The following is a 72089-nucleotide window of genomic DNA, read 5'->3' as shown; positions in this document are numbered from 1 at the left end:
CATTTTCCTCTTGAATGCATTGATGTTTTGTTCTAAATGACCTTTCATTTATTTTCCATTTTCCACTGAAAGCAACTAATGTTAGTGTATCACTTAAAGCAGCGCTATTAGATGCGTAAATAAAGGACATAGCTTTTTTTTAATTTTTATTATTATTATTTAAACCTGAGCCACAAGTTGGTAAATCAATTAGCCAAAGTTAGGAGTAACACAGTTTATAGAGCTTTAAAAGTTAATAATGGTAGTCGGTTGGGTAGGTAAGCAAGAATCAGTTACTTTTTAACTTTTCTTAAGACAAGCAAGTTTAGTATATTTAGAGTGTGCATTCAGGCTTGCATTCATGCTTAAACTAAATAAACAAATAAACAAATACTGTAAAGCTGCTTTTGGATTGTACACCCAAAACCACTGAAAACTGTCCTGTTAAAAGCATTTCACTCACCACTCACTTTATTAAATACCAACTGCTTTACACTTTCACCGACTAGCGTACCTTATTAGGTAAGTCTATCTTATAGGTACATTTATAGGTGTCCAATTCCAGTCTAGGTAAACCGTCTGCTAGCAGGCACAGTCTGTCAGCCACCTCCTCCTGCCCTGTTCAACACTCTTCTCCTATTGGCGTCATTCACCTCCGTTTGACCTTTCCCAACATGATAAAGCCTGATTTTAAAATAACCTTTCCATTGAGCGGAATAAAACCTAAACAATGTGCTGTCATATTGTAAGGAGGCCTGTTTAACTGCTACCACCTACACATTACATCAAACCCCAGTGAGGTCTCTCCTCAAGCAGACGTCATCAAAATATAGTTATTCAAAAATACATATTGACTCAGACCTTCTCCTATTCAACCAATTTAGCAAATTAGAAAATAGTGTCTCAAAGCATTGATGTATACAGCAGAGGAAAACATATGAGCTTTCTGTATATCACATATTTCAGGGAGAAATAAAACATGATGAGGCATGACCCCTGCCATCAGGGACGATCAAAGACAGGCTGGGAAGACAGCTGTCAGACCTCCACCTTCAAATGCATCTAACATAATTACCTCAAGTGCAGCGCAGATGACCTGACTCGGACAACAGTGATTCAGTGTTGTCTCAAAGCCTCCTAGAGCCTTGAATAGTCAACAAGAGATGAGCATGAAACAATATTCTTTTCTTCTGTATTCTCCATGGAAGAAAATTGTCCTGTTTTTCGGTCCCAAGGCCTAGGGCCCAAAATGACTTCATTGTGTGAAAATGGCTTTATTTTGTGGTGCCCAATCTTCATCTGATGGTATTTTTGTGTGCTTTGAAGAGCGTCAAGATTCATGTATACAGAAATATGAGCAAATTACTGCACTTTTCTTTCATTTCAAGGCAAAAGTAAAATTAGATCAAGAGCACGGTGCATGTCTTTAGTGACATCTGTACTGTGCCCAGTTGCGTTGACAAAAACACAAAACCGTCAAAGGTAATCAATATTTGTGTTTGTGATATGATGTGTTCGTGATATGACTTTACTTTTTTATCCTTTTTAATGCACAGTCTTGTCCTTGAAAATTACATCAGTGATTAGTCATCAAGGTACTTTAAGTGTTGTGACAGAAACTGAATTTCATGATAATATTATTAAGTATGAAAAATCTGATTCAGTGAGCTTCAATTTCAAAAGTAATTTTAAATCCTTCTGATCTCAGCGTGAATTCAGACTGAACATTAAAATCCTAAAAATTGAGCAGTTCTTAAAAACGCAAGGCCCAAATGCAGGGACATGTCTGAAACTGCACCAGTTGTAGCACAACTGCGGTAAATTCGAAAATAGGATTGTCAGTTGTCAAGTACCTTTAAAATGACAAACATCAAAATATGTGCTGTCCCTTAGCAGAGAATTGTTACTTGAACCCTAGCTACACCTGTCCTTGAGAATTCAGGTAATAAGGGCCCATGTGATCACACTGAGTTGAGAGAATAATGTTATCTTCCAAGTATGTTGAACATTCTATTGTACTTTCTTAGGTAGTGCTTGTAATGCTTATAATTAGAGTAATGCTTAAGGGTGAGCAATTTAATTCTGGATTAATTCTGATGACAAATTATTGTTCGTATTATTTTCTAGCACTGATGACTCAAATATCTGGTTAGCAGCTTACCGATGTTTTATGCCTAATCAAAACATATTCTCGTTCAAGAGGGCAGAACCGTTTGTCCCTGGCGCAGTGAAATATTTAGGCCAGTGCCATGGTAGCAACGATTACTGTATCTACATACAGATGATAACAAACAGTAAATGCATATTTCTGCCGCAGGTTTGAAGTGACACAGTGGCATATTGTTCCCTAAGCTCCTTTTAGGAGGGGAAATGGAGAGATAAGCTGGCGTTGAGCCACCCAGTGAAATGGTCCTGCTGCCCGTTGGGAGTGTGCTGTCTGCAGAGGTGTTGCAGGCAGGTAGAAATTCCTGCTCTTCCTGTGTGTATTAGAAATGCAGTTTTAACTGCCTGAAGATAGAATCTAGCTAAATTGTCCTCATTGGTTTCTTCCACAGCTGTAGCTAGAGTGCTGAACGTGGGTAGGGTTCAAATATTTATGGCAGTTATATGACATTTTGCATACTTTTAGATGAGAAATAGATTTTTGTTATATCTGCTACAATGTTTGCTTATTCCATTTCATTACGTATTTATTTCCATACACACGGAGAAAGCTGTATTTTGATTTTGTGATATATGTGGCACTAATCAAATATTATACCTTGTCTTATCACTTCCCATTCACTTTTGCACTACGGCTCACAGCTATGTTTGTGGGTTGTATATAATAGTGCAATAGTGTACAGATACAGTGATTTTATTTGAATGAGAAACAGAATAAATTAGAATGTAGTGTAGACATTCTAGAGTAAGACTGCCCTCTGGTGTACCTCCACTCAGTCCATTATGTGATACTGACCCAGACCAGAGAGAGAGAGAGAGAGAGAGAGAGAGAGAGAGAGAGAGAGAGAGAGAGGTCACAGCTAGAGGACATATATATATATATATATATATATATATATATATATATATATATATATATATATATATATAAGCTTAGTGTTTGCATTTAAAAAAGCTTTGTCTTTAGAAAAATCCTGTTTATCCTTATATAACTAATCAAACTAAATGCTTATTTGATACTTGAAAGATGAGCAAACGATCTCATCACACTCTTCACGTCCCTTAATTATACTAGCATAAAACTGATTCCATGTTGTCGTCACTTTGAATGAATGGCATTGCGCTTCAGAGACTGACTCATTGAAAGTTTGAAAACAGTGGCTTCTTGGGCTGTGTTCAATGAAGAGGGTGCAGAGTGAAAGCATGCAGGGATCTAAGGGTCCCCTGGGACCATCCATGTGTGGGTCCTGCACTCAAATGGTTCCTGGCTTTAATTTTATATGCAGCTTAGTTCTTTTCAAACATTGCAAATACAAAACCGTGTTCATAGCAATTGTATCACTGTACTTTCTCTATGGGCTCAATGGCAAAAAAGCGTCATGGTGGAAGCAACATAATGTATGCAATTTAGCAGAAATATACAAGAAACATGCCATAGATATACCAGAAGTACAATATACCTGATATATAATATAATTGATATCTGTTGTAATTAGGGTATAGTATTATTTTTTCTTAATAACTTATGAGAGCGCAACTATTTGCACATTACTAATTACCAGCGTGTATATTTACAGCCCCATTGTTAAGAAATAAAACCTCAGCAATGCTTATCTATTCCATCTGTTTAACCTGAGAAGGATGTAGTCACAGTCCTCAGATATAGTTGCTATGAACTAAGGTTAATCTCAAAGCATCATCCTATTTGTACAAAATATGCACCCTGATTCAAACTGGTATTATGCTGTATTGTGATTAAAACCTAAATGAACAAAAGCAAGACAGTGTTAGGAGTCCAACTTCAAAATAGGAGCACACCTCTTGTCTTCCTCTTGTCTTATAAGCAATTAGGAAATGGCAAATATAATCCACTATACAAAATTACTTTCTCTCTATATGCTGACATAAAGCCATATACAGATGTATCTGTACTAGCTAGCTAACTTCCTGAAATGTGCAGCCTTGAGATTTCCTTTGAAACCCGATGAACAGGATCCTTTAAGTAGTACAAAGACCTGGGTTCATCAATGCAAGGAACCCAGATCACATCACATCTTCACAGAACAATAAATAATCGTAGATCAGTGCCCTGATGAGAGCAAATACCATATGGCTCGATTCTAAGTGTGCATTGTGATTTAACAAATCATCTCGATGACACACTTGAGAAGATCCAGCATTAATCGTTGTTCTCAAGGTTGGGTTTATTGAAGTAAAGAATTTTGAGTGTGTAAATATTGTAAATCTAAGTTTAAAAACACTGTTTACTCCCCCAGTCTAGACAGTCCATATATGCAACCTTAGCTGCAAAATTAGCCCATTTTGAAATCACAGTTTCTCTAATGTCACAAACTCCTTTACATATCTCTGCCTATTCAATGTAGAGTTGTTTAGCCCTGCCCTCTTACATTGCAGTTCTCGGGTGTATTTCAGCTCTGAGTGCTTTTTGAACGAGGCACAATAGTGGGCAGCCAGTCAGAACAAAGCTCATTTATTTTAGAACCGACTATAACATGCAACAGTAACAGTGCGTTTAATTTTAAGGTATAAAGAGGGGTTGGCAAATGGTCATGTAAAAATTATTTTTGGAATATGAAGCCACGCAAACATTATAAGTGGACATTCAGGAAAAAATATGAAAGAAAAGAAAAATGTAGGATATTTGTCCTTTAAATAAAATTATCAAAAGTCAAGGAGAAAATATGTGGACACTCATACAGTGTAACATTACAAACCCTCTGTTTTTGCAACACCTCTTCCAAAGGAGATTCAAGAACTGTGACATCCAAGAAATGTCATACACTGCTCACGTCCATATGCCATATTTTTTGTAACTATGCACACAGAAATACAATAAAACATCTTCACAGAGCAATGTTACACTGCATGAGGCTTCCTTCCTCTGCCCAGCTGTAGCGAGAGTGCTGATGTTTAAACGCGGCCCCTGTGTCTCCCGTGAGACTGCCACTTTGAATCCAGTGCATCTTGTCCACTGATGGAGGGGAAGGTCAGGGTCAGCAGTTTAACAAGGAAATGTCATCCACAAACCTCTAATGCTTAACCAATGCATGCCCTGGTCTGGGCTGGGTATCTTCAGAAGAGCCAGATGACTCACTGGGTTGGCCATCACATGGCAGGCCATGGAGCCTCATCGAATGTAAGGGATAATGGCAAGTTGGAAAGTAACTTGGTGGAAGGCCACAGTCTAGCACACAGGAACGAGAGCATGTAATGGGATTTTACGTGGGTGATATAAATAGGTCATATGTGTGAGGATAATTTCAAATGTTTGTGATCTAATGGGAAGGGGAATAACAGATTCGTAAGCCCAAACACCAGAAAATACATATTCCTAAGGCAGACATGCACTCAATATTAGACTGCCTATCCATTGTGGATAATGGCTGCCAATCCTTCATGCCACATTCACAACAGTGTTGTTTTATATTATACAGTTTTATAGAAATTTGCCCCACTCACCAGTAGACTCAGGTCAGATATTATAGTCATGAGGCCTGCCACCTCTCTGAGTGCCCCCTGCCCTCTCTATTTGAAATGAAGCAGCAAAAGAAGCACGGGTGGGGAAGCTTGCTTGGGACTGTAGAGCAGGCTTTCAGACCCTGCAAAAATCCTTCTTATGACACTTCTAACAGCAGCTAGCTTTCTTTGAATACTCACTAATTAAAACATAAAATTCACAAACCCTACAAAGTAGGGAAAGAAGCATTGGTTGAGAAGCTTTGCTTTTGACTGCATTTTGAAAAGGTATGAGGCATAGTAATAGCTAAAGACCTGAAGAAAGATCATGTACAAACCCCAGCAAGAGTACCGTGTGTTACGTGTATTACAGTTTTCACAGGGCTACCTCATCGAAGCATATGATGTCTGAGCAACATGCAGTACTAATGGGTCTTATCTGCGTTTACTGTGCTTGGTAACTTTATTTGCTATTACATGCTTTCACAAGGATTTAGAAGTTTAATTTGGAGGGCTATCTTGGCTGGGGGGGAAGTGTAATGTTTCTGATCATTTAGTATATTGGAGATAAATCAAATTTATTGATATTACAGTTTTTGACTCATAGTTCCTATGACTTTAGATAATGAGATGTAAGGTTTGTGTATAGTAACACTTGTGCATGACCTGCAACATAGTATCTTACATGAACCAGACTTTATCAGGGTATACTGAAGAAAGCTTTCAAGGAGCTTATGTACCCGGTTAGCTGGTGCTTTCTTGTTTTAGAATTTGCCAGATGCATCAGCATGAAAGAATCCTCTTCCTGATGATCTATGTATCCTTTAGCTGGCAAAGCTTCAGTATAAAGCTGCACTGGGCATGTCTGCATTTGAAAGAATGATTTTAATTCTCATAACCAAATTGTAGTAAATTCTGAAACCAGAGAAAATTATATCTTTACCAGTATGACAGTACATGCAATCCCTGGGAATCAAACACATGGCTTTGGTGTTTCTAGCACTATGACCTAAGCTACCAGGTAAACTACAGGAGGTTTGGTGGGTGACTGTCTACTGGCCATATCACCATGGTTGAGGGTGCGTTCAGTGGGTAGAGCTTGAGTTCCCAGTAAATCATACTTTACGTCCATCATCATTAGCCGGCATAGAGCATACGTCCGATTAGAAATGTCCTCAAAGCTTGGTGGTACATAGGCTGCCCCTACCTGCACAATCTCCTGCTCCTGATTAAACATCACTGCTCTTGTTCCACACACACGTGCCCACAGCAATGCCGCAGATTAGCCCTCAATCACGGCCCGCCTGCCCGGCACTCTAATAACAGTAATCCTGTTGAAACATCCAGGCTGGAGCAAACTCAGAACGAGAGCCTGTCTCAGCAAATGAGCTCACCATGCGTGCAAGGAGGTCTAGGCGGATTCAGCACGTGAGCGAATATGTAACAACATGTCATTTGTCGGTACTTCATATGTTGCTCCGAAGACACAATCAGCAGTAAATGGAGGAGAATCTCGACTCGCTCGAGAGGTATTCATTATGCCCGAAAGCCTTAAGAGTCTTTAGAGAAACTACACAATAATAGGGAGACGGTGAAGCCGGGGACCAATGGGTGCCCTCTGTATGATTAGAGACATTGCTTTGAGAGAGATCAAAAAATGCTCCACTTCAAGCCACTTGGGTTTTGTTGCATTTATCTTCATATTACCCTTGACCTGAGCCTTCAAATAAGACACCATAATGAGCATGCTGACCTGGACGCATCCAGGTGTGCATATCGCAATAAATGGCCGACAAAGAAAGCAGCCCTTCCAAAAAATATTGAAAACTCGCTGGTGCAAACAAAGCTCTGGGAAATAAAGAGCGAAGCTCCAGATTCTGGCGAACTGAAATGTGCAGGGACAGACCATAACGCACTTTCCTTCTGTTAGTATATGATGCTTGCATTAGTGAGTGCTGGTATCTGTGTGTGCCAGTCTATGTTGGTGAGAAGGAGGCAGTCTGTGTGTCTTTGTGTGTCCACAAAAGTGGTTCTTCACAGCTGAGTGGCTGGGTGCTGGAACTACGGTCTGGTCATTTCCTCAGGAAGTCCAGGGCTCCAGCTCAGGCCCATAGACTGACATAGGTCATCAGACTTCCCTAAGGTCTTGTCAGTCTTAGCCGCAAGCTATTGTCAGGCATTGTTGTGTAAGTTGATATCCTCGCTGAACTGCCCATGAGAAGTTGTCCAGGCGATAATATCAAGCGAGAACAGATTGCACCAACCATCTTTCACTTTCAGTCATCCGTCCATCCAAATGACAGAGGACAGATTTACATGATCTTACATTCATGCTTTCTTGTGCTAGAGCAGTGTTATTTCATTTCAGTTATGGTATTATTTCAGATTGTGGTTGGATTGTTTCATCTTGAGATCAAACAATCAAGCCTAATCTCATACTAGCCCTTATTATTCCATTCCATCTGTTCTTTCCATACTTTTTGTGTGAGTGAGTGTGTGTGTGTGTGTGTGTGTGTGTGTGTGTGTGTGGTGTAATGAATAAATGTTAACATTCAGACAGGCATATTTTCGAAGCCAAATGAAGCAATTAGTAGAATTCCCGCTATTCCACAACAGGTTGCTTGGCAAATGATCTCAGTCCAGCCTACGGGATCTTCCTTGCTGAGCCGATGGTGCAGGAGGAGCAGTCCATGTTCCACTAGAGTGCTACCACTGGCACCACTCTGACTCCATCCGTACTAGAACTGGAACCTGTGCAGAAGCACCACGAATCATAAGTGAGGCAAATGCCATAAAAGTGTCGTGAAGTGCTTTAATGCACTCCTAATGCACTTCTCCCAGCAGCTATAGGACAGATTTAATAACAGAGCGAGGAAAGGGCACCCAAGCAATTCCACTCATTCTTGGAACGAATCCCATCTACATGCCATCCCTGCTACAGGCCAACCAAATCCCCAGATTTTAGCCTTAATAACACCTCCCCTTTACTGCTTGGGCTGAACAAAAATTGTTTCTTTTTTGTGGGTTAGCTAAATACTGGCTACATACAACTACCCAAATGTAATCAAGTTATGAGAGTATAATCTATTGTATGCCGTAGATCCCAAAATGATAATGGAGTCAAATATACTGTTAGGTGTTCAATTTGATAAGATAATATTGAATGTAATGATTGTTATTAACCAGACATTAGATCATCAAATTGTACAAGTTCTGATACAAAGTGTGTGCAAGAAATTGTTAAAAATCCATATTATGGTTTACTAAAGAAATGGTATTTCTTTCAATTACTTCTTTAAGATATTTAATTTCAGGTCATTTAAGTAAATTCCCTTTTTGGTAAGCAGTAAAGGACATGGCGAATTCCTTTCACTCATTTCGAAGGACATTTGAGCAGATATCAGGGGCAGAACCTTTGTCTTTCTGTCGGCCAAATGGCATCCCATAGTCAGAGACCCAAAACACTCTGGTGAGTTTTCTGTGAAGGATTGTGACACCGCAAGACAAAGACAAATTGAGGTGGAGGGGGGTCAAAGGAGTTAAATTGCTGAGGGGTATACGTGGCCCTGCAGAGGTGTGGAAGGATGTCACTAGGCTCTCAGGAGTCCCATGAGTTCGCTGTTTTCACACAAGCTGAGCTTTGGCACCTATACTGATTCCCAGGGCACAAGGCTACAGCACCATGTTAGAAGGTCAATAAGAATGGACATATTGAGTGTTAGGGGTAGAGGCTACTTCTGGGGTTTGAATTCGCACGAGTGCTAAAAATCATCCTTTTAGGATCATCAGCAGGCCCAATCCACAGCCCTACTGTTTATTAAGTTAAACTTTAGGGAAATAAAAATGAAAAGCAAACAACACAGTTCATATCACCTAAATGAGCATAATGATCTAAGACAAAAGCTTTGCCATAGCATTTCTGCCTCTGTCTCTCTCTGTCTTATTCTCTTTAACACATACACAGAAACACACACACGCACACACACACACACACACACACACACACACACACACACACCACACACACAAGCACGTGCACACACACACAAAGCAACAGCCACTGCCCAGCATCTTGCTGTTTTTACCCTTCATCCCTGGCTGTCAGTCAAAGGCAGGCTGTGGAAGTCTTTTTGACGCTAGCATTTTACCCAGTGTGACACCTCATTTATTCTCCCTAATCATCATTTCTTTTTTACACACCCTTTCCTCAACTCTGCGGAGACCCCCCACCCCCACCTGCCACCATTTCCGATCTGGGTGGGGCCTCTCCGTTCGGGTCAGCGCCTCTGAGCGCTACCGTTCGCTGGCGAGGGTGTGCGAGGGGGGGAGGGGGTCAAGTCGGCGGGACGGAGTTTTCCCCTCCATTTGTTCGAATGCCAGGTCACTGCGCTGCGGTGCGGTGGCGGAGGCAAGATAATGGCCCACACGCCGCCTCCTGTTCATTACGCACTCAGTGCCTGTGACCTTGTGCCAGGGCCTGCCGATGAAGTCTGAGGGATGGGGGCAAGGTATGTGCGTGGTGCTCCACAGACCAGTGAGGCTACCCTGGGACCCCAAGACCTCCTGCTGGCTCCACTGCGACAGCATGTCTGGTGGTAAGGCATCGAGGCTACAATCCACACCTCATGCAATTTGGACCGAATGCATAATTCGCCTGAGTAATCATGTTTCTGAGACAGATCGGTGATGATGTGAAGGTCTGCAGTGTTTCATATACCCTGAATTCCCCCATGCAGAATGCCCAGGATGTATGCAGATAATGTTTCTTCTGTTAATAGGCACACAAGGACATTAGACTGCTAGAGCCCTGTTACTGGACATATGAAAATATTACTGCATGTCTTACACACATGGTAAAGGAGATGCAATGCATCTAACCACTCTGGTCTATTTTCCATTGGGTTGTTTTTTTTGTTTGTTTTTTTGTTTTTTGTTTTTTTGGGGGGGGGGTTGTTTGTTTCCTTTCCAGCATCTACTTTGGTCATGTGCAGAGCCTAAAAGCACTAAACGGCCAGGCGGCGAAGCAGTAGTGGTAGACATCGGCCCACTGTAATGCATTAGGTACTTGGGCTCTTAACCTTGCTCAATAACAGAAATATTAGCCAGGTATGTTAATGCTTCTTTGAGGTTTCCATGGCGGCGGCTCTCCTTAGCAGAGCACAACAGAGAGGGATGATAACATAACCATACCATCCATATGCTATTAACGAAATGGGAACTAAGCACCTCTCTCTCTCTCTCTCTCTCTCTCTCTCTCTCAGTCCTCCCACCTTCAAGGGATAATGTCACATGTGCTTTTTTCCTGAACGTGAGTGGGAAGTATTCCCTTGAGCCATTTTGGAAATACACTCAGAAAGCTGCAGGGAGATGACCACTCTCATCCGTTGGGTCCAGTGTGTGTGGCATTATTATTATTATTATCATCATCAAGCCGCAAGGGTCCCCCCCCCCCCCCCACATACATATACATAAGTGTCCTAATTGGTCTGTTTAATGCCATGTTGTTTTTAAAGTTGGGAAGTGATCAGTAATGTGACTTCACAGTAGGATGTGACCATGCCACCCACTGAAAGATAGCACAAAAATAGAACAGCATAAAATCAGAAACTTTTGCATTAGCTAACTTTTGCATTATGAAACTATGCACATTTACATGTGAGACATCACATCACATGTAAAAAATATGCTATACAGTGTGTTATATAAAGCGAAATGTTATATTAATTAGATACCTTCACATTTACATGGTAGTAGGCTTAGATTAATCTGTGATAAGTCATACTTACTCAGATAAGACCAGGATAAATTCAGCATTCAGCATTCAGGGGGCTACTGGGTTTTGGTTAGTGGTTAGAAGGCAAGCTCTCAGCCCTCAAGTATCAAGGACTCTGTGAGTTATAGGACATTCACTGGCATTAGGTATAATGATCTCACGATCTCACTCCTCAAAACACAGTTAATGTAATTTTTAAAAGGTTAAATGGCTTGAACATATGTAGATTCAAAGAACATCCTTGTTCAGCTGGAGTTTCTCTCACCAGCAGGTCCTGGTTAAACAAAGGGTTAAAACCCACAGGTTGTTGTTCTTCAGAATCCAAAGGACCAAACCAGTTGAGCCAAACTACAGTAAGCATAGCTATACGATGGTTTGGTGCTTTTAATTGGCAATTTTTGTCACAATATGAAATAGTTACTTAATACTGCAAAACGTAAAAAAAAAAATAATAATAATTGATGAGTAAGGCATTGTATACGGTAACCTTAAAACTACTTTCAGGGTGGGACCTAGAAATAAAGTTCAATTTGGGTCCAACCAAATCTATCCGATCAATGAATAAGTGTAGTCATACATTGATTCCTTTATTGAGGTCTGGGTGATATTACACGTTTCCTAAAATATGCTAAGGTCTATACTGCCAAGGTTGCAACACTCCATATCACCCCACTCTCTCAAATCATCACACAAATAGCACGTCTATACCTCAGGTGCACACCTGCTCCTGAAAGCCACATCAAAAGCAGAGGAGAAAGAAAAAAAGAGAGAGAGAGAGAGAGAGAGAGAGAGAGAGAGAGAGAGAGAGAGAAAGAGAGAAAGAGAGAGAGAAAATCAAGCCACCATATAAAGTCACAACCATTTCACCGTGGCAACCCCCGGCACGGAGGACAACCCCGGACTGCAACTGTCTCTCTTTGTTGGGCCTGTTGAATCTCTGTCATCTTGCCTTTAATAGCTGTGATCGAATCGGCGACAGCAAGGAGCGACTGCTGGGAGCGGAACAGCCCACGACTCCTACCCACCGCCGGGCCGTCATTATAACGGCGCGGGGCTGTTGCCGGCGCACATTCGCCGCAATTACGCGCACTTAAGAGGCTCCTTCTGTGCTGCGGCTGGCCGATTTGAAGTTGCTCCTTACCGTCCACTGCTTCCACGCGTCTAAGTTCATGCTCAGGCCCTCTAAGAGAAATCATTTGGTGCCGCAGGTTAAGACCCAAACAAGACATTTTAAAACCCCTGTTCTGTCAACCAGAGGGGCTTTTGAATGTTTACAATAGGATATGCAACTTACAGTGATGGAATGATGTAATATAAAAAGGACTTGATTTGAGTAGTTTGTAGTTTTGAGCTGTTTGTGACCAAAACATTTGTATTCCTTGCAACCATGGCCTGAGGAGATATCATATTCAGCAACACCAATAAGCACCTTTGTTACAGATCTCGAAAATATCATCGATTACCAGTCACCTTTCAACACTAGTCAACTGAAGGCAGCACAATAAGATATTTTTAAAAGAAATAGTCTTATTCTGCCTTTCAAAATCTTAGCATTTTTGGCAGTACCAATTAACTGCACAATCGGAAGGTTTTGCTAATTACTAATACTAGCATCTTATATAACAGGTTGATAATTGTTTGATTGCATTATACACTGAATCACATGCAAGGTGTGCGTAAATGAATCCTTCTAACAATGCAGCCTTTAGAGTAGTATAAAACCATGGACCAGCCCCACAAAACACATGTCCTTGTACAAGCTGCCGCTCGGTCGTACATTGTGCTTGGCTTCACTCATTAATGATGCTCTATTCTTAAATGACTGGGGACACAATGACTTCCCATATTCTATTCATTTTTTTCCTCCTTCCTCTTCTTTCTCTTGATGACTCAGAAAGCAGAATAGGTCTGCTTGGTCGACAAGCCCCCTCTGTGAGAGAGGACTTGATTAATGATCTGGAAAACACTTTGGCTTTTCAGCTGATTAAATAAAACTGACTAGATTTTTACATTTTATAATAAAGTGACTTGGTTGGGGGAAAAAAAAACACTCTGCCCCATTCACTCTTAGGGCGGAAAGAGTGCCTTATGGCAGGTCTGAGAGAGCAGTGTCTCCTCATGCAGAAGAAAGTACTCTGTCACCAGCTGATGACAGTACCTGACACCCAGAATGTGCCTCCGTACACAGACACCAAAGGCTGGCCAAAGGAGCGAAAAATTCTGCAGAAGTTTCCAATTTCTCATTACGTTATTGACCACTGGGGCATTCTGCTTTCAGTTCCCCTGCCGACAGGGCAAAAGATTGTTACAAATGAAAACAATAAGAATACTCACGTGGTTGTCAACATGTTTATTTTTGTGTTCATGTGTCATGTTAGTTGCTTTCATATTATTTTATAAATGGGACATTCCATAAAAAGAGCTAAAACCAACTATGTAACTATGCAACTCCTTGATTTGTTTGCCCTCTAAATGTAGTGAGCACAATTGAAAAATATTCTTTACAAGAAAAGACTACCAATATTGTCAACAGATTACTGAATTAGACTTTGAGTGAATTCCATTTCAAAAGGAAAAACTAAAAAAAAAAAGAAAAACTCTAGGACTTCCTAAATAGAAATTAAACTTAATGTGAGCACCTTTTTTTCAGTACTGAAAAGTAAAAGTATCCTAATACTAGTTCTAAGGACACTTTGTACCAATAGTAAACATCACATCATCTAAGCATAGCTAGGCTGTTGATTCCACTTTGCTGCATACTGGATCTCTCAGTCAGAAAACATTGCATGAGCACTGCCAAATCAACACTGGCTCTTGTCCTGGCTTGCCTCACTGTGCTATAAAGGCCAGCTATCTGCTGACCCGAGACCTGGGGTGAGACAGGGGGATGGTAAAGGAAAAGAAACTCTGCAATGGACTGTACCCATGGTGCACAGTCTAAACCCCCAGTACACCCCACCCCCATCTCTCCCTCCAGTGGCACAAATAATTACCATCCGTTCCCGGGCAGCATCGATCATGCACTGTGCAGCTCGTTGCACTTTCAAAGGAGCTCTCCCTTCATCAACATCAAACCCGTCTGAGCGGAAAAACTGCAGTGTCCAAATGATGTTTACACTTGGGCCCTGATGTCTCTACCTAGTGATATGCCCAGTGTAACAGGCATGCTTCTCTCACCAAGGCTGCATGGGCCTTAATGATCCATTGCTTACGGGAAGCCAATAACATTATGTGCCATTTATAGAAAAGCTAAAGTGTCTGGGCTAAAACTGGGTACTTTTTTAAAGGTCAGCTGGTTGGTTATTTGGAGGAAAAAAATAAGCAATTATTTTAGCAATAATTTTTTTGGGCGAGGGGGGTGTAGTTATTGTTGTTGTTGTTGTTGTTGTTTCTTCTTCTTGTTTTCTGGTGTTTTGTTTGTTTGTTTTAACGTCAGATAAATCAAATGCTCTAAGCCACTATTCAAGAAGGATTTTTGATTACATTTATTATGGGGTATATTAGGATAAAAGGAGCCGATTCATATCAAATGTGAATAATTGAGTGACTGAAATGTTACAGATTCAAAATTGGAACTACACTGCCTTGTAATGAATAGGAATTAGCTTGTACCAAAATAATTAACTATATTCGATCTCAAATGTGTTCATTTGAGTAAATAGGTCAGGATGCTCACAACGCCCAATTAAAATAAATAAATAAATAAATAAATACATAATATTTCTCAATTTTAAAAACATTGTGATGTTATGTTTGAAGCATTCATTGTCAGCATAACGGAGGCCTATATTACAGTAACGATTAACAAACGCTGTGTTCTGCTGCGTTGATTTTCTTTATTCGGTGCACCGGCGTGCTTCATGGGGCGTTCACATGAAGCAATCCCTAGTCGAAAACAATGGCTTTTATTGCACCTGTACACTTTCACCTAGCCGTCGAAAGCCCACCTGGCACTCGTCTGTATTTGAACACGTAATGGCGGGAGCGGGAGACCTGCGAATGCTGCGAGACGCGAGAATGCCTAAGCCCGCGACATAAAGGTGTTGCGCGACCTACTCGCTTAATGGCATCCTGACAAACAGCTGCCTGTCCGTGGGCAAATATTTATTCAGTATGGAAATCTGACATCACATGCGTTTATCGCTATATAAACAGCTTATGTAAACACGTTATGGGTGACCCGCCATGCGGCGGCCGGGCTGCGGGGTAGAAGAATGACTTATATTACACGCCTGCACGATGCGAAGCAGCGGAGCACGTGCATGTCGAGCTGCTCCCCTCGGCTGCTGAAGACTGTGGATGGAAACTGGATTTCTAAAGCTCATAGTAACAAACCATATAGCCTGCACTAGCAGTACGTTTAACACTGTTGTGAGAATGAATCTTTACGCATGAATGTGTAAGTAGGCTACTACACGTTAACTGCATTGCGGAAAGAAAAAAAAAAAAAAAACACCAGAAGATAATGTTTGCTTACCTTTTGAAACATCCTTTCAGTCCGTAAGAGGTTTTCCTCTGAGGACTTTCTTTATCTGCTCTAAATGAACAACTGTGTAATCCTGTATCACTTTGAAATGTCAACGTTCTAGTCAATACTTTGTAGATACACCCCCAGGGCCCCTAAAGCTCAAAGCTTCTTAGTAAGCATTTAAGCTTGGTACCCTTTTGCTTTCAGTAAATCTGACTTGAACTGGTCCTGAAAGGTCACACCAGTAGACTCAATTTTCCAAATAGAGTAAGAGTGCATTATCATACTGCAAATTCTGTTATATTTTTATGCTAATTGCTCTGTTTTTGGATGGGAACCTTTTACATATTTGCTGGCATAAAGGTATATTTATATAGTTGCCCCATGAGACCCAGATACCTGCTCGTATCAATGTTTTAAGTACATGTATTGGTTCTGAGGTGTAGGATAGGCCTGTTTCTATATCTATGCACTGTATCCAAGATGGGAATGCCTATTCTATGCATAAACCTCTTCATTGTACACTGAAGCGTAGGATTACAATGGTAACAGATGTTTTTGCTTGCACTACCTGTAGAAGTTGGCAGACTGGTATTCTCTGTATAGTGAATGGGGATGTATGGCACCCTGATCTTATGCGCCGTGTGTCTCAGCTCCTCTACCACACACTCCATCTGTCTCAGCTTTTCTACCCTACACGCTCCGTCTGTCTCAGCTCCTCTACCACACACACACTCCATCGGTCTCAGCTCCTCTGCCACACACGTTCTATCTGTCTCAGCTCCTCTACCACACACGCTCCGTCTGTCTCAGCTCCTCTACCACACACACTCAGTGTGTCTCATCTCCACTACCCCGCACGCTCCGTCCGAGGCAAATGGCCTACAAAGCAAACTCTGCTACTCTAATCCTATGTGTAGTCGGCATTAAAAATTGGATTCAGGGGGATAATATTGGATTAGACCTGCTGGATTTATTTACTTAGTTTTTGTTTTATTTTATTTTATAAATGTAAAAGCTCTATTTATGCAGGATCATAATCTCCAGCAGATGCTAGTAACATATAGATTTTTATTGTAGACTTTCTTTTTCTAATCGGGGTGGTCTTTTATTATGTTTATTGAATTTCACTTTTTTGTTTGTCTGTATCAGAGACAGAGATTCGTCTCCATGATGGCCTTCCATGACCCATATAGGCCCACCTTTTGGCACCTTTGACCTATCTGGCAGCCAGTTGGTCAGCTCAGGGGCTGTGAGCTTTTACACTGATTTCCTATTTCTTCACAGTCAGGAATCAGGTTCATGTCCACAACTGTCACATCACTTTTTTTAACCAAATAATTCAGAGTGCTTTTAGGAAATTACCTCTCCCCAGGAAACAATCTGTAGAGCATATCTGTCCTAAAATAAAATGCAATCCCTGGTACAATCATATCAAGAGATAGGAATTATCCCACCACATCCCCTCACCACCACCACACATGAACATTATTATTATTTTATGAATTGGAAAATAAATGTCCTCCCAGGAAAGAGAAAACGCTTTTAGTTTTTGGTTTAAGTAACAAATATGACAAATATCATCTTACAGATGGCTATACCTTTCTAAGGAAGGGTTTAAAATGTTTTAAGAGGCTCTTTTGTGAAATCCGCTTTGGTCTTCCCATAGTTTAAGCCCCTGTAAGAAGTGCCCTGCTGGTTGTGCTGTGGAGACAGACCCCTGGGTGCCATCCCGCCCTCAGCAGCAGTTGTAGCCGTATTCAGCGAGCTCTTGGGTTACATCTTAATCCCCCTCCCACTAATATGGCTTGTGTCTGCAGCACTGGAATTAGACTGATATGTCCATGTTATCATTCACACTACCTGGATGCATTTATTGCCAAAGAGATGTTGTGATAGGGATGACTCTCCCAAGAAAAAAAAATCTGGTTTTGTTTGTTCTGTTTTTATATCTGTACTTGAATTAAGCATTTACATTAACCATATGTAGATTTTATTTGTTTTGGACAGGCATGTTTGCTTTTAAAGGACACATGGGTTCTTTTTATGGTACTAATTTGATTGTGGAATTTAATTTATTTTGTTAAACAAAATTTTTAAACAAATTATTAAATATTGAACTTTTTTATATACTCATATGCCTGTACTAGGAACTGATATTTTTGTAAATTTGCAGCACCATATACTATATATGTTTTATATATAAATTGGGCATTCTGGCTTTTTTCGCCTGCTGCTGATTCAGTCCTGCTTTGCAGAGTCTCACTAATCCATATGTGCACCATTTAGCAGACTAACTGTGGCACATGTTCCTCTGCCCCAGACCAGAGGCTGACGACCGCCCAGAGGCCAGAGGGGCCAGCTGTCCGTGAGGAACTGGATGCCACAGATTTCGCTCTGGGACCCACCTCCAACCATATGGCACGGATGCATGTCTCAGCTCCAGGGTCAGGAGCACAGCGAGGGATCTGCTTTCAGACGAGGTCCTGGCCGAAAGTGCTGCGGGGTAACACCACTAATCTGTGCTGAAAACCTCAGTGAGCTACTGGATTAAGCGCACGAGGGGGTTTGGGGGGCAGACACAATGGGGAGGGAGGGATCTCCAATACAATACCGTACCCTTATCTGTCTGATGTCAGAAAGTGCCATGCAATGGCACTTTAGAAATTGTGAATACAAATTTTTGCTTTCTGTGTTTGTAAGGAGAAAAGATGAGTACTTACAGTGCAGTGACAAAGCAGGTTTTTGCTCTGTGCCTTGTAGCTTTTCATTTCTTTTAAAATTTTACAATGGTCAGGACAAGGGACACCACCATGTTTTAATGATCTTTACATAAATCAGAAGTTTTTTAAGTCCTTTGATCTTTATGCTTATTAAAGTACAAGCGACACAATGCCAAATCTTCTTAGGTTTCTCTCTCACTATTGAAACATAGCTGGCATCTGACCATGGGCCAAATAAAGAATGAAAAAGTGAAAGTGAAGAAAGAGAAAGAGACCGAGAGATTGCTAGTTGAATAGTATTTCCACCCCAATGGTCAGGCAGGAGGGGTCGTGGAATCTCAGAGTGATTGCAGGTTGAGGTATAGGTCTGCCCAGAGAGCATCAGCTGTGCTCAAAGTGTTCCCTGTGACCTTGTGGTAAGTGCTATCTCTCTCTCTCTCGCTCTCTCTCTCTCTCTCTCTCTCTCTCTCTCTCTCTCTCTCTCTCTCTCTCTCATACACACTCATACTCATACACACAGCCATTCTTGAACCTACCTTCTCCCTCCTTGGCTGTGTCCCTTATGTTCTCCAGACTGACAGCAGTCCTGAGACTTTAACCCAGCAGAAAGAGAGACAGAAGCAGGTTATTTTTTTATTATTCACTGCGACCCCACCAGCACTCATCATATTCAGTGTCTGTCTGTCTGCCGTACAATAGAGGTATGCTGGCGCAGTGCGCGAGAAAGAACAAGCTCCTGATGAAAGATTAGCCCTTCTCTGAAAGAAATTCTTGGCTCCTGAGATCAAGATCATTTATCTGCTGGTATCACACTCTGCTTTTCCCCCCTTCCTACCTCTTTCCTCAATGAGGGCGGAGCGGACAGCTCTTTCATCTTGATGACAGTATGGCTAATTGCTCATATGAAACCAGGATGCTTTTCCAAATCCTTCTCTCCACTGGTTTATCAGATATGTTCATTTTTATTTATTCCAACCATACATCTATTAAGTTACCGTTTCACACAACTAAGGATCAAATGCAAACTGACCAAGTGAAATTGTTCGCCTTCATCATACTGCCCAAGAAGCAACTGCAAGCCGACTTGGCAAATAAACGATACTCTGAAATATACATTGTGGAATGAGAATCCTCCATTCCTTGCTGACACAAGCTTGGAATTGTGGGCATGAGCAAGATACAAATCTGCCCTCCAGCAACAGGTGCCAGGATGCATGCCACGATCTGGAAGCCGATCGTGTACAGAGGCAACGGGCCGAGGCAGGGACGCGTTTGTGTCAGATCAATCATGATTGACGAGGCTGCCAGGCGATCTCCACCTCTGAGTAACACCTGAAAAAGTGTACCAAAATCAACCTTCAGCAGCTCTTGTCAAGGGTATGACCAGAGGAAAAATTGCACCGAGGCACTTCTTTGTGATTTGTGTCAAGTCAATAATAGAATGGCTGAAAGAGAGGAAGTAAAGGTAAACCTTAATGTGCCGGACAGGATGCTGGTAATGACTTGTGGTTACACAGATAGGGACTGCTGGTAGTTTCTCTTCTGTCAGTGTCTCACCGGATCCTCTTTCAGCATGTTTTTACAAATATGTTTGTTGGTAAATGTATTTGAATTAGAGACTGTGCATGGAGTATAGGGCAAGTACAATTTTCATTATTATTCATATGTGTAGCGTTAATAGTCCCTACACACTGTACCACAGAACCATTCCAGCAAGGTACATTTTATAAGGCCAACATTCATAAATTGAAAAAGCATACAGAAGCAGGGAATACTAAGGAGAAAAAGATAAACTAAGGATATCTACCCTACCCCCAAGTGACTCAGAGCATATCGCTCACACCATTCCTCTAGCACTTAAGGCTGTGTAAAGCATTCATCAGAGGATTACACTTTCAGTAAAGATAACATAAACATGACATTTAGAATTTCATTCCTCTCCACCAAGATGTGAAAATACAGCATAGATTTGTCTTTGCATTGTGGGTCAAGAATTTTGCAGTCTGTAAAGTGTTTGCCACAGGGCCTCCGTTTTAGAGGAGGACCAAACAGGACAAGGTGATGTGTACAACGCCCCAGAACCCTCTTTCCTCAGTAGAAAAGCCTCTTCGTTCTCATGCCAGAGAAACCATATTGGCCGGACAATTTAAAGACAGATGTCTCCGAGGGAAATGTTTGAAATCCACTCAAACATATTCGGGTACAGTGCAGGATATGTGCACCGTAAACACGTCCAAATCTAGCGCGGACATACATTTTTAGAAATGGGTCGCTCCTGCCACCCTTTGGTCACAATGAATATTGCATCCAGTTGATCTCCGCCCTATTCAAGGGGAACGATTTACTATTCAACAAACGCCGACAAGTGGCCACCCCGCTTTCGCCACGCGACACTTAATTTCTTTAATTATACAGTTTATTAGTTTTAAGCTGACGCGCCCGTCATGGATTGTTGCGTCAAGAACAGCAAACTTCAATCAGACAAAATTTCGATTCCATTAAATAATAACCACTGAAGCAGTTTGAGTTCTTAATGAGGACGCTCGCACAGGGGGCCGTCTCTGTTTTTTGTGTGTGTTTTCTTCTTTAATTGTATGAGAATGCATTTACATTAGGTGGCAAGCTAATTATGGATTAGCGTTCTGTTCTTGCCTCGCAGTGGGGAGAGCCTTAATTGTAGACTGGAGCGTTATTGGAAACGTGTCAACAAAGCCATGGACTACAACATGTACACAAACAGTCGGGGTTTTATCCCAGTCATGTTAACTTGAGTAACCAAGGTAACCAAGACTAGAGGATATATTGTAATGTGAGATGATGGTTTTAATTTTGTCGATACAGGGTGAGAATTTGTGTCTACATCTGTGTACACTTATGTTCTTCTAGTTTAGTACACTGCATACACCAAATAATATATAGGACTGTCAACTCTTGCATTTGAAATACTGACAGAAACCTGTGACGCAAGAGAAAGAGTGCTTCGTTTATATTTCTTCTTTAAAAAAAACACTTCAGCATATTAAATAATCGCTTTTTGCAGTTTTACAGTAAAATATGCACCAGCATATTTTACACGTGTCTGATCTAACATGTCAAAAAGTCACTGTCATATACGACCTTCACCTGAAAAGGTACAATCACTTAATTCCAAAACTCTCCAAACCAATAGTGTCAAACCTTAAGATATATAATATCAGTCTGTATGTTCTCAGTGCCATAACGCTAACTGCGGCTCGAATATCAGCGTAAAACAACCCGTTCCTTTAAATACTGAAATCACTCGAGCGACTGCAGGGTACAGCATGTATGCAACGTGTCTGCTGTCAGTCCGCTGATCGGCATCCACGACAACCTTCTTCCATAATGAAATTGCCTAGAGTTGGTGCTCTGCCATATCGCAGCGCTGTCTCTTAGCAAATGACATATCACAGTGCTGCTTCCAAAAGGCTAATTAGTAACAGTTTGCCCTCTGTAATGGCCCTCTATAGCACTCCGGAGGGCTCAGCCAGCCATTAGACCATATGCATTATGAATCAGAAACGTTACTGTACAAGTCATATACTGGCCTACCACTAATTTTTTGATCTCCCACTGAGAGCAGAGTGTGACTTTCTGATCACAGTGTTTCAGCTGACGAGAGCGGGAATGAAGAATTAATCTCTCTGGTGAGCCGGGCTTTCCTCCGTCTGATGACTTATTCATGAGAACACCTCAGCAGTTCCCGCCGATGTGCGCGCGACATTAAAGGCTTCTCGCGATGCGCGTCCACGCATCTGTTACTGTAGGCCACAGGGAACCTTTCCCTGGCTGTATTGATTGATTAATCAGTCTGCCGATGAGGTAACAAACAGTGACCTTTTGAAGTCTGTGGGGCATTTAACCAAAAACTAGGAAAGTCTGTTTACCACATTGATTATTTAATGAAACATCGAGTCGACGCTTATCACAGCATTTTGTCACACGTCGGCGATCAATAGCCTCTCAATACATTGACCTTCTGTGAGATAAATAAAAAACAGCCGTTTACTGCTCTCATTGACATGAGTCTTTTCTAGGTAGTTATTTAAACAGTGATCTGCTATCAAAGCCATTTTCTGTCACTTTGTATTGATCCACAATATATTAAGAGTACTGAAAGATAAACTTCAGAGTTAAGATGAGAGTAAAGATTATTTGTTGCCTCTGAAGTACCTACAACTTCGAAACCTTTACTTTTTGTTATTTATAGTTACTGGTGTTGTCACGTTTGGCCTCATTATACCCTACGTTTGGGCTAGGCCGCATGGTTAAGTTTTCTAATCAGAACGCAACTAAGCACAGTTTCCTTAACCTTAGCCTGGGTATGTGCTTAAATTATTCAAATTTCAGTTATAGCCAGAGATACAGAGACATATTTATTTCCAGATCCTTGGGAGCCCTAAAGCAGCCCACATCTTGGAACACAAGGTTATCCATGTGGCAGCATGTGTGTATAGAAGACCTCACTTTTCATCATCTGAACTGGATGCACAAGAAAAAGGAAAACAACGTCGTCGATCCATACTTCTATCAGTGGCTGAGCATGAGGGGGGTGGGCTTCTGGAACAGAACCAGCTTTCTCAATGGACATCATCGCTATCCAGACAAATGGGAGATGACACGGAACATAATGCACCAACTAGATCCCACGCAGCGCTCGAGTAATGGGTCGTAAATCCAGGAGCCCGGGAGCAGGGGCTGTCAAAACTCGGCAGTGCACGAACGGCTAATGTTTTTCATCCATTTTCCCTCGCAGCTAAACGTGTCCGTTCAGAGTCGCGCCTGTACGCCATCTCGCAACTGACCCCCCCCCCCCCCCACCCCCCTTTTCCCTCTCTACTGTTCCACCCCGCGGTGTAAGTCAGCCAGCCGCGGTAAAAACGTTTGCGTTTTAATTAATCACGGCAGTGCAGCGGCGGTCCACTGCGCCAACCCCCACCCTCCTAAATTCAAATCAATGTTACAACCCCTACCTTCCTGTCAATATTTTCCTAAGTACAAAAAATGCTCGGAGTCATAGCCTGAGTTGACCCAATAATGCACCCAAGGGATGGGGGATTGGTACTACATCAACACAGCAGTGGCTTCACCTCCTTTTTCATGTTTGGCTTCTTTCTAAACCAAGATAGTTTGTAATACGGGACAAGTTTGGGCTTTACGGAATTAATGAAACTGCATATCTACGTTTTATCTACCTGTATTGTTTAATACATTATGACTACTGGTCCTGAGATTGTTCCGCCGCTAAAAGGTCGGAATTTCAATACAGTTTTGACATTTCTGCACGTCTCTATTTGGATGTTTTAAATTCCAGGCTATAATACAAATACGCTACCAATAGACACTAATCCAAATGAAGGCTTGTGAATGTTCACCGCGTATTTTCAAGCAATAAGTGCAGTAGTAATTTCAGCCTCACTATCATGTAGCCTCTCAGATTTTTTTTTCCCTCAAAGAGGACCTCCCGTAGAGAACATCAATCTTTGGGTAGTCTGTTCAAAGGACAGCTAAAGTTTTCTTAGGCATGCAGCTCTGGGAGAGAACAAAGTAATCTCTCTTGTAGCGAAACTGCCGTGAACATATCCTACGTAGCCTACTTTAAATAATTACATAGGCATGAAGCGCGGGGGGGGGGGGGGGGGGGGGGTGCGAGGAATGGAAAGATTGTGTCCAGCCATTTCAAATAACACCCAATTCTAATGAAGAGTAAATTATATTATTAATAAATAATTTAATCAAAGAAAAATATATACGTTTTTATTAGCATAGTTTCCATGTGGTTTTATCAACAGTATAATGAAGAATTTGTTATGTGGATAATTTGCCTTTTTCTAACTCATTAAGTAATTGTGGCGACATGATGTTTGTTCCAGTCAGTCCCACAATAAAATTACACTGCACTCTGACATATTTGCCATCACCATCATTAGGTCTGAACCTATGAGCCATTTACTGGAAAGTAGTGGAACTGATGCAAGTAACAAAAAGCACTGAAGAATACCAGCAAGGACAATACTTTTTGCAGTTAAATTCAGCCATTTCTTTTTATTACCATCTTAGGTCTCCCTTTTTCTGATGCTGAAACTCTACAAGTAACCTGAGACACCACAAATGAACGAGAGGATCAGAAAGTCCTAAAGACGTTGTTTCCAGTGGCTGCTTCCTCTTGTATTGACTGTCCAGTGAGCAGCTGACGGTGATTGATTTTAGCTGGCTTTTCCAGTGAAACGGGATCCGTGCAGAGCACCGTGGGAATGCACCAAGTCCCTGATCAATGGTGTGGGTGCCCCTCCAGTCAGAGAGCATCAGGCCGACATGGTGTCTGAGCCCTTGGAGTGTGCAAACACCCCTCACCCTTTTGGCTTCAGCCACATTCCTCCCACAAAGGTGGAAAACTTGGCCTGTCTGGATAAAACATCCCTCTTTACTGTGTCAGTTTTGGAATGATGACGCATCAGTCAGTGCGTTTGTACTGTGCCATTTAGGTACTGTCCTAAATTCCCTTTTAGATTAAAGAGGAAAAAATGACTGCAATAATCCTTGTAAAATGCAATGTTTTGGTCCAAGCTGCAAAACATGGTTGAATGCTGCCATCTATTGGGAGAGGAAATTCTACAATGTCAGTGCGTTTCCCTGAAATAATCATAACTTTAAAAGCAAGCACACAAATAAATACAAGTAGTACAAGTAGTATACATATGTGTATATTAATGTTGAGATATCCAAGGATTCATCAGAAACATACTGTTTTATAATCTGTGTATAAATTTGAAATGGGGCACAAGGGTAGTGCTGTTTTAGAGTCAAATATATAGTTAATAATACTTTTGGGTGTAAATTCCTTTTTTATCTGTTTTATCAGGTTATAGTTCTCTCTGCACTGTTACACACCAGGCAAAGTCAGTTGCATTTATCTGTTTCTTTATGTCCTTTATTCAACAAAGTCAATAAAAATCCAATTTGATGGAGTGAACAAATTCATATACCCTGAATATAAATGATGACTCTCTAGAATAGTTTTACATTAAGATGAGAAACTTAGTTTTATCTTAAAATTGATTTAGCAGTACAACATCAGAGAGATCATAGAGTCCTTCAGACAAAAGACTGATAATGTTTGTGTGCTTAGGAGGGAGAACAAAGCAATTCATCAAACAGAGTGAATACAAATGTAGATCATTTAGGATCACTGGCATTTTGACAAGATCAGACCACCAAGTTCAGTCCAACCACTAATCACAAGATGCTCTGAGAAGAAACCAAATGCCATAGGCAGCATCTCCTCCTGGAGTCAACATTCATGTCAGTAGGCTGCGCAAGCTAGCAAACATAAACTGGAGTTGGCTGGAGATCAGTGTGTGCAGATTAACATTTCCCAGGACGACGGGAATTGGATAAAGCCACAGTTGCAGTGACATGTCTGTCCCGTGTCTGCCTCTAGCCAAAGCAAAACTGCCTTGGAGTTGAACAGGGGTGGTGAACCCCTCTCCCTGATTCCTGGAGGAGTTTGGTGGTTTGCCTACTCAAGCACATGTGATTCAACTCATCAGTTTATTGCAAGGTATAGAAGATGTCTTAGCATAGGGGAATGAGAGACCTGTACTAGCTTTCTGCTTTCCAGAACTGGAGTTCAGCACCCCTGAAGCTGAAAATATTTTTTTCCATTTCTAAATAGCTACAAATATGTGTTGCTCATCCTGTTGAACTGGAGTTCAGCACCCCTGAAGCTGAAAATATTTTTTTCCATTTCTAAATAGCTACAAATATGTGTTGCTCATCCTGTCGAACTGGAGTTCAGCACCCCTGAAGCTGAAAATATTTTTTTTCCATTTCTAAATAGCTACAAATATGTGTCGCTCATCCTGTCGAATGAAAGTAACTAGCCAAGATGTAATCACTGCTGATTTTTTCTATGGTGCCTATCATTCATAAATCACTTAGCAGTGGGACTCTCCACATCAAAGCTAAAATGCAAATGTTCTCAAGTATTCTTTTTTTGTACAAATGGTAAAGGAAGGCCATTTAGACCCCAAACCTTTGCTTTTTAGTTCATATTACCATATAAGGTACAGCCTTGACACATTGAACATGTGAACACACAAAGAAATTGCATTCAGTTTCTTCAGCGTGTGTACATTTTTGGGCTTAACTGACATGTGCTTTAAACACTTTGTGTTTAAATATGAACTTCTATCAAGGCTAAAGGAAAGATCTAAAATTCTGACTGCTCTAAACCACTGAAATAAATCTGGAGCCATCTGTAAGGGTGCTAAAAAAGTACTTTTTAACACCAGAATGCAGCAAACAATATTTATAAATATGAATATTATTTTAAAAATTCTAGATATTGCAGCTCACATGAGATGAAGAAACAAATTGCTTTATAGTCCTCAAATGAACCAGTTTATGCTCCATAGAGTGGGTCCCCCACATGGAGGGGGGCATGTTTAAAATAGATTTGATACAGAATCTCTGAAACATCCAGGCCACTAGGTGTCACTATAATGGCTGTGTTCATTTAACACAGAAAAAAAGGTCAGCATGAATTTTAAAAGGTGTACAGCCAACACTTTCAAGAAATCTGTCTCAACAAATTCTGATAGGCCTATATTAGGTTGTGCAGAAACTACGCTTTAAATTGATAAATTAATAAACTAGTTGAGTAATTGGGAATGTTGCAAAAAGCCTTCTGTGACTGCACATCAGATGATAAAGTACCAGTGTGCTGCCACGGTTTGTGCTGAAGTGTGAGATACCAAAAATAAATGAAAGAAAGTTTCTGTATAAATGAAAGAAATGTGGTGAAAGGTCTGTTTGGAATACACAACCAAAATTACAGGTGAAAAAATGGATGGAACTTACTTATTGTGGAAATTTAGGAAAATATACCAGTCCTTCTTCCTTTTATACAAGTACGTAGCCTTTTTTCTAAGCAAAGGTTTTCAGTGAGCGTGCGGCGGAAAGTCTTTCAAATAGAAACAGCTGAACATATAGTTCTAAAGATGGCTCAAATTCCATGCAATTCCATTACAACTCACAAGATGTCACTGTTTTACAAAACTTTATTAGCCGATCAAGTGGAGACTTTGCACCTTACATGTTTTATTACCTTAAAAATATTACACTGGCTTGGTTTCTTTAGGTGTGATAGTGACTCCAAGTTCCATCAGACATTCCTCAGTCTGCCAATTTAAAGAATCAGAGACCAACATTTCAAATACAAGTCTGTTATTGCCCTATTAGAAAGTATTTCACTTTGTACAAGGAGTACACAGAGTAACTAGTTCACAGTGCTATCACTTCTTTTTTTTTTTTTTTTTTTTTTTTTTTACTGCACTGAGGTGGACAGCAGCTAAATAACATTTAAAGCAAAACTGCTTTGGAGCTACATGGCATTGTAGGAAAAACTACTTTTACTACAATATTTCATGAATCAGTGCAACGTAGCTAAAACCTGTCTATTTGCTGGTAGGTTTGAGATCCAAGTTGGGTGGGTGGAACTGGAATTAAGGGTGTATTGATTGTCTTATCAAAAAATCTAACCTCGACCCATGTCAACTGGCAATCTTCAGGCTAATCTCCAAACTTCCATTTATTTTCAAGATCCTAGAAAAAGCTGTAGCTCAGCAGCTAAGCTCACACCTGAATCATAACCAGATACATGAAGTCTTTCAGTCAGAGTTTAGGCCTCTTTATAGTACGAAGACAGCACTGATTAAAGTAGTTAATGACCTGTTGTTGGCTTCTGACCAGGGTTAGGTCTCTTTGCTTATATTGCTTGACCTGAGTGCATCACTTGACACTACAGATCACAAAGTTTTACTAGACATACTCACAAATGTTGTTGGGATTATGAGAATATCCATTTCCTGGTTTAAATCTTATCTAGCCAGTCACTACCAGTTTGTTAACATAAATGAACACTTCTCAGCATACAACAAGGTTAGCTATGGTGTCCCACAAGGATCTGTTCTAGGGCCTTTGCTTTTTGTCTTTATATATGCTACCTCTAGGTGACATTATACGTAAACAGTGTGCTAGTTTTACTGCTACACTGATGATACTCAGCTGTATGTCTCAGCTAAACCAGAGGACATATATCAGCTTAGTATTATTGGTGAATACATAAAGGACAACAGACACTGGATGTTGAGGAATTTTCTCTCACTGACAAAACAGAGGTGCTTCTATTAGACCCAGAGATATATAGGTCATTGTTCTCTAATTAATGAACCTCAATGGTCTCCAAATCATATCTTCTGTAACAGTTAAAGATCTTGGAGTTATTATGGATTCCAGTCTCTCGTTCGAAGATCATGTAATTAAAATTTGTAGGTCCACCTTTCTCCACCTAATCTTTCCTAATTGCAAAGATTAGGAACATACTCTCCTCACATGATGCAAAAAAATCTAGTCCACGCATTTATCACTTCAGGATTGGCCTACTGTAATGCTTTACTATGCCTAACAAGTGCCTAAACAAGCTCCAGCTATTTCAAAATGCAGCAGCCAGAGTTTTTACTAGAACTAGAAAATTTGATCACATCACTCCTATCTTATCTACTTTACACTGGCCACCAATAAAATTTCATATCGATTATAAAATACTTCTAATGACCTACAAAGCATTGAATGGTCTTGTCCCACAGTAGCTTAGAGAACTCCTAGTGCATTATGACCCACCATGTCTGCTTAGATCAAACATTTCAGGCTCTTTACTAGTACCAAGAATAAGAAAATCTACTGCAGGGCGCAAAGCCTTTTCCTATAAAGCTCCCACACTATGGAAGGTTTTCCTGTAACTGTTCAAGACTCAGACACAGTCTCAATATTTAAGGCTAGGCTAAATACCTAACTGTACAATCAGGCATATTATTAACTTCTTCCCATCTTAGGTAAAGGTGTAGAATTGGGGGTCCATGGGCATTGAGAGCTATGGTAAACTGGGATGTTATGATGCTGTCACTTCACCACTCTTTTGTCACTCAAGTTTGTTGACTGAAAGCGGCAAAGTGCTGATGTTCCAGGGTGCCCTCATGCCTATGGTTCCTTCTAGCTCCTTTTAGCTATGCTGCCATAGCTAGATCTGCTGGAGTCCATCTTTGCACATTATAGTTTCCTAATTTACATACCCTCATACCTGGACATGCCTAACAATCTATTCTTTCTTTCTGCAGAGGTACACCTACTCCTGATGTCATAATGTTACTGAGCCTCAACCTGTCTCAGCTGCCATAGCTACTCCCACCACCCCTGATATCCCTGCTGTAGCTCACCACAACTCCACCCCAGCCAAATACTTCTCTATTGCCCTTGATGGACGTTCTCGTGTGGGATTGGTTTTGGACACAAACACCACTGGGACTAGACTAGGACTTCTAGAAAATCAGACTAGTCATTAATTGCTTATTTTTAAAATTTATTCTTATTTATTTATTTTTCTCTTAAAACTGTTACTGTTGCAGTGACCATTATCAGCCAGAGGAGGAAAAGTCTTAAATTTAAAGTTTATTAGTGGAAATGTGCCGTTTATCATAAGGCTGATTTAAGCAAATAAGACATTTTAAGGTAATAAACAGGGGATTTCCCAGATTCTAGATTTCAGTGCTAGAGTGATAATATAATGAATACATTATCTTATAAAATACAGCCTAGCATGTATTATAGGCCTAAACCATAAACCGTATTGTACATATTTACCTGATTTGCGTATCTTTTTTTATGAATCCGCACACAGACCTACAGTTTAAAATACAAAGAACTGAAATGTAGCTTGCACGCTGCTGATAAAAGAGTAGAGAGGATTCTTTTGATAAGTGTGTCAGTCAGTGTAAAATCATTTTTGAAATCTTAATATATTTAGGCTGTGTACTTTTATTTGGTGTGCGCGATCTTACACCGTTCAAGTTTCACTTGGCTGAATTTTTATTCTAACCTAAGACTGCACAACTGCGCAGAAACGATAGGCTATGTCAGGCGAGCTTTGTGATGCAGAAGGATATGTGATGGTGGCACGATGTACGTTTAATGTAACCTCGATCTTTTCGTGGTCGTTCCTGAAATCTGAATGAGAGAAGTGAGAACTCGCATTCTTCTGAGGAGAAAATATTTTAAGTGTTACAGTCTGATTCAGTGCGGATTGTTGTCATTATATACCCACGTTAGACCTCGTATCCAATACCAGCATATATTACTGTGGGTTTGTTTGTATATGTAATTCGTAGCGTGTGTGAGGACCTTAAACTCCGTACAGGAGTGTTGGCTGGTTTAGTTTGGCATTCATGTGGAACTGCATTGAGGCATAAGTAGCCAAGTCCTAGACAACTTTACACTCACATTCAATTTTAAACTGTAACGTGGGCTTTAGTTTTGGGTGGCCTTTTGCTTTTTATAATTTTTTTCCCCTTTATATTTTATCGTCTATTTGCTGAGGGGTTTTTTCTTTTATGTGGGCTAATTAGGACTGAAAGCAAGTAAATTGATTTCTCCAATCTGTTCCAAATCTGGAGAGAGAGAGAGAGAGAGAGAGAGAGAGAGAGAGAGAGAGAGAGAGAGAGAGAGAGAGAGAGAGAGAGAGAAACAGAGAAACTTCTAAACTTTCAAACAGCTTTCTGACCGAATAGTTCATATGTTATAACGCTATCATTGCCATAAAGAAGGTTTAACTTCCGTCCAACTGTTGTAGCGAACAGAAGAGGTCGCACGTGCACCTCGGTCACAGCGCGTTCAGCTCACCGTACCTCCGGAAGGCTGCAGTGTTGTCTGTCTCGGCCAGATGGAAATTAATTTTATGCTCCTTGCACGTCGGCCGTTCGGAAATTGAACATGTTTTATTTAAGTCCCCTAAGCATAAACACAACAACCGTGGCTTCTAACATTAACTTCGCTTTGTTTTAATGTCTGCTGTCTACTTATAGATATCTTTTCAACAGTAGCCTGCGTCTGAAGGGCCTATTTGGTTGGGAAACGTCACTGCTATGGGGAATATATTAGTAGTAACTAAGAACGTGCAGACGTCTCAGCTGATAAGGTTTTAATTACTGCATGCTGACAGCAAACAAACAGGTTATAGTTTTAGATAATCCACCATCATAACGATCGACATATTTTTATGCACACTCTTTTGATGTACGTTACCTTATTGCTTTAGGCTTCTTTTTTTTAAAGCAAGTTTCCATATTCAAATTACTACCCCAGGGTAACATTGAAACCTTATTACAAAATAGGAAACTAGGTCGTCCAAGCCTGGCTCCACGACAAGTGATCTGATTCTTAAAAATGTGTTGCTGTCCTGTACATTTTTTTTTTGTATCCAACTGGATGCCTTGAGTAAGCTTCAGCACACTATTAATGTAGCCTACTTTTTTTTCTGTTTGTGAAACACCAACTTATGTGACCCGAAGAGAGATGAGTGTGAAATTGAGAGTCAAATAAATCTCCAGCCTCCGAGCTGACGACATACTACATCACCAGTTGGCTCATGAAAATGTGAGTACAACTTATTTGTTTAACCTTCGTGAGTTATTTGGATAATTACAACCCATGACCCCGATCACTTACATTAAGCATTTACCATCGAGTACACTTCAGTGTGAATTAGAGGCTAGAGAAAGTTTGCACTGGATGTCACCTGATTAGGGTTGAAAAAAAAAAAAACTTAGGGAGAAAAACCTCTCTCTCCCCACCCCCAGAGTAAAAGACCGCCCACTACAGCCAGTCGGCCCGAGACCCCTGATACACTTAAAAAGAGGTGGCACACACAGACAAGCATTCATTCAGCACTGCCTCCCTAAGCAGATTACTTTTGCGCTGCTTGTCTCAAATTCTGTTTCACTTTGCCTTGACCATGTTAAGGATGCTAACGCGCCTTCAGCTCCACCCGGGAATGATTTTATTACTGATATGGTTCTGTCATTTCATTGAAGATCAAAAAGTACAAGGTAAGTTCTATTTGTTATTTCTCTGGGGTCTTACTGTCTCTCCTTACAGTTGCCAGTGTATTATGGTCACTTGATACGATTTAGCAACAATCATGGGTTTTAAATGAATTGAACTAAGAGTTTCTTTTAGTTAGGCTATTCAAAAGTTTTGGTTTCATGCTGTCTTGCTTCTGTACTGGTGACAGTGAGACAGGTGCGTCTACCTTGAATGTGTCAAGACATTCCTGAAAAATTATGTTCTGACTTGTTAAGGGTGACTGTAGGCAGTTGGCTAAAAATGAATGCTTAAAGTTTAATGAAATGCAACACTAAATCATTCTAAACGGAATAAATATTTGTCAGTCATAATACAGATATGACTACATCGACACCATACGTGGAATTTGTAACATCAATGTCCTGATCTGCATGAAAATAACGTGAAAGAAGGAGTAGCCTGATGAAGATAAGAGTAATAATTCTGAGTTAGCTCAGGCTTAGACAGTCCTCTGAATGTCCGGTCTCAGCGTAATTCTGCTAATAATTGTGCCACTTATCCGAATGCATGTTCTTTTGAAATACCGGGTAGTAACTGACTTCGACTGGCTATCCAAAATGCAAGTCATTGGACATAATTTAGGAGAAATGGCTATTATTATTTATTTGATGTTCAGGTACTCGTTGATTCCCAACATTTTGCATATCTGTCGTCAGATGACAAAATTCTTTACAGAAAAGTTTGATAAATCTTGTAGGACTGAATGGTTTAATTGGACTGTCTGGCGCATGGTATGCCCGGTGCAGAATACCTAATTTAATAAATAAATGATATTAATTCTCTTTTGGCTCGACCTGCAGTTATCACAAACAGAGCATCTTATCTAAGTTATATGAAGAATAATAATCAAAGGCATATGTATTGATAAAAATGACGTTATTTAATGATTTAGCCTAACAGTCTGGTCCAAGTCTGGTGAAACGTGATGAGCGCAGACAGTTGGCATGGAGCGCTTGAGGAACTGTAGTCTAGACTGCGCGTTGTTTAAATAGGTATGAGTCTGTCAATCCGAGTCGTCTGGCATTACCTTTTCTCAAAAATGAAGTCTTTGCTTACTCAAAATATAATCGGCGACAGGACAGCCATTCACCAGACCGACTGACAACCCAAGAGTTGTCTGGGTTAAGGCATGTAAGTGTAAAACAGTCGCATTACGGTGAGGGGAAAAAATCAGACAAAATCCAGCGGGGGAGGGGGAGCGGGACAGCTCGAGCTAATGCAGGCTGCACGTGTTGTGTCTGGGTCATTGGCTTCAGACTTTAAAGCGACTGTTTTTTTTCCCCCTTTTTTGTTTACAGCTGGTAACTGCTGGCTACAGCAGGGGAAGAACGGAAGATGCCAGGTCCTCTACATGCCAGGAATGAGCCGGGAGGAATGTTGCCGAAGTGGAAGACTCGGAACATCTTGGACTGAGGAGGATGTGCCTAACAGCACACTATTCAGGTGGACGATCTTCAATGGCGGAGCACCAAACTGCATACCTTGTAAAGGTAGAATTGTAATTGTCTTTCTTTAGACTGAAAAATGACTGCCCACCAACTGCACAATGCACAAGAAATTTGTAATATATTGTAGATGGTTTTTGTTTTTAAAAATTTAATTCAACATATTTTATTTTGTTAAATGTAAAACTAATTTTGATTGCCAGTTAATTAGTACAAAAATTGCCTTTGTCTCTGAATACCCCTATGTATTTTAATTTTAGAGACATGTGACAATGTTGACTGTGGCCCTGGAAAGAAATGTAAGATGAACAGGAGGAGCAAGCCACGTTGCGTGTGCGCCCCTGACTGCTCCAACATCACCTGGAAAGGGCCTGTGTGTGGGTCGGACGGAAAAACCTACCGTGACGAGTGCGCCCTCCTGAAGTCGAAGTGCAAAGGACTCCCTGATCTGGAGGTGCAGTACCAAGGCAAATGCAAAAGTAAGATTCCTGTCCTGAAAGACACGTCCACCAGAATTTCCGAATTTCAACGTTCCGGCAGAAATCATAGTCTACAAAACCGCAGACGCATAAATAATGTATCCTTTTCAGATCGTGTTTTTTTTTAATTGATTATGATGTTTGTAATGCCAAGTGATGTGAAATTTGAGAAATTACGCTTGGCGACATCTCAGGTGTCGAGACGGAGACGGCGTGCGGGGAAAGGTGATAGCGAAACGGTAGCCATTAGTGTTTGCCTTTTGTTTTCCACAGAGACCTGTCGCGATGTTCTCTGCCCTGGCAGTTCTACGTGCGTGGTGGACCAGACCAATAACGCTTACTGCGTGACATGCAACCGTGTGTGCCCCGAGGTCTCGTCGCCCGAACAGTACCTATGTGGCAACGATGGCATCGTCTACGCCAGCGCCTGCCATTTAAGGAGAGCCACGTGCCTCCTAGGGAGGTCTATTGGAGTGGCCTATGAAGGCAAATGCATTAGTGAGTGGCCAATCAGAACACAATTCCACATTTGTTGATTCCAGTAGAGTATGACGTTCAGAGAGTAGTTCAAGTTCAGTAAGCTTACTGGATACAGGTTTTTGTGTGCGTGTGTGTGTGCGTGTGGGGGGGGGGGGGGGAGGGGGGGGCTGCAGTGACTTATTTTCTTCTAATAATTTATGTACACACGCAACCATGCCAACACTGCAAACAAATTCTGACCTTCCAAACTCCCATGACCATCGTGGCTGTAGTTATTATTTGCAAAAGTCTTGGGTGTCTTAATTGCTTCCTGATGCTGGCCACAACAGTCTGCTTCTTATTACAAAGTTGCCTTCAAACCCTTTGCGCTGCCTCTACCTCCCAGGCCGCTGCTCAACAAAAGGTGCACTTGCCACAAACCCTCGACGCCATGTTTCCATAGTCACACTTTCGGTTTTTGATTTTTTCTTTATTTTTTTTTGCACTGCCATTGCCATCTTCTCCCAAGCCACCGGAAAGGCTCTCATTGTCTGCACTGCCGTTCTGTTACAGAGGCCAAGTCGTGTGATGATATCCAGTGCAGTGCGGGAAAGAAGTGTCTGTGGGATGCGCGGGTGGGCCGCGGGCGGTGTGCGCTCTGCAGCGAGCCGTGCCCCGAGAGCCGCTCGGATGAGACGGTGTGCGCCAGCGACAACGCCTCGTATCCGAGCGCATGCGCCATGAAGCAAGCGGCGTGCTCCAAGGGCGTGCTCCTCGAGGTTAAGCATTCAGGATCTTGCAACTGTAAGTAACACCTAGCAGCAGCAGCAACAACAACAAAAGACAATCCAGTGCTACCCCCACCTCTTCCAGCCACCAGCACCACCCTCCTCTCAGTCTCCGTCACCCCCCCCACCCCCCCGGCATCCTTCCCTTGCGCACGCTCCGTAACCGCTTCGCCTCCCCGTCAGCGCTCTAAGTCACAGAAAGGACTCAAAATCAGAGCTCCCTTTTGCATGTTCTCATGGGCTGACATTTGGTTTTGCATTTTTGGCAAAAAAATAAATAAACAAGGGAAAAAGACTCATAGATGAATACCATGGAAACACACTAAAGAATAGTATGAAAGGCTCAATTTTGGGAGTCATTTGACATACTAATTTACTTCATATAACTAACAGGAACATATGAGCAAATTAACTTTTGCAGCTAAACACATGTAACCTTATACTAATTGAATTTGTCATCGTTCTAGTGACCTATCATTTACCCGTGCAGGCTGCTTTAATGTTTTGAGTTGGGTTTGTTGTTTTTGGTTTTTTTTATCATTTTTTCCTCCATTGTTGTAGTGTTTAATCTAGAGAATCAACAGTATATTTTCGTGTTGCTACAGCTTGTAAATTCCATGGTCACACTGCTAATTTCATGATAATCATGTAAAAGTTGTTGCTGTTTTGTTTTGTTTCATATGGTTTGTTTTATTTTTGCTTTTGGCTGTAACCAATCATTTCAAAATGCACTATGTCTTCATGGCATAAATAGTTCTGCTAATCTGTATGAGGGTCAGCAAACAGTAACAGCCGTGTCCTAAATGAGCATAAGGTGATTGTAACATTGGTGCCGATGACTAAAGAGACATTTTACATGATAGGCCTCCTGTGTAGACAGTGAGGGATTTACACGCCGATACTTCCGTAATCTACCAATAGTTCCGTTACATTCCAGTTCATGGCATCAAAGAATGTCTGGAAAACTAATCTGTGAAAAAAATCTGGAAAAAAAGTACTTTGACGTGTTACCGTGCCTTGTGCAGTAAATAATAATAATAATAAAAATAATAATAATAATTAATAATTCCAAGGGACCAACTTTATGATCACCTGATGGAATAAATGACATTTTACAGCTTGTAGGAAAATCAGGAGGGGTTTGTAGAACACTGCTTTCTCATTTCCTCCTCTGCTGGTAGACGTTTAACATGGTTAAAAGTTTGTGCTTTGCAGATTTCTTGTGAATGTGTTGTCATAGCATCAGAATAGAAGTGTTCGTATGTATTATGAGGGACTGCTTACTTCCTTTTTTGTTGCTCTATCTGTGTATTTTGATTTTTTCCCTAATGTAAATGCTTCTGTAGAAGAATATACCTCAGAACTGTGCCAGCCTGGGGCACAGGACACCAATCCTACCCAATAGCAGCAATTGTTTCTCCGAAATAATGAGTTTAGATGGGAAAGCCAGGAAAACGATCCAATCCTATAGCGCTGGAGCACTTTTTTTGGTCCTCTTTCAGGAATCTGCGAAATTAGACCTGAGCCACTGAACCCTCCAAGCACCCTTCTTATCACCGTACTGACTTCCTTCATTATGTAAAGTTTGTTGCGTAATTTGGGGGGCAGGGGGGGGTCTTGGGTGGCAGAGCATGTTGACGCCTGCCAAATCGCCAAAAACACAAAGCTAGATTGTGGCACTCACAGAAGGCTGAAGGGGGGGGGGGCAGACATTCACTTAGATTCTGTGCTGTTGTGGTCATTATTCATACAACAGCTACCATGTATTCTCCCATATAGCCATTACGGAAGACCAGGAGGAGGACGATGATGATGAAGACCAGGACTACATGGCTTATATCCATTTATCACCAGTACTGGACGGATAAACTGTCATCAACCATTGGAACAGTACTGTGGCAAGGAAACATGTCCACACTGTACAAATATGTATGCTAATTTATTTTTCAGAGAAAAAAGGAAGTATACATATAGTTCAGTCTGATAGATGTTTATTTATACAGTGTTTTTGTTTTATAATTTATACATTTACAATGTCCGAGTTACTATCTGTCATGTTATTTAGTGTTCATTTATTTTGTTGTCCTTTTTTTATTATGAAGAACTATATTTGTCCAAAGAGATGCCGTGTTATTTATTGTGAGGTAAAATGCTACCATGTAAAGTGTAAGTCTTCTGCAAGCTGTAAATTGCATTCCCTATGCTGTATAAATCTGCTTATTGCTATCCATTCTATATCACAGATGTTTATTTCACGCTTATCTGCATGTTGCCTGTGTGTTTATTTATTGGGGAAAAAAACTGTCACTCTTTAATGTACATAATGTTTCTGGTTTTGTTTACTATTCACTAAACTGACCAAAGGGATTTTCTCAATGGTTCTTCAGCATTTCCCTATATGATACAGCATGGTAATGGCTTCAGTATGAGCCATTTCTCAAGATGCAAACCATTTTCTGATTGGTTTTCATGAAATGTCAATTTTTGACATCATTCATTAGCAGTTTCGACATACAGTTATAGTGGGAAAATAAACTTTTTGGGTGATACTTGATTGCCAGAAAATGTTCCATTAACATGTCAATACTGTTTTTGCTAATGTTTTACTCAAAACTTCTTTCTTCAAGCTTACATGGTACGAGATCGAGTATCAGTATCAAGCATCATCACCTTTCCTTTATTTGCATTGATTTCAAAATGCATTTTTATTTTCAGATGTCGTTAAATACAAGATTCAGTTATAAATATATAGTTTTGTATTTTTTTAATGTAAATGTCATGTATATATAAAGTTTGATGGTATTTGTACAGATATGAAGAGTGAAACAATAAATGAATAAAAAAAATCTCTGCAGTCATTTTATCTTGCTTTTGTGAGCCTCATTTTAAGCACTGTGACTGTTAGCTTTGTCCATGGCTAGCACTGGCTTTAATGACAAAAGTATCTTGGTAAACCTGAGTTCAGTCAGTTCTGTACCACTCCAATGACGAATGGGTATTTTTACAGTAGACTGCCTGACCAAAACTCTTAAAGAGAAGCTTTACAGAAAAAAACGAACAGTATTTGCGAAATAAATCTAAAGACTGAAAAATTGTCCTAAATGTCATTATGTAAACTTCAAATTGTAACAGCATTATTACTGAAGCAAGTGAACACACACAAACAACCAGTCTATGTATTGGCTGTTTCAAATTATCAAAAATGAGGACATTTGGATTAAATTCATCAATGGTCTTAACTTGATCCAAGTCTGGGAACGCTTTCTTAATTAAAATACAGCACTTGAGCTATTGCAGTATAAGTTACATAAAAAGGCAGAGTGTGAGAACACAATGTTTTTCCAACAGGTGGCTTTCTCATCTTGTACCTATCTGAGAGCAGCACAAGATAAAAACATACCTACCTGTTCTCAGTCTTTAAAACTTGACATTTACTATGTCCTCCCAACTGAGAAGCATTAAGTCTCCTGAAGCAGAATATACCATGTGCAAAGAAGGGGGGGGGGGGGGGGGGTCCTGACAAAGAGAATGCATTTCTAAGCAAATGAAAAGATCTTGTGGCTCAACCCATTTTGATGAACATGCAGGAGCACAGTGGTGCCTGAAATTTGGTAAACCCAAATTTTCTAGTTATATTTACTTTTAATATTTATAAATATGACCTAAAACATCAGATGTAACTAAATGTAGACAGACAACCCAGTTAAATAAATGAGAAGAAAATATTATACTTGGTCATTTGTTTGAAGAAAATGAGCCAATATTACATATCTGTGAATCACAAAAGGGGTCTGGTGTGACCCCCTTGTACAGCAATAAGTAACTAAACCTTTCCTGTAACTGTTGATCAGTGTTGTACATCAACATCAGGAATATTAGTCCATTCCAAAACAGCTTCAACTCTGGGATATTAGGTTGCCTCAGATGATCTACACTCTTCAGGTCCTTACACAACATTTCTATTAGATTAAGGTCAGGATTTTGACTTGGCTATTCCACAACATTCAATTTATTCTTCTTTAACCACTCTTTGGTACAATGACTTGTGTGCTAAGAGTCTTTTGCTTGCTGCACATTCTGCTTTCTCTTTGAGATTCAGTCAGATGTCAGACAGATGTTCTGACATTTTTCTTTAGAATTCACTGGTATAATTCAGAATTCATTGTTCCATAAGTGATGGCAAGCCATTCCAGCCCAGATGCAGCAACACAGGCCCAAACTACGATACTACCACCACGTTTCCCAGATGTGATAAGGCTCTAATCCTGGAATGCATTATTTTTCCTTTTGACAAACACAACACTTCTTATTTCAATCAAAATATTCTATTTTGGTTTAATCAGTCCACAGAACACATTGGCTTGACCATTCCATGTGATCTTTAGCAAAATGCAGATAGGCGGAAATGGGGTTTTTTTGGAAAGCAGTGGTTTTCTTTGCAACCTACTATATACATCGTGGTTCATTGTTCACCTGACGGTGGAGTCACGAACATTAGCCAATGTTATAGAGGCCTTTAGTTGTTTAGAAGTTACCCAGGGTTCCTTGGTGACCTTGGGGGCTATTACTTGCTTTGTTGGCCAACCACTCATGGGGAGGATAACAATGGTTTTGTATTTCCTCCATTTGCACACAATCTGTCCGACTGCGGATTGGTGAAGTCCAAACTCCTAAACAGAAGATGAGCCTAAATAACTCCTCTTCTGAGGTCCTCAGAAATCTCCTTCCATTGAGTCATGATACACTTCCACAAATGTGTTGTGATCAGACTTTGATAGATCCCAGTTCTTTAAATAAAGCAGCACCCACTCCCACCTGATTTTAATCCCATTGATTGAAAACACCCATTTACAATTTCACGATCAAATTAACTTGATTCTAGACATTCATATACATTTGCTACTCAAAGATATGTAATATTGAATCATTTTCCTCAATAAATAAATGACCAAATATATTTTTGTCGCATTTGTTTAACTGGGTTCTCTTGATCTATTTTTATGACTTGTGTGAAAATCAGATGTTTTAAGTAATACTGATCCAGAAATATAGAACATTCTAAAGGACACCCCAAATATCCTCACCATTATCCATTAAATCACAATTTAGTCTTCACTAGAAAAGATTGACAAGACACAGATTCTAATGATTGCCTGCAGGATCCTTTATTGGATATAGATACAGAATAAAGATTTTACAAGTGTTTTACAAAAAAACAGCACAATAAGATGACCGGTAAGTGATCATCTACTTGGCGGACCTTCGTGTCCTTTTGTCCCAGGAAAAATTTGCTCCATATGACTTGACTCTTGGCTTTGGCATCCTCTTCTCTGTTATATCATAACTCCAACCTGTTCAAACAAACAAGACAATGAATGTGTAGCCAAGTATATTTCACCGCCTCAGTTTGGGAGTGGCCCATTGGTGTTGATGTGAAGTGTAAACAGAGGACACAAGCAGTCAGGGCAAAGACAAAAGCAAGACTTAAGAAGTACCAAACAACACATCTCTTCCATTAGGATTCTTTCCCTTTGGGAATGCTTTTGGATGTTATTCCAAGTACAATTTGACAGCACAGGGGTGAAGAAACACTGTGATCATTAAGAGAAGCACTTTGTTCAAACAGCTTACCATTCTTTTCGGCAAACGCAATAGCATCCTCTTTGGTGCTGAATGTAAGGGTCAAGTTGGACAGTGGGTCAGCTCTAAAGAAAGTAGGGAATATAAAACAATTTCAAAATGGGGTTCTAATTGAAAGGGAGACAAAATCTATAGGCTACATCAATGTGGGTTGAAACACGGTGTGTGTGTGTGTGTGTGTGTGTGCTGTTTCCGGTGTCAAATGATGGGAACTTACGTGGAGACCCAGCCCATTAGAGGGTTTTCCCATCGCTCCCGGGTGTCAAACTCCATTTTCCACTTCTTGGTGTTCTGGATGCCCGACTGCATGGCTGTACGGGTTGGCACAAAGATGTGCACTCTACGAGTCTTGATGTGCTCCTCCGGGACACCAGTCAACTTTGTAATGTCCTGATGAATATCAAAAGATGGCTATTTTAGGTTCCTACTGTGTAACGGTGAGTTTTCAGTTTTTTTTTGTTTTGTTTTGGGTTTTTTTTAATACGGCGACAATTTGCTTAGCCACATTTTGGCTGCCGAAAAAAGTCCTTGAGTTGGGAAAACATCCAATGCCCTATGCTTTGTAAAATGCAAATTGGAGTTTGTGATACGCATCCAAGAAAGGGGGAAAAAGCAGTAGCATGAAAGAGCTTGGCAGGCCTCACGCTCTTACACCTAAAGGGTATAAAAGCCCAAATATTTCCTTTTGACTAAAGACGCGCACTCTGTCTAGACAAGCTAATTTCTCACACGCTCAAAATGCCATTGTGCTCTTTTTTCACCACAGGGCTTCGGTCACAGGCCAGAAACCTCGGCTTTCAGGTGTGAAGGCAAAGAGAAAAGTCTCCTAAATTGCACATTAGTTGATGACTATAGCAAATTAATTCAATGAATGCAAGGCAATACATTTTAACAAATTAGCAAAAGTGAGGCTTTAGATGTTAGATTTACAGAAGAAAATTTAAAAAACAAAACAAAAAAACCCCAAAATCATTTATTTGCCAATATCATCATTTTAGGGCTGTGACGACAATGCTTGACTTTTTAAACTCATAGCCCATTAACTCATAGCTGCACTGCAAAAATCAATCAGTAACGGGTACCTTGGAAAAGGGGGGGAGGGGTCTGGGTAAAAAGCAGTTGTTGACTGCCCATGGTCCAGAGCGACAGGCCTCTGCTGAAAGATTGTGCGAAAGCCTGGCCCAATTCTTTAGGGAATTAGTCGCCGAACACTGGGAAGTCGGCAGCAGCACACACACATGCAAACCTCCCAGCAAGCGGCCGCTAGCCACCCAAGGCTCCGAGCCTCAAAAGCAGCTTGCCTTTCAGTTCTCCTTCACACGTCTCAATAGCCATTACAACTTCAAAGGATCAAATTTTTAACATTGTCATCTGCACGTTGATTCATTGTAAATGGTGCTTTAGTATGAGGCCTGAACAAAGGCACCCTAACAAATTGGTGCATAGGGAGTTTTCACATAACATTTGGGCAGACTGAATAATAGGTGGCCAAAGAGAATATACTGTACACTGTGGACTAATTTTGACAACAGGAGACTTATGAACAAGGCTGTCATTTTTGAGTGATGTTTTTTGAATGAGTATATGTAACTCAAGTTTAGAGTTCATACAGTCAAATGGATTCAGGGTTTTGAGCGTATTTCTGGTTTCACGTTAAAAATAAAATAAATGAAGTAGCCTAAATAGACAAATTTGTGATTTGAACAAAATTCTTCATACAACATTGCGATCCTAAATTAATCAAATGTTACTATTAGGAAATCTTTATCATTCTGCCTTTGGGATTACTAAGTTTATGTATTGATGAAATCATAGTTCCAAATGCACTTATTTCAACTTATTTTTGTTGATCTTCACACTGATGGTAAACAGGAAAGAAAAGCATTAATGGCTAAAATGGTAACTTTCTTGTGCTCATAGCCAAGTTGTACTGAGATGTGACTACACTCAAATCTAAATGAATTTTTATTCAGCAGGAACACCAGGAGTTTGACAGTGGACAGTCAGGAGCTGCCAGGCCACGTCAACCACTGCTGAGTGAGGTGGAAGTGACAATCGCTCTTGCAAACACAAACACAGGGATTAACGTTACCTCTATGGGATTAACAAACTAGACTACAGTAAGCATTTGTAAATTACATAAACTGCTGCTGACAGTAGTGGCAGAGTTGAGCACAATACTCCCAGTCTGGATGTAAATGACCTTGATGTATTTAAAAAAAAACAAACAAAAAAAAACAGCAAGATTGTATTCCGATGAATATGATAATGCATCTATAAGACCATAAATGAACCCCCCCCCTCCAAAAAACAACACACTGAAAACGCTCCTCATTGTCCATACAATGTAAAAAAAGAAAGAGAGAAAGAAAAGAGAAAAGGGGTAGTCTAGACTTTTATTCCTGCATACATTATGGCAACAAAAACTAGGAGGGTGATCTGCACAGGAGACGAGAGCACAATGGCTCATACACAAAGCAGGCGACGGTGGCTTAAATATGGTCCTTCTTGGGAAGTGGGGGGAAAAGCTGGAGGGGAAGGGGCAAGGAAAAAAAAAAAACCCACAAAGGGAAACGCTGCACGTTTCTCCATCCATGTACAGGAAGCAAAATGAGGACTATGAAGTTTGACACTATTCACAGGGCCCTACAATCCCTGGTATGCAGACAGAATGCCAAGCTTAAGAGCGGGGGAGGAGAAGCTGGCGAGGCCTCCGTCACGTGAAAGCGTGTCTATATTTCTGACATCTCTGGCTGGCCGCTGAATGAGGAGCATGGGAGATCTCGCGGCAGCGGCGGGCCGAGAGGCGCAGTGCTCGGGGACAGGGCTGGCGCGGGAGGCAGGCTAGCCGCCCCCGGGGGCCGCGCAAACGCTAGGCTCTCAGGGTCAGGGAGAAACTACTTGTAGGAAAACGAAGAGGGGGGGAAAAATATCACACTGAAATAGGAGCTGACCTATAACTGACCAGTTATTATTATCAATATTTTTTGTTCAGTGAGGACTTGTATCCTTGCCGAAGGATCAAATAAACTTTAAATGGAATCAGTTGTGCTGAAGTTATGCAAACACCAGGATCCTAATAGCCACAAAAGCTCTCAATATGCACAGTCTGTTGCTCTCATCTCTCATAAAAAAAAGCATTCAGTGTAGCATATGTTTTGCAATTCAGAAAAACCTAACAATCATCCCTGTGTTTTGGACGCGTTTCTGTGCTGTGGGAATCCCCCCCATCCCCCGAGGAGCGCCTTCGGTCGGCTCCAATTCTCAGGTAAATGTCTCCCTTGCCCATTAAGTTACTGAAGTACAGTTTATACAGCTGCCTCTGCATCGGGGCCTTTGTGGAACCACACACACGCTGCGGCACAACTGCACGGCGCTTGATGGCAATCGCAGGCCTCTGGCAGGCGACAGAGGGGAGGGCACCAGTAACTAGTAAAGTGGGGAGGGGGTGGGGGGCGGTGTTGGGGCAGGCGGGCAGGCGTGCGTGCTGGGGTATGGGGGGGCGGTGTTGGGGCAGGCGGGCGGGCGTGCGGTGTTGGGGCAGGCGGGCGGGCGCGCGTGCTGGGGTATGGGGGGGTGGGGGGCGGTGTTGGGGCAGGCGGGCGGGCGTGCGTGCTGGGGTATTGGGGGGGGGCGGTGTTGGGGCAGGCAGGCGGGCGTGCGTGCTGGGGTATGGGGGGGGGGGGGGGGGGTTTGACCCGACGGTAAGTTCTGAGCTGGCCTGAAAGGCTGACAATAATACATGAGAAAGTGGATAGTAAGTCATTCCCATCAGATACAGGTGGAACCTTTCACGGATTTCCACAGGCCTGGAGTCCACATGTAATTTAATCAGATCCAGCGCTCACTCCAGGACATGGAATTCAGATAAATAATACACCTCACTGGCATTCCCACACAAAAGCCTTTATGGCCTAAGCCCAAAGCTAAATTCACCTTGAACACAATTCGGTTTCAGAGGGAAAATAGAGGGAAGAATATCAGGCACAATTTTTAAAAACCCATCAAAGTCAGCAGAGATAAAAAAAGAAAGAAAGAGGAAAAAAAAAAGATTAAAAGAGCCACTTGGAGATTCATCAAAGTCTGCTCACCCTGCATGTATATGTATATCCACTTACTGTGCTGTGAATAAATGACCAATAACTGTCAGGCGACTCAAAGAGTATGACAGGTAAGTGATGAACTCTGCGGTGGGGGCTTTTACCATTCGTTTTAGTCTCTGTCAGATCATACAAATAATATGTGAGCTCTGCGGTCGTCCCAATGCTTAGGGAGTGTAATTGAACATTACTAATCCAGAGGAGGGTTCCCACATGTTATGCTAGAGCCATCCAAAAACTGCTAACTCCTGAGGCTGCGCACGTTTAACCCTGGCGAGGATCCCCGCTGGCGGGCGCACAGGCACGCTCTCCCTCCCCCCCCCCCGTCTGAAGGGCGGCACTCTCAGGACTTTGACATCGGGGTGTTGTTACCTGAGGCCTGACCCCGCTCAGGCGCACTGAGAGCAGGGGGAAACGCGCGCACACCCACAGTGCATTATGCATGCTGGACGGTCACTTCCTACACCTGGAGCCTGCCCCTTAGCATCGGGAGAGTTCGTCCCTACGTTGTTTTCCTTGTTTAAAAAAATGAAAAAACAAACGAAGCTTTTCACCATTAACATCAACAGCCGAGGCGTGTCTGCCTAGGTGATTGCACAACGCAACCAGTTTGGTCATTTCAAAAGTGTTAGGGCCACAGCTAATAACGGACTGGACATGAAGGGTCACTAATAGAAACAAACAACATGTACTGCCCATGCAAGCAAAAGGGAGGGGGGGGGGGGGGGGCTGGCCCCAGGGTCAACTCTGCTCTCACATTACAGCGCGAGCAGGGCAGCAGGGTGGGGCGGACAGCATGCGCTCGTGGGAAGAGGCATTTCCGCATCCCATTAGCCACGTCCCACCTGTCCGTTTGTTTGTGGGCAACGTCTGCGGGAAACGCTCGCGTCTCAGCAAAACAGTGGTGCTTTTCAAGTGTTACTCACAAGCCATCTGTCCTATTCGAGCAGGAAAAAAAGACTTTCTGGGACAGAAAGCACTCGTGCTTACGTTAGCTGTCAAAATGGTACCATATTAGTGTCAATATTTAGAAAATTGCATTAATATGTCACTCTGGGAATATCACATTTTAGCCAACCACGAAAAATGAAAGGAAAAGAGAAATGAAAAATAAAAGAAAAATAATATTTCATTAACATGAATAGACATGCTTTCTACCAAAGGGCTAAAAAGCAAAGGCACACTTAAAAGAAAAGAAAAATAACCTCCTTCAGTGCTTGTCAGACTGGCTACTCCATTCAACACTACTGTGAATGAGGCACTTTCTTCTTTGAACACTGCTAATGCTCTTTTACTTCTTTTCTGATAATGTTTTTTCCTGACTTATCTACAATCTGAACAGGCATCTTAAATTATGACTAAGAGACCAAAACTACTTTTTTTTGGTCAAAAATTTACCGTCACACAAGCATTATAATTTCAGCATGCCCAACCCCTGGACAAAAAGAGAATAACAGTTACTGAGCTCCTGACAAAATCACGCAAAGTATTTTTTTCCCCCCAGTACAAATGTAATTAAGCCTTCTACGTCACAGTTGTGTTTGTTGCAAAGAGACATGTAGTACTCTGAGTTTACACACGGAAGCCGCCTATTTCAGGGCCATTCATTCAAAAATGACATTTATGAGGGGGTGGGGCGGATCCAAGCTAAAATTGCATGTGACTAATGACAAAGTGCATAAGGCATTACACAATTACAATTAATCATAATGAGTGCTGAAGCATTTATGACCATCCCCCCCCCCCATATGCGTCACAAAGAAGTGAAGGCTAGTTGGCAATGTTATATTAACACCATTAAGAACAAGAAGAGAAAAACAAATGTGTTTTCCTCAAAGTAGAATTACATTACAGTTAAATCACACTGAGTGCTTAGGCATATATGGCTACTACTTTCCTACAAGCTTTGCAAGCAAGAGAAGAGTGAGCCCAATTTGCGACACTGCATCCAATACAAATAAGAGGGGGCTCGTCCATTTTTGAGCGAGACAAGTGGTGGAGACCCAACAGAACAGCTGAAGCAGGTTTCCTTCCTCGGCCGCACAAAAGCAACAGCACTGAAGGGTGCTTTAATGCTTACTTTCTCTTGAGTGCTAAGTAAATGAAACACCATTTAGCGGCCAACGCACAAAGCCTCGCGTCGGGTCCTTTTCAAAAGAGTCATATCCTTTGACCTAGTTGTCCAGCCTTGGCTTTTTTTTTTTTTTTTTTGCGCAGGCACCTGGTATGGGGAGCGAGTAGACAAAACAGACACTTGAGCTGTGTGCTGTAGCTGGGAGGAAGGGGAGGAAGGGTCAGCAAAGTCCACTTCGCAGCCTGGATCATCTCTGGGAATTCACATGAGCTTGGGCCGTATTAAGTCCTTAAGCCAACACACATCCCTCGACAGCCCTCTCCACTGGAGTTGTTTCAGGGGAATATTTCATCTTCTCGAATATTTCACTTTCTTACAGTACACCATATGGCGGGACGGTGCAGTCAGCTGGGGAGGGCAAAGGACTCCGCAAGTCAGTGCGAGTGAGGTTTTTGTTAGTGGGTCTTTATAAACGAGCAGGGGGCTTGCGCAGGCCACTGCTCCTTGCCTTTTCTATCGCAATGAGGAAGTAGCCACAGACAGCACATGGCCTAGCTGCGGTTCAAACACACATTTAGGTAGTACATTACCAGTTACACTCTCCTATCTACAGCTAGCATCAAAGACTCCAACATAAATATGATTCATTTAGGTAGAAAAGCTTTTAGACGTCTTTAGAAGTCTTGCATCCAGTGATGTATTACTGCAGACAGAATAGCAAATAAGTTCATTCCATGATCTCATGTGGCATGCAAAGAAAGGTGCAACACAGAATGTGGGAGGAATAACAACAACAAAAAAAATCTCGAAAAATCCCCACATTATGAATATACGATTCCGAAGCAGCAGGCATGTGTTTTGGAAAAGAAATGCCTGTACTTTCTCAGTTTCAAATATCTTGCACGCAAAATGTCAAAAGAGGGGCGGAGCGGTGGGTCTTCTATTGGGCAATGACAGGTCTATGCTTTCAAGAGATCCCTGCACAAGCCCAGGTATTCCAGGTCAAGCAATGTATCCGTGGCCGGCTGTGCAGCCTCTCTCGCAGCTCAGGACGCTCGATCAAATGGCGCATTGCTAACTCGAGCAAGCCAGGACAGGCACCAGAGACGCAGAGTCAGCTGCAACTCAGCCACAATCACACAGGGCTTTAATTGCCATAATTTGATATGCCGCACATTTGCCTGCGCATAAAGGGGTACATATGCAAGTGCTTTCACATGAGCTAATGGCATTCGCCTCGGGTCGTTCTGTTCCTTTCGGAAATGCCAGCTTCACGTCTCAGTTGGACGAGGACGCTGCAGCTTGGTGGCAAAGTTATCGGCTTCCATTTCTAAGAAACTGAAGACATTCGATCACAAATGCAAGAAGTTGCTGTTAAGCAATAGATCAAAGCTGGGGGCAAAGCTCGGCAGTTTAGCGTTCTATGAAATCTTCTCGTTTAGAGTCTGTTTCTAGAAAGCGAGGAGGCAATAGGCCAAGAGAGAAAACTTTAAAATGCTAAAGAGGATCCTCTCACTAAACTTAGAACTAATTTAATGTATTCCCAAACAATAATATTATAAAAAAAGTATACAGAAACTTGTCCCCATTACGAAACCTATTCTGAAGTTAGTCTCCCACTTGCTTAATATATTTAATAGACGGTTTCTTGCTTGTGTAAAGACTCACTGAAAAGGAATCTCCACTGCCACAAGCAGTTTCGATCACGGCCTTGGGATGAATGACTGAACGCAGGAGTGAAGAGTCTGAAAGCCCTTTTGAAGTTTGTTAAAGTGGCGGTCAGGATAAAGCACGAAAAGAAACCGTGCCAAGTCGCCTCAAATGAAGCCACTTCAGTGGGTAAATTATACAGCGCACCTCACATATTGCTCAATAATTACATGTTCAGGAATAGAGTTTTCTGGGTTCCTTCCATTTGACGCTTTACACAGTGGCTCAGGTGTTCTGAGCCATGTTGGCAAACTGTTTGGATGGCTTGGTATTGGTAAATCAGCTCCATGACTCCTCTTTTTTGGCAGGGCAGTTACAAATGTGATACAAATGATGTTAACAGATTACACACAAGGCAAAAAAACAAACATTTGTGTCTGGGTGACATCATGAAATGACTGAAACATGGACTGTCAGAGAGACAAACTGAACCACTGACTATAAAAGTTTTAAGCATGTAGTTTCAAGTGCATCAGTGCAAACTAAGCACTTTATAATGGTATCTAAAAAGTTGGATGTGTTTTGAGTGGTGATTTAAAAGGCCTATGTGGACAATTCATATCTCCCCTGCAGCATATATTTCATTGAATGTGCAAAACTCATCTTCATTGCTGAACAAAAGCTTGGAAGCCAACAGGAAAAGGACCAGCTACTGCCTCTCCAGTCTCTTCCCAGCAGACCGAGCGGCTACTGCCTCTCCAGTCTCTTCCCAGCAGACCGAGCGGCTACTGCCTCTCCAGTCTCTTCCCAGCAGACCGAGCGGCTACTGCCTCTCCAGTCTCTTCCCAGCAGACCGAGCGGCTACTGCCTCTCCAGTCTCTTCCCAGCAGACCGAGCGGCTACTGCCTCTCCAGTCTCTTCCCAGCAGACCGAGCGGCCACTGCCTCTCCAGTCTCTTCCCAGCAGACCGAGCGGCCACTGCCTCTCCAGTCTCTTCCCAGCAGACTGAGCTGCTACTGCCTCTCCAGTCTTCCAAACAGACTGAGCTGCTACTGTCTCACTTGTCTCTTCCTAGCAGACCAAGCTGCTACTGCCTCTCTAGTCTCGGGTTTCTTCTCTCTTTCCCTTTTCATTCCATTGTTTTCTGGGGCCCTTGATCAGCTCTACATTGGAGCGGCCCCAAACTTGAAGAGAGAGCTCTGTTGGCAAGCTCACACACAATCCGGGACAGAATCTGCACCCAAACATCTCAGAGACCAATGCTTTCTCCTCATTTAATACTAGATATCTATTTATCTACTGTCAGACAAAATACATTTCAATTAATAACAATCACTCCCTGTGAGAAAGAATTCACGGATGCAAGTCAATATGACAAAGATGTAGATGAGAAAACGGTTAGATAACTATATTGTATAATAACGTTTTAAAATTTTATGGCTATTTACGATAGATGTCATCAAAGTCCAAAATATTCACAGATATGTTGCTGGCTATTTTTCCAGTTAAATAAAAAGAATTATGTACAAGTAGACAGACAGACAAAGTTACAAAACCTTTGCATCAACAATTACAAAACTTTTTGGAGTATTGTAGTTGTAGAGTCCTGAGTTCTCTATCAATTTATGACCTTACTTTTTTGAGAAATTACTGATGATTGACAACTAATTAACAGCAGGCTTATGCAATCAATTAAATTTACATTCTATATGCTATATAATATGTAGGCATGTAATAAATTTTACACAAAATATATACCTATACATTAAGGCCCCAGTTTAAATTAATCAACAATTTCATCACAACAAACCAGTCACACCAAACCAATCTCATTTGGGATGTTCTTACCAATTTTGCATCCACTGTGATGAGCTGGGTCTCATGCTCTTGCTGTTGTGCCAGGTATCCCGACGTGTTAACTGACCTGCAAGAAGTTTAAAGAGGGGGTGAAACCAACAAGGAAAACAAACAAACAAGCAAATGAAACCATAATAATATCCAAAGCAAATAAAAGCAACTACAGTGTGGCTTCTTCGGGTGGTGAATGAGGTGAATCAAGGAAAGAGCGCTCAGGTTTCTTTCCTGCCCTATCAGAGCCATTTTCAGTTCTGGTTTTCTGTCCTCCTCTCATTGACTCATTGAAAAAGATGGCACTTTACATTGGCTGGCCGAGCCACAGGCCTGGACACAGAGCGTCCGGCACAAGGGCAGTGCAAGAACACAGCTAGTCACAAACAGTGCATTCCCAAGACCTCTTCTTGCAGCTCTGCTGGCGATTGTGGTTGCACGGCTACCCAGCTCGGGAACCATGCAGGTTTAAACAATCTGGCACTGTGTGCTAGCCTAAATATGACATTTGTAAACAATCTTCCACTAATTATGGCAACATAAGCCACAGCTAATCAATAACTCATAGAATATTAACTGAGAGTACAACAGTTACTACAGCTCCCAAGACCACATGACATTTGAGCAGGCTGCATTTTTCATAGCCATACAAGAGAATACCTCAAAAAATGTACCCTGGAGGCTTGCACTGCCTGCTAGGAAAATAAACCGCCTGGTGCTTTTTCACATGAATGTGACAGTTCTGAGCAGGGAAGACTTGATGTTTTTCAAGAACAGTGAAAATGCAATGGACCAAGACAGCATGAGCAAATGAGTGCAGTACAACAGGAGACCAAACTCACTGTCCACAAATGTATTAAACAACAGTCATTTGCTGACTGCTACCTTGTTACCATTCAAAGTAGTCCTATCCAGTAGACATAGTTATAAATATCTAGACATTTGGATAAACCAACTCACCCTTGCCTTGGTCCACTACCCCCCAACGCCCCATCCTATTTTTGCAGTCAACATGTTAGCATTACCTAGTCTATACTATAATTCCTATCCACAAGCATTCTGATTAAAAATAGAGAAAGTAATAGCCTCAACCCAGTTATAAAGATCCAATGTCAATTTAATCAGCTAGGGTCCTTGGCTGTTGATAAAATATCATAATGCCAAAGAAATCAAGATATCCAGCAATAACAAATAGTCCCATAAGCCACCTTTCAAAGGTAGATAAAGATATTCACTTCCACAGTTTCCAACAGTTTGTGCTGCTACTAGCATGAATCCAAAGCTGACAAAAATCACTTTAAAGGATCTACAGAGATCAGTGGCTGGAGTGAACTGGAGTGAAGATGAACCAGTCAATATGAAGAGCACTTCAAACAACTGGAAAGATGTCTAGAAAGAAACCATTACAGTAGAAACAAATGCATCAAAGTTCATCTGGAGTTTGCCAGAGCATTAAAGTGATCCAGATAAACTTTGGGATAAGGTTTTGTGGTCCAAAAATGGAAATTTCTGGACAACACTGGCACTGCCCATTACTCAACAAACACCATCCCAACAGTGAAGTGGCAGCATCATAGTATTTGGATGCTTTTCCTTAGTGAGGACTGGGTATCTTGTTAAAATGGAAAGAAAGAGGGAAGATATGAAATACAAGGAAATGCTGCAAGATAACCTGCTTCGGATGGACGTATGGATGTATGTATGGATGGATGGATAACTACTTCACCTTTCAAAAGAACAATGATCTAAAGCATCAGGTCAAACAACAAGTCAAAGTCCATTTCTCAGTCCAATTGAGAATCTGCATACTGAGGCCACTAGCATCATCTAACCAACCTGAGCAATTTAAAGCAAATCAGTCAAGATTAAAATGATTCTTACAAGTTGTATTAAGGGGTTAAATGCTTATACAAGCAGCATTTTTCACAATTTAATTTTTTATCTGATCTGCTGACATAATGAATTTGGATGAGAGTATATCGGTTAATTTTACTTTAAGAGTGTGTTGGTTTGTAATACAAAAATGCTATGCTGGAATCTGTATTAAAAAAATAGAATGCTGGCTGGAATAACCTGTCATTTTTAATCCAGGTGAATCTGATGACATAAGAAGGTGGAACTCTTACAAGGCACTATTTGACCGTATGATGCTAATACAATTAACGTCAGATATAGGAAGACAGCAAAATGCATATGATGATTACTGGACATCTTGAACACCAAGGTATTGCAATTATCCCTCAGATAACTAAAAAAGCGTCAACACTGTACATTCAGACTTTTAACATAAAACTCTAAACAGATATCTTGGTTTTGGACAACGTATTTGTACTGGACCTCGAAGACCCACCAGTAATCTCAGTTAAGAGTACACTAATACAGTTAACCCGTAAACTGATTTGACAACGGGCTAAGACTAAATTAATAAAAAAGTACACCAGGTCGCAATCACGTACCATTCATCGTAAAGACCGGACCAATTTTAGAGGCCCTGCTGGACTCGCTGTTATGCTAGCTAGCTAGCTAGCTAGCTAGCTGCCGGTCAAACAAAGCTTCCAACTGTAGCTAACTATCTGCTAGCTACGGTATCGTACAGTAAACAGCTCCTATGTCAATGCTACTCGTCTGTCTCACTTGAAGAAACTTCAAGTGGGTTTTTATGTTTTTATATAGACTGACAGGTGCTACCACCTAGGTTCAGATTGGTAAAATAGTCAGAAAGCTAGTTATGTTTAGTGTAACCTCAGAGTCGATAGCCGTTAAGTTAGCTAGCTAACCTACCTATATAACTAAGCAACATCAGTTATACATTCTGGCTTAAGCAATGCAAAATCCAAACATGATTAAATGTTATTTTACATAAAATTCAGAATGCATAACTAAGGACATGCAATGTCAACCAATTAGCTAGGTTAGTTAGCTAGGTAATATTTATTAAGCAGTGAAGCTAGCTAGATTAGCTCACTGGTTAATATTTGACAACAATGCCATGGTACATTAATGTATGTAATTAAAATGTTGCAACAAATATTGTACACCAAAAAAAAAAAATGCAGATTGATAGATCAAGCAATGCATTCTTTCTTACCTTAACGTAGTTAGAGGTGACTTTGTGATTAAATTGCGAAAACAAACTCGGCTCAAACCAAAGAGTGACATTGAAGACGCCATGTTGACAGAGAGGACGCTGTACGGTATACACGGTAGTCCAAAAAGGTATCGCGATTACTTCAGCTGGAGGAAGGATGCGGGTGACATGGACTACGCTACAGGAAGAGAATAGAATTGACCGAGAGCGTGTTGACCGTGTGTTGTTTTCAGACTCATACAAGCATGGTTGTTACACCAATTGTAAGTCCTGTGCATGCTCAATAGGTTACTACTGTGGTTTAACTATATAAATAGTTGGACAAACTATCACGATTATTTTCAGTCAAACATAAAATCTAATTAGCTATTAAACATACATCATACGTAGTCCTTACTTATATGGTACTGTCTATAATGTTGTTGTTGTTGATTTTGATCACTTGCTAGTCCTGTGAATTCTTGCGCTGACCTTCGCTCTAATCTTAATCTAGGGTTGTCCAACAGGCACAACTCACTTGGAAACCCTTTACAACTCTATTTCTGATGTAGCTACTGATCAAGACCTGAAGTCTCCTCAGGAAATAATAATAACAATAATTATAATAATTTATTAATATTATTATTATTGTTGTTGTTGTTGTTAATATTTATAATATTATAAACAACTGTTATTTTTCTACTTATTATTGTTATTGTTCTGTTGTTGTTGTATTACAAGTCTGTGATTTCACAGACACGGATTATACCTCATTATGGTCCATCCTGTTAATGAGGAGTTGCTTGCACATAACAAAGGCCATCAAACACATCAAGGACATCCTGCACCTTATATCTTACAAAAAATCTTACCATCAAAAACACTGTGTGAAATTCTTTAAGTTCTTGGTGCCAGCTCAGAAACTTTCAGCACTTGTTTTGTTATGTGGACCTTTCTTAATTTGAATATATTTTATATTGTATAGAGTTCTGGGTATAATTTTCTGACATTTTCATTTCTTTCTTTTCATTTCTTTTTCTTTCATGAATAAAGCCCAGGTTTCCATGCTTGCCATCGACACATAAAAAAAAAAAAAATCAGGTGACGTAAATATGTTATTTTTCCTAATAAAGACAAAAACTTACACGTGTCAAACAAAAGAGAAAATATTTCCTGACATCATCATTAAGCAAAATAGGTTAATATTCACATTGTTGATCTGCTGCTCAGTAGGATGCTGTGTGCAATGCCAATTTTGCCAGGAAAGCCATTCTAACAAACGATTAACTTTTAGGGCAAATTTTCCAGACATGGATTAAGCGCAGTATTGGCCTAAATTACAATGACAAAGGCAAATCACCACTAAAATCCTTCAGGGAAGCCGTAGGCTTAATCAGTCCATCATGCTTGTGTTATTTTCAACTAGCCTATATGGAGTTTTTAGCGTAGTTATTTATCAGGATTTCACCTAACTATATTTCTCACAGTAAATCTCAAAATCCCACGACTATAGACTTACTCATTGCCAAATGTTGTTTAGTGTTCTTTGTTCACACTTAGTAAATACAATTCCCATCTGTGTTTCCTTTAGCAAATTAGTTAAGAAACAGGCTATTTACAAATCCATCCATGTTGTCCAGTTTAATGTGGCCTGTGAGTGTCAAACTGCTATTGTTGTGGCGCTTTGGCTTGACAAAATATATGGTCCCCCTTACCCCCTAAAACAGGGGGAAAGAGTGCTTGCAAAGAAAAAAAAGAAGAAAGCATCCATGGCATGCCGCTTAATTTGAGTTCAGTTCTCTTCAAAGGGCTCACTTTTAGATGGTCGGTTTCCTTCTCAGTTCTCAGGGCTGGAGTGAAGTAAGAAAGCCCTCTCTTGGGACCTAAGGCATGCCATGTCATAACACACTCATTTTACGCTATTTATCAGTCCCATGGATTCTTCTCTTCCCATTTTACCATTCATTGAAATAAGGTTGTATGTGTCTGGCCCCTAAAAGAACTGGAGGATGAGATCAAAGTTTCTATTGATCAGTGAAAGGGCTGAAAGGTCTAAGGGCCTTCCCCACACTCCAGTTGCCGGAATCTCAATTTAGTTTTAATGAGACCCATTCATCTACACTTACCCATGGAGGAAGTGAGGGTGTAATTGACTAGTCTCTCAATCTCTTGGAAGTAAATGCATTTATTGTTGATTTCCGGCATTTAACAATTGTGCAAATGGAAATGCATGTGTAGTTTTGTAGAAAATACAAATTGAAAATCCACATTTAGATTAATTTAAGGCTTTAAATGTTAACTTAGAATTTCTACATCTAATTTACTGATATTTGCAAAGTAAAGAATGTTTTCTTTTTCCATTTTGGAAGTATTTCTAAGTGCAGACACTAAAAGCTAACATTTCACACCAACTTTCTAATGTATGTCTTTTGCCACTTACTCAGTATAAACCCTCATTTGAAAAGAAAGCCCTTATATATGCATGCATTTCTTCATTTATGCCATACCGTGAGCCTCTGCACCAACAAGCTGAAAACAAAACCTGTAGTTGGTAATGCATTGTCCTTGACTTGAAAGAGTTAATCTATGGGTGTGCGAAAAGAGAAAAACAGAATTGCCCCCCCCCAGCCTACCAACCACCCCATCCTGTCGCGTTTGAAGGAGATGCGAGTTGGCAGCACGGGAGAGGATTGAAGATTAATGGTGTAAAGGGGGGCTCTGACAGCCTTTCCGCTGGTTGCAGTTCTCCTGGGTGGCCTGATTGGTCTTGGATGTCACTTTTGCTACTTAATCTTGTGTATGTGAAACAGCCTGACATGCTTGAAGAACTCGGGGCCCATCCACTTCTGTAGAGAGATCAACCTGAGACAATTTACAGGAAGACCAGGTTTAATACTATTAACATCAAAATCACAGGAGTTCTGAGATTCACTTGTTTTAGGCTGTGTGCTTTACATAAATCATATTTGATTATGCTCTGCTATTTGTGTATTTGGGACAGTTGGGAAAAATTATTTGTATTTTAGTTACGTTGATCATTTTATTTCTGAATTTAAATTTAATTTTGTGGCGTTGGTACCTAAAAGTAATGTAATGGCTAGGTAGAGACTACGGGGCAGCAGAGCACAGCTATGGAGCAGAGGGATTCCCAGACAGATTACTGCTCTGAGAAGCTAAATACTCCAGAGCGATTGTCTGCCAGGTTGTCTGACTTTGACAGCCTGGGTAAATCCTGCCCAACATTGAACTGGAATTGGCAGAAAGCGATACCTCTGTATGTCAGGGTGCAGTGCCCCACCAATTGGATGGTTTAGAACCTGTAATTGTGAGAATCTTTTTTTGCCTGTGTTAAATTTCTCTCCCACTTTTTTTCCTTTTTCACTTCACTCAGGATATTGTCGGGACACTTGTTGGCCTCTGGATCACATCTGAAATGATAACCTGTCACTATGTTTCTATTTTATTTTATCTTATAGTCAGCTTGCAGTTGTAATTTCCCTATGTTGTAAAGAGATGCAATACTCGGGGCTAATGTAAACACAGGGATTAATACAATAATGATACAGCAAGTGCTTTCACCTAGTGTTTCTCAACTCACCCCACCAAGATGGTGGATATGAAATGCTTCATTGTTTGACCTTTGTAATATTTATCCCTAATCTTCACCCCTTTAAACCCCCCTTCTGCCACCCTAAGCCTTTTCTCCAACCCTTCATCTCATGGTTGTGATGGTAAACCTTACTGTATTCGTCTAGGCAGCTGAGTGAGCATAACCTTGGTCTTCCCAGAAGCAGACACACTCTCTATATATTCAAAATACGCCTTCTGACTCTCTTTTCCAGTGTGATTCGTCAGTTTCTATAAACTTATCCCAAATCAGACAAGATTCCATCAACTGCAACCATTCTGAGTTGACTGTGTAAAGTTATTTTAAGTGCAGGTGTTTTCTTTCCTGGTGGATTTTGTGTTTACAACAGCAAAGATGAAAAAGTTGCCTACATGTCCCAGGTTTTTCCTGCCATGTGCTACATTCAGTCTGTGAGCAGCAAGCTCCCCACGGTGTCGTAAGTGAGGCTGCTTTCCAGTGTAAACTGTTTGGGTTTAATGAAATAATCCACCTACAGGCCATGGAAAGGGGCCCTAGGAGACCTCAAACAGACAATTTCAGAAGGGTAATCAAATATTTACAACACTAAAACAACTGATTAATTAAGTGTCCCATAGTACAGTCCACATTTTGCACCTAATTGTATGTTAGTCAGTGCTTCATCTGGTATTCTGGGAAGCAGGCCTTCATTCACAATCATTCTTGGATGCACTTCAAAATATAAGCCTACTTGTGGATGTGGAAGTATTTACAATATCACTAGTAAAAGATTTGAATGGTTTCTGTAATGCATACAAGGCAAGTAGACTAGCCCCAAAATGGCTCCTGTCAAGGTAATTGGTGGAATTGGTCAGTTTTGCTAATAAGGCATCTACTAGATTTCTAAGATGGACTTTAAAGTAAGGTTTAACAGAGCCGACACAAGGTAGTCCGGTAGTTCATCTCCGTGTTTCCCATACTTTTACTATTTTTGGAGTCATTTGCAAGAATGACAGGATAGCAAGAACATAATTGTAACTATGAAAAGATCATTTTATGAAGCCCCAGAGCTTCAACTACTCAGTAGCATATACTGTACCTCAACTTATATTCAAAGTTAAGGGCTCAATTTCAGAACCATGGCGCTGTCCACTACACTTTTGAGTACATATTTTAGGTCTAATTAGACAATGTAGAGCTGAATTATACTGGCAAAATGTTATATTGCTACACTATTTAATGTCACTTGGGATGTGACAAACTTGCTGGCAGACTTTGCATGTCACCTAGTTAAAAATCAGGTCACATGATTTTGACAAACAAATAGCAAAATGTACATATATACACATTCATTTGTCAGAAACACTTGAGGTCCATGAGCTCAGACAGCACATAGCAAAAACTGCAGGATCCTGAGCACTCATTTGTATGTTGCTGCATTTATTTATATCCATATCATTCTTTTGACTTTTACAGAGCAGCCTGCTTAATTATTAATCAAGCCATTATAATTAGACAAACAAACAAGGTTCCTTGTCTTGAAGAAGGAAAATAGAGGGTATAACATGAACTAAAATGGTTCTTACATCAGCCTTTGGCAGCTTGAGAGCATGATGAAAACATAGCAAAAGAGACTTTACTTATGACAGTCTCTTTTGTGTCTGAACTAGAGTAAGGTCAGCTGAGTTGTCTTCGCAGTGGTCGGAATGATAACCACTGGACAGTCACTGGACAGCATGCCCTCTTGACTGATGGTTCTCCTTAACGGTAGGAGGTGAAGACCAGTGTTTTACTGGGTGACTGGGAAAAGATCAGTTCTCTTGGGACAAACTCCTGCCACATACTTGCCTCTGGAAAACAAATAGAGTGAGTGATGTTTGCTTGAAATAAGAAGTCAGATCTCTTGTGTTTTGATAAGAAGGCCACCTGGGATGTACTTTTCCATCATCACGTCAAAAGCTGAGAGAAAAGAGACAGGAAGAGGAGAGCAGAGAAGAAACAGATCTACAAGGCAGTGGCAAAGCAAACATGAGCTCGACTGACTGGTTCACTTAAGTGAACTTAATGATGTGACCAAATCTTTTTGCCAATTACATAAATCAACACAATGCAAAAGTCTAATAGATTACTAATAAATTAATATAAAACATGAAGAAAAAGGAATGCAGCAAGTTAATTAGTAGCTTTTTCCATAACCCAGCTAGCTTCACAATTTACCCTAACTCAGTAATTTACAGTTATCAGATGACCTTTATATTATGCACCATCAGTTTCTTTGAATTCTCATCTGATATATAAAATGATCCTCATGCATAAGGCTACATAATGTGGACATCTTAACCAACCAATGTTAACATTATCATCATGATTACACCCATAATATCACCTACAGTTTAATGCTTTGGCTTTTAAAGTTGATGTCATTGCACCCTATCGATGTTTCCCAACACAGCTGATATCTCACAAATGTTATTTGTTTAACCTGGGAAGGGGGTGTGGGGCCATGCTGAGGAGGCTTAGGCATGCATAGGAAAAATTCTTTGAATGCATCCCAGTCACGTGTAAACAACAACCTTCTCCCCCAAACAACAAAAATAAGAAAACACAAACAAATCCTTGCTGGCTGGCCTTTGTCCCGGGACACCTTGTCAAGCTCAGCTCTGGGTGAGAAGGGCTACAGTGTTTATTTTTAATTCCAGGGTTTGAAGAACACTCACTGTATGTCCGTAAGGAGTTAGTGTCTTGGTAAGAGTGAGCGTCACAGGAGGTCGGACCCCTGACAGGAAGCCAGCCTGAAACTGTTAAAAAAGAAGGGGGTGGCAGGGGGACTCTGCTCTGCAGCACAGAGCGCAGAGGATCACAAGGACCAGATGGATGTCAGGGGAACATCTGTTGCATTTCCACAGGGGAGAGAGCCCCATCAACAGGTTGTGAAAGCTGGAGATTACACCACGGACTGAAGGAAGGAGAGCAAAACAGTCACCATTTCATAAAGGAGGAGCTTTTGTTTTCCTTGCAAACAAAGTAAGATTCCCTGAAGAGTAATATGTTACCATTTCAGATAGCCACAGCTAAAAGGGGGCAACCTTGCCTTTGGATAAACACAACTGGGAAAAGACCCCAAGCCTTTAAGCGGGCATCAAAGCAATGTGCCTTTCCCTTAGAGCCTAATGAGACAAAAGTCAGGCTGCTGAATTGAAATGCAAAGTTGCAGGATGCAAAGTAACTTCTAAAAATAATTTCAGTCTAGACAAAGATGGTGCTAATCTGACCCAGGTGATAAAGCGACATGCAAATACAGTTAAAGTATCTGCTGTTGACTCTGTAGGGCCAATTTCATGGTAACTTCTCAGTGTAGATAATGGTCTATCCTTCAAATGATGTACCAGCATAGTACACCAAAGCTCTATAAAAGCTCTAGCAAAGCCATTGCTTAATTGGAGCAAACAGATCTGTTCTCTGATTTTTGTGTACCCCAGTAGTTTGCAATCACAGTTCAGATCAGTTGGTTTTACCAAGCGTATAAAATGCATCAATGAATGTTGAAATATTATGTGCTCTTATGACTTTTACTATTACCTCACCATCTCTATGTGTGCTTATTGTCAGATGACTCACATGAAAGAAGGAACCAAAGGAAGCTAAAAATCAGCAAAGGAATTCTTTATGAACAGCTATATGAGATGTTCTAACATTTTATGTGTTGTCTATACAGCGGAAGATAATAGGAGATGAAAACCAGCATCCTTGTTATAATAACTTCCAGATCATGCAGACATTGCAGAGCAGTGACATAACGTGTGCATGCTCTGGTTAAGATATGAATACTATATACTTTGGGCCTAACATATAGTGCAATGTAGCTTTAATCTGAATAATTATACAGCTCTTGTATGCAGGATTTCATGTAACAATATACTGTCTGCACTACTTTTAGTTACAGAATATCATGTATATCTAGTTACTTTTCTTAATGTTAATGAAAGTAGGAGGGAGGGACATATTAGTAAGACAGAGAGACCTAAGATGGTGGTCCTGGGGCCTCTGGATCCTGTTTGAAGGCCACGCAGCGTCTCACAGGGGAAGAGACGGGCCCTCGTCTGTTCTCGCCGACAGGTCGAAGCTGTTAGATACACCGCCTCCGCTCTGAGGGTGGGCTCCTTTGGCGTGACCAAAGGGAAGCAGAGCGAGGGAGAGAGAGAGAAAAAGAGAGAGAGAGGGAGCAGGAGAGAGAGAAAAAGAGAGGGAGACAGGGTGAGACAGAAGGGGCACAGGTCTTTCTCAGGCAGTGGCCAGAAAGAGCGCAGCAGACTGGAGAGGCACGTCAGCCGCAGACGGAGGGAGGGCGGTAAACGGGATCAAAGAGTCACCAGGGCAACCTGCGTGACACACATTGTACTAAAGCAACACGGGTCATTTGAAAGGGAGGGAAAGGCAGCGAGGAGACAAATGCGGCGGAGGTTATGTCGATCGGGCGACGGGCTGCAGGCCTCTCACTTCCTACTTTCTTATCGTTATCTATGCTAAATTCTGGGCTTCACACTATCTGGGTTTGAAACAGATTAGATGGAAAAGTGATGGCACAAAGATGTCTGAATAGCATGGTGTCACTTTGAGACAAAGATGGCATGATTGGCATTGGCTCAGTGGGTAAGGGCTACAAACTGGTCAAGAAGGCAAGGAACTACTGTCACATATTCCCATGTCCTTTCACAGTCTAAAACCACTGCTTCTTAAAATCTTTGCTGTGCATTTAAACCCTTTTGTTCAGTTTTTGTTTTGTTTTTTTACTTCAGAGCAATCAGACCAGCAATTCTCTCAAATATGATGTGTAGCATCTCAAATCACATTTGAGTATGTTGTCGCTGTCCAATGAAAAACACATCTCCACTTGTAGCGATATGTAGTTTTTAACATGTATGGAATGTGGGCAAACATCTGGCTAGCATTAACTGGATAAGCTTCACTAGCTGGATAAATTAGTTTATTTTAAAAAGTAACATTGTGTTTCTTGTTGCATGTAAGCCTATTATAAATAAGAAATCACACACTTAAAATACTTATTGAATTTTTGTGCTCAAATATATCTACAGTACATTGTTTGGGGTTTGTTTCCACTGTTCCCTACAGAGATGTAGTTATTTAGAGAGCCTGATAAAATGAAGTTTTGGAGACACGTGTTTTCCATCAGACAGTGATGATATAATGATAATGATAGTATTTCATTGTGTTTACCCAACTGATGAAGTTCAATTGAAAGGTCTTTGTAATTCATCACAGTCATTGCAAATAGATTTTAAGCATTTATTTAAACTGACTTTTAATTGAAACTAGCCTGTGGAAGAGTGGGAAGATATCCCCTATCATCAAAACATGATGCACTAAATTACATAAAGATATAAATATATGTCTCAGTAATGCTAGGACAAATGTGATTTTTGAAATGAATAACTGAACAACAATTTACTAGGATGGCATAAAGCAAAGTTAGCCCTATTAATATTTCGGCAGGCAGCATGTCTATGCTGAAATGAAGATATGCATGTCTCAACATATACAAGTCTATAAAGGGGTCTTGCAGGACACCTGTGAGACATAAAACATCTCACATTGGAGAGGTACAGAATCTAAATTTGCAGGCAGGAATTTGGATAATACTGGCGAGAAGCGTATGGGGCGCAGAGAGCAGCAGGCCAGCAAACGAGGTGGCAGACAGGGAGGGGTCTCCATAGACAGTTGGAAGGCATTAGGACTAGTGGACAGGGGCTTGTCACATGCAGCTGTTGTGGTCACTGATTGATAGAGTTTGTATTTCAGCCCGAACCTGAAACAGCCAGGCGTTCCCTAGTAAAGGGGTGTGTCGTCTTTTGAAACAACAAAATTAACAGCGAAACACAAGAAGCCAAGATACAGTCATCTAAAGAGAACATTATACCATGACATAGATACATGTCCAGATTTTGAAGCACTGACAAATGTAATGATGTACTAATCTAACTAACAGGCGAGAAAACTGATTTCCATGTGCATATTGTAATACATAAACAGATAGTAGGAAAAAGTAAAATGGTGAAAAATTCATACACTGTTTTTGCTTTGCCTATTTCATTATGTGCCTTTGACATCTAAACATTTCATATTATGTCTATGAATGCTCAAACTATGCATTCCTGGAAGAAATGAGCAGAAGAATTTAAATAAAGTAGCAAAGGGTTTCTGAAGGTGGGAAAGGATACACACATAAATGATGAGTCATGATGAGTTACAGTAGATATAGCAATTGTGTCATTCTAATTTAAATTAAAGTAAAACTGACACTTTTTAAAACTGAAATAGGTACCATTTTTAAAACATAAAATGTTATCATTGATATCAATAACAAAAATAATAAATAATGTATATATATATATATATATATATATATATATATATATATATATATATATATATATATATATATATATATATATATGTGTGTGTGTGTGTGTGTGTGTATGTATGTATGTATGTATTTTAGTTTGGTGCCTGTGCTACTCGGAGCTGACCCCTGAGAGAAAATTTGTGATGATTCCCTCTACATGTTGTTTACAGTTGACGTCCATCTTTCCTCTTCAGTGAAATAAAACAAGCTTTCAGGGAGAGGCAACACAACAACAACACTCCCCCACACGCGCGTCAGGATTTGCCATTTTGTTTATCATCGCTGCTCTCCACTTTGAAGCTGGACTGAATCAGAGCCTGCCAGGTTGCAGCGCCTTGTCTTCCAAAAGGCTGATGAGAAGACTGAAACGCTGCCTCACCGCCTCCATGTCGTTTATTGTGCTGCCCTCCATGATCCATCTCTTCCCTTTTGCTAGCAGCTCCAATTCAAAGTACTTCTTTATCTGGATGAAAAGAGAAACACTCATTCACTCACGGCTCTGTTTCAATAATGCTATGTGGCCTTAAGGTTCGTCTGTCAAAAATAACATCGACCGACCACTATCACTAGTTCTTTATGACCATTGATTCAGGGATAGCTCATGTTCAGTGTGATAGCCTGATGATAGATATTTTACGGGAGAAATAAAAAGGAATTCCTGGAGACTGAGAAGTTCAAACTAGTCAGAAAAGGTGGCCACTCTGTGCTACACCTCCTCAGTTACATTTTCATGGACTATAGACAGTCTTCACTTTTACAGAGCAAAGGAAAAACAGCTGTCAGGAAACCATTAAGAAAACTTCAGTCAGAGTGACAGAGATATAAAACTTGACAGGTATCATTCCAAGGCTACAGACACCCTGAATGCAATGGAACTATGCACATTTGGTTAATATGGACACTTGGCATTGTCAATACTGTGAATAACATTTTATTATGAAGATTGTGTTTGCTTGGTATTCGATACTTGATTTACTTTTATATGTCAGCACTTCATTACACCATGAATAAACCAAAACCATCTGTTACGGAATACATGTAAGAGAGGAAGATATTTTAGTCCATTCCCTCAAAAAATGAGCAGGACTGTTCCAACAATAATACAACGAGAGTATTGCCTCCCTACACAGCACCCATAATCAAAGCCATTATATGTGCTGTGAAGCACCTATCTATTAGTTCATGTATCGCACTGGTGACCCCTTTTGAGATGTATAATTAGACATAATGTAGATCCAAACAATTTTATGACAAGAAAAATGTCATTTGATTCAGCCTTAAAATATGGGAGGTGGAACCCCAGGCATTAGATATGCTGAGAGATGATGATCATTCTTATCATCTATCCCTGCAGAATGAACAGATGGGTAGTATCATACATCCCCAACCAAATTAGATAATCTTCTAAAGAATGTTCCTCTTGAGTGTTCCAAGATAAGGGTTGGATTCATTTGTTTTGTATCATTGGGCCCATCGCTATTTATCAGTGTTTTGCAGAGGATATCACAGACACAAAAAACTACATGACCAAGATTATAACTGTGACTAAAGATTTAAAAGAATGTGAACATGTTAGCAACAAACCAATAAAAAACAGCAAAAGATATTTTTAACAAATAACTGAATAATTACTCCCTGTATCACTATATGCCCAGTCAGTGTGTACATAAATAGTCATACTAAATGTGTGTGCTATATAAACTCTGTTGCTTAGAATTTCCCAGTTCAGTGCAGCTATGTATCTGTGCCATGCTGGGATTTATTAGTGTCTGCCTCTTTCATGAGGGTCCACTGCAAAGACTCGGAAGATTGCGTTTCGTCTTTCCTCCTGGAGAGTCTTTAGGGGCCATTGAGCTGTGGCTCGATCGTAGTGTAACAGGAGTTTAATGACAGATTAAGTCACTTCAGCGGGCGTTAGCCCTGGGGCCTGGCCGACCCAAACAGTGTTAACAAATCCGTCTCGGTAACAGGAGCTTCCCCAGGCTGCTCTGAGACGGGCCGCCTGCCTTCCTGCCAGTCGGTCTGTCTGTCTGTAGCAGGCCCTCTTCTGGAGGACACAGGGTCTGCATTAGCACAGGGAAAACGTGTGCTATCCTTGTACTCATGCAAAAAGAGTACAATTGTAAATAATGTATTTATTCTTGCAGCAAAGCTTACAAACACATTGTCAATGATTCATCTGCAATTGTCTTTTGGGTAAGTGATTCACATCAACAGTTTATCACCTTCAGTTAAGTTTCACAGATGTATTTAAAACTAGTAAAATTAACCTTTACAGAGACTTCCTGTTGGTTTAATTCTTGAGCAAGCTCCTGTTTGAGTGAGATAATCATGGTAAGCCTCATAAGATGGTGGCAGATGTCTGCTGGGATGACCACTAGGTCATCTCTAGTCTCTGCGTCACAGGGACCGATATGTGGTCTAAGTGAGCAGAGGAAGCACGTTACATCAAAAACACTGCTGTGATGAAAAGTTCCTCTGGCCCCGCTCTAGTGTGGCCACTCTCCATGAGCATATCAGCATAGTAGCAAAACAGGAACTCTCCCCTCTCTGTGCTCCATCCGACTCAAATAAATCACAAATACTGTTGCGTGACTCCCAGTATTCGCATGATCAATAAATATGAAAAACTCAGCGGGGAATGTATTATATATGAGAATAATAAGAATCTGACCATCAATAATGCTGTAATCCAGCATTGGTTAACCAATTCTGCATATTTCGAGTATTACTGTAGAAATCCAGACAGCATTCACATTTTTCGCATCTTTTTCTTCAACATGCAGTATATGTATAAATGAACACCTCACAGAGATCCAGCCTGACTACAACTAAAAAGCCCCTCACAGTACGCATAAGAAAATGTATTTACTGACAGCATGAGTCAAACAAATATGCCTATCAAGGAACAGCTCTGTCACCTCTCTACATCTCTCACCTCTCCCTGTCACCTATTTTGTCTCCCTCACAAGTAAACACTGCAGTGGTGGCCTCACTCAAGTTGTGCAAGCATTAGAAAGAGACCATCCGCAGTAGTCAGGAGGCAACAAGCGTATCTGAGGGAGAGGTGGAGAGTTCCTGATCCCAGATGTCGGATGAGATATGCCCGCTTATCCCAAGCAGCTATGGCTTGCTCTCTTTGGCCAGCTGATGCAACAAGACTCTTGTTTACCAGGCATATAAGAGTGGCAGGCTTATCTTAAGATAGTCCCGTTTTTTGGCCACTGACAGGAGAAGGTGTCCAGCTGCTCTTTGGCCTGCAGAGATTACTATTACATCTGATAGTTTACAGAGTAGGCCCTGCAAGGTCAGCGGAGGTCAATAGGATAACTTTCAGACCTTGCAGGATCAACACTAGTTGCCTGACTTGCTCCCAGGCTTTCTAAATAGTCTGGGAATGCTGCTGACATCATCAGGAAATATAAACATAAGCTTTGATTTTGGGTTAGGGTAATGATGCATAATGAACAACGCCCTGACAGCATATCCATGTTGGAAAATATGGGTCTATTTGAACTTTGCAAGCAATACTGTGTAATACACAACCTGTGAATGCATGGGTTATGTAGTTTGACTGGCCGTCTGCAAAGGGCTGACTGTGACATGAGCTGAATGAAGCAAAGCTGCACCAGTGGGCAGTGGGCCAGCAACCGCAGTACGATTCCCATGGAGCCATCTGGCCAAGAGAGCTACAGTAAATCCTACAAGACGTGCTTCTCTTGAACGCACGTGCACACCGTCACATTATTTTACACACTAAACACACAGGCACTTTGTGGAAACCCATCCTTGAGAAGGTTACAAGGTATTCTCATGCGTACAATGGTGAAATTCCATTCAGATTTGGAAAAAAAAACAAACAAACAAACCACACTGGTTACCTGCCCAGGCAAAGAGTGTTTGTTTATTTCACAGCACTACATCTAAACGAGCATAAATGGGTTCCTATTACCCCCCTGTTTGAATTACTGCAAGTTTTTATGAAGTTTTGGAATTAACAGACTTGGAGAATACCATTGCCAAATGAAAATAAATATCTGCTGAATATTAAACCAGCCTATCCAAAACAGGAAAACCAATAATCTGCTTGTCAGCCTTGGGCTAAAAGATTCTGCCAAGTTGGCATGTCTAAATACCCACGCTCACATGCACAATAAGTACCTTTTTAAAAGATAATTATATTTGGGGTCATCAAATAATGCCATTTGATCTAAGTCAGTTTCATTGCATATAAATTGAGGGTTTTTTAAATTTCAGATTCCATAAAAATGAAAAAGAAAGCTTCAACAAATCCTCAGTGTTCTTGGTATGTCTGTATGTTCTTTTCCTTTAATTGAACATCCACTAAGGGTTTTATAAGGCTTTGAAGGAGAAGGACATGCATGTCAGTTTGTGGTACTTGTCTGTGGTCAGACAGCACTCTGCAATTGTTACTGTAGACAGGAAGCCCCCTGCCAAAGAGGTTCACTTTGGGTATAAAAGGGACATACTCAAATATCAGAGACAGCCAATTACTCTAGCTGACCCCCCACCCCCCACCCCCCTCCAAAGATATCAGTGACCTGCGAAGTGGTATGCACTGGAAGAGAATGTCTTGATAACACCAGATGCACTTACCATGAAACTGATCTGGTCTTATTTATTTGCTCCAGACGTAAAGCGCCTGGCTTCATGTGCTTGGTAGGACCCCCATTGTCTAAAAAAGTCACACATAGCTTGGTGACAACTTTTGCTTTTTTGTGAAAACATATGCAACCACACTGGAGATGGGTCTGACTTCAGCCACACTAACTGACCGTTAGTGGTATATGAACTGTGATGGTGGCAGCATGTGACATGTGACTTAACTTGGAGATTACAAATGATTCCCATGCTGAACTGCAGATAAACACTGCATACAAAGTGGAAAGAGCCACTGCAATCACTTATTGCTCCAATTAAGGTAAGAGGGACAGAGACCAAAAAAATCATCGAAAATGGGGATTAGGCTGAAAAATAAGAAGCAATAAAGTAAGAATGAGAAAGAGAACCGTGGCCTTTGAGTCTCTAAGGTGGAGGCACAGCAAGAGTTGGTTAAGGAGAGAAAGAAAAAGTGAGTTAAACAGTGGACTTGAGTCTGGCTGTGTCCTCAGGTAGGCTCCCAACAGCCCTGTAAAGAGTGCGAGCAGACAGAGCCAAGATCAACAAGACCCCGGAGCCCTTCTGGAGACCTGCCAGAGTCTTCCTGGGCAGCGAATGAAGACGCTGGCCGGAGATTTACTGTCCTGTGTTGCCCCAACGGCTGAGCAGCTCCCCAAAAAGGGCGGCCCCGAGAAGCGGTTCAAAAGAGTTCCATCCCTCCGCTCACTCTCTTCTCAAAGCTGGCTGACCAGTGCCAGATCAGAGTCATCCTCCAGAGAACCATAAATCTAATCCAGGAGGCAGAGGGATGCTCATAGAGGCCCTTCCAAGCCTTAAGAACAATGCTATTGCACTTAGGGCTAGAGGACTGTGATAATGTACTTTCCATACAGACAGGACAAATGTGTATAAAAGATGTCCTGAAGATATTCCCACTTGGACAGTGAGGATCTTGACCTCTCTTTCTTTATTTTTACAACCCCTAAGGTTTTTATTCATCTTTCTTCTCTCTTCTGGCAAGATTGAATGAGCCACTGACTGCTAACGGAGGCCACACCATGCAAATGGTTGAAAGGAGCTGAAAAATTAGGAGCATGTCAGGTAGTCTGAACCTGCCAGGAAAAGGTGAGCAAGTTGAAATACTCTGAACATGTTCCTGAATCAAAAGTGCACATCCACTATGTAGCCATCACATATCAAGAGCTTTGTGTGGAAGTGCCTTAAAAGAATGTTTTACAAATGCAGGGCACATATATTTCCAAGCACTAATCTTCGCACCTGTAGTTCTGAAATAGTTTAACATATCAAAAACCTGGTGACCGATCAGATATCTAATTATATAGCTGTGAGTATGTAGGGGAAAAAAAATCCTTCATCAATCCACTTAGACTCAGCGGGGTCAATGAGTAGGTCACGGCCCCTGCACAGCAGTGACCTCTCAGTGGCTTATGGGCATGCACAGGGGAGACTCTGTTTGTCTGACCATATTACAGATTTACAGTAACTCGATTTATTAAGAGCCGCCAAGGGTTTCCTGACAGCAAACATCTGGCCCGAGTTGTTTGAGTCGGGTGAGCTGGCAGCTCGCCCGCTCCACCACACTCAGAGACCAATGTGCAAGCACCTTCTCTGGATCAGCCCTCTGTCTGTGGGAGGAGGAGGCTTGCGTGTGGTGGAGATGTTGGTGGTGAGACAGGCCACACAGTGGGGCCTGGGGTCTAGGAGTCTGGCAAGGGAGGGAAAAGTCCCCCTCTACAGTCCCAAGCCAGGCCCCCCACTTTCTGCTCTCCCAGCAGCTCTGACAGGTGATCCATGGTATAGAGGCGCAGCTCTGTGGGCTTCAGCACACACGGCATGCCGCGAATCAAAGAGACCCTCCACAGAAGATTTAAGGCATGCGCCCCCAGCCCTTTCCTGTATTCGTCGTCCTGGGACCCCCAACTTAAATTTGCGCTCCCTCAAAACAATGCTATGCGTTATTTCTGTTTGCGTGCCCTTGTTGAAAACATCTTGGGCATGACAAAATTGAAAGAGAGGGAGAGCGAGGGAAGAAAACAGAGAGTGAGTAAATTGAAAACAGAGACATTGATGTTCCATTACATGCATGTTGATAGAGCAGGGTATTAGAGTACAATCAGAAGGCTTTGCTAAACAATTCCTTATTATACAAGTCTATACAAGAATGTTTCAGTTTCTAAAAAGCATCATAGTCTTTACTGTATGAGTGCTTAAAGTGATAATTCCTTTGCCATCTTATGTTTTTTTATGGTACAATGCTTTTCATACCACTTGTTCTGTCATACACATAATGCTGTAAAAATAAATCAAAACTTCAGAAAGAACTTTAGTAATAAATTTTGCCTTTGAAGTGGTTCTTCTCTTTCTACCCAGAGCACAACTAAAAGTTTTTAGCACACAACTCATACTGACAAAGTTTCAGTTTTCAAGAAAAAAAAAAGACATCAACAGATGTGATGATTTATCTCATAAAAATATGAATAAAAAATTGTGTAGTTGCTAAAAATCAAACATAAAAACTTACAAAGAAATCTGCCAAGAACATTTTGAATAGAGACTGGGGGTGGGGGGTTGTGGGGGGGGGCTTTTTAAATGATCTAAAAAACTCTAGTTTGGCCTTCCTTTTATGATACCCAGTTGTGCTTCAGCATATAAATAATAACTGCTGAGACATTCTTAGTTCATGAAAACTGAAGGCCGGAAAGATCAAACAAATATGGTTTTCCAGATTTTAATATTTTTAATACTATTGCATGTTTTTAATCATGTTTTTCAAAATTTATGTGAAAAACCCATTAGAAAAATTCCAAAACCAGCAATAACAATGTGTCCGTTATGTACTATTGCATGTTACAATTTCAATTAAATTATGTGATAACATTAATTTACTTCATGTAGGCATTCTGTAGTAATACATAATGAAACAAATATAACTTTGATCTTTTGAAATCTTAAATAACTCAGCAAAAATTTGCATTTAAAACAACCTCATCCACATCACTGAGACAAACCCTGCCCTTAAGAATATAATTTGTCACTTTATTCTATTGGACCTTCTCCGTTTGAAGACAGCCTAAAGAGAGGAGAGAGCCCAAATTCCCAGCATTTGATCCCAATGACTCAGCAGTGGAAAGTGGGGGTCAGGTCAGATGTGAATGAGCTTTCGGAAGTCTCGCCCTGGCCTGTAGCGGCCAGTCTCCTGACCTCGCCTGCTGGCTAGACAATAGGAAGGCTGGCCACAATGTGCACCGCATTTCTAAATGGAGGCGCGGCCCTGAATAGAAAGTGCCGACTGAATGGTGTCTCATCCCGCCGT

General features: G+C 41.0%; 3 protein-coding genes across 3 annotated transcripts in view; 1 reads left to right on the top strand and 2 right to left on the bottom strand.

Moving 5' to 3' along the window:
* Positions 1 to 32379: 32379 nt before the first annotated feature.
* On the top strand, positions 32380 to 38597 carry fsta (follistatin a). The gene is made up of 6 exons (XM_027029665.2): positions 32380 to 32541; positions 33877 to 34068; positions 34284 to 34502; positions 34776 to 35000; positions 35535 to 35765; positions 37529 to 38597. The coding sequence occupies exons 1-6, from the start codon at positions 32448 to 32450 to the stop codon at positions 37615 to 37617; spliced, it is 1050 nt and encodes a 349-aa protein (XP_026885466.1). The 5' UTR covers positions 32380 to 32447; the 3' UTR covers positions 37618 to 38597.
* Positions 38598 to 40889: 2292 nt separating this feature from the next.
* ndufs4 (NADH:ubiquinone oxidoreductase subunit S4) lies at positions 40890 to 54269 on the bottom strand. Its single transcript, XM_027028525.2, has 5 exons — positions 54150 to 54269; positions 51062 to 51137; positions 41607 to 41779; positions 41381 to 41454; positions 40890 to 41100 (listed from the first exon to the last, which is right to left on the bottom strand). The coding sequence occupies exons 1-5, from the start codon at positions 54230 to 54232 to the stop codon at positions 40997 to 40999; spliced, it is 510 nt and encodes a 169-aa protein (XP_026884326.1). The 5' UTR covers positions 54233 to 54269; the 3' UTR covers positions 40890 to 40996.
* Positions 54270 to 64205: 9936 nt separating this feature from the next.
* The window catches only part of arl15a (ADP-ribosylation factor-like 15a), an 80485-nt gene continuing 72601 nt past the window's right edge, over positions 64206 to 72089 (bottom strand). Inside the window, exon 5 of the mRNA XM_027029620.2 lies at positions 64206 to 64598. Within this exon, the coding sequence (XP_026885421.2) occupies positions 64446 to 64598 (153 nt within the window). The 3' untranslated portion in view covers positions 64206 to 64445. The remainder of the gene's footprint in view (positions 64599 to 72089) is intronic.

Source organism: Electrophorus electricus, chromosome 9, assembly GCF_013358815.1.
Source record: "Electrophorus electricus isolate fEleEle1 chromosome 9, fEleEle1.pri, whole genome shotgun sequence".
Classification (NCBI taxonomy): Eukaryota; Metazoa; Chordata; class Actinopteri; order Gymnotiformes; family Gymnotidae; genus Electrophorus; species Electrophorus electricus.
Note: the sequence above shows the minus strand (reverse complement) of the source record. Positions and strands in the feature narration are given on the sequence as shown.

Bases quoted from the DNA above. Each gene is read 5' to 3' on its own strand.
- fsta (XM_027029665.2), top strand. From the start codon at position 32,448: ATGTTAAGGATGCTAACGCGCCTTCAGCTCCACCCGGGAATGATTTTA. The intron at 34,069-34,283 runs GTAGAATTGTAA...TTTTAATTTTAG, and splicing joins AAACTGCATACCTTGTAAAG to AGACATGTGACAATGTTGAC. The intron at 35,766-37,528 runs GTAAGTAACACC...TCTCCCATATAG, and splicing joins GCATTCAGGATCTTGCAACT to CCATTACGGAAGACCAGGAG.
- ndufs4 (XM_027028525.2), bottom strand. From the start codon at position 54,232: ATGGCGTCTTCAATGTCACTCTTTGGTTTGAGCCGAGTTTGTTTTCGC. The intron at 51,138-54,149 runs GTAAGAAAGAAT...AACTTCTTGCAG, and splicing joins TCACCTCTAACTACGTTAAG to GTCAGTTAACACGTCGGGAT. The intron at 41,780-51,061 runs GTAAGAACATCC...GATATTCATCAG, and splicing joins TCACAGTGGATGCAAAATTG to GACATTACAAAGTTGACTGG.